At 44.2% G+C, this 72,089-nt stretch overlaps 1 protein-coding gene across 2 annotated transcripts; it reads left to right on the top strand.

The window, feature by feature from the left end:
* Positions 1-37,179: 37,179 nt before the first annotated feature.
* SLC7A2 (solute carrier family 7 member 2) lies at positions 37,180-67,779 on the top strand. Of its 2 annotated transcripts, none has more exons than XM_079778659.1 (12): positions 37,180-37,309; positions 46,210-46,600; positions 47,066-47,221; positions 50,850-51,015; positions 52,229-52,362; positions 53,288-53,510; positions 55,702-55,838; positions 57,597-57,699; positions 58,560-58,765; positions 60,043-60,209; positions 60,932-61,040; positions 62,455-67,779. In XM_079778659.1, exons 2-12 carry the CDS (start codon positions 46,225-46,227, stop codon positions 62,649-62,651), a joined length of 1,974 nt encoding a protein of 657 aa, XP_079634785.1. In that variant the 5' UTR covers positions 37,180-37,309; positions 46,210-46,224; the 3' UTR covers positions 62,652-67,779. The 2 variants fall into 2 exon arrangements, with proteins under 2 accessions (XP_079634785.1, XP_079634784.1); XM_079778658.1 differs by lacking the exon at positions 55,702-55,838 and adding an exon at positions 55,299-55,438.
* The last annotated feature ends 4,310 nt before the right edge of the window (positions 67,780-72,089 follow it).

Raw genomic sequence — 72,089 nt, 5'->3', positions numbered from 1 at the left:
AATAAACTCTTTTGCCCAAGTTCCCACGCAAACAAGTAGGGTTTCTCATGGGAAATATGTAACTTTTTGAAACACATGTATACTGAATCTTGTATTTGTTTAAAAAAACAATAAACATAACAGCACCTTAGAGGGAATACCATGCTGGAATAGTACAGAACATTAAATGTCTACTAAGCCTGTATCATAGGGGGTTTAAAAATAATTTTAATAAATGATTTCAACTGATGGCATAATTCTATGAGTAACCTTTACAACAGGTGGCAAAAATTTGCAGCCCTAAGGCCCAATTCAGCTTGTTTTTTTTGCATTCCCTATCTGGCTCAGGGTTTTTAAATTTTTATATTTGAATGCTTTCTCAGCTTCATAGCCTCCCTCTCCCCCACTTACTATTGTCTGATGCCCAACTAAATTCAAAATTTGGTGCAACCTGCCGGCCTCGCGGGAAGCTGAGATTGTAGGACTGGAACTGGGGTCCCAGTAGATTTTCCTGAGACCCAGTCTTAGATGCATTTAGTAACACATGCAAAACAATTTTATATACTTTTCGTAATTATCACATACCTGCATACCTACATAAAAAGATTGAGAGTTTAAAATTAAAATGTTGCCATTCCAAGATTCCCCTCTCCTCTTCTATTTTCTCTGTTAGGGGGTGTTTGCACTAAGGACCCCTGAACTGTAAGAATGCCGGAAAGAAGGCGGACACAGGGCCTGCGGAAGGGAAAGCAGCATGGCCAGCGTGCTGAGGCCCTCCCGGTCCATGAGCAGGCCACGCACCCGCCTCACTGCTGCTGATCCATGGAGGGAGCATCCAATGTGGAGCCACTGTTGAATCAAGCTGGTTTAAAATAATCTATTTCCTAAAACCCCAGTTGATTTGTTCCGTATAGCATGAAAGACAATGCTCTATTACATGATGTACGTCTATAACCTGAGAATGAGGAGTCAGGTTTTTAACTATAAATTGTACTTGGAGCAGCATTTTAGACTGATGAGGGTAAGAACTGATGCAAAGCCTTACTCGGTGACATGACTTGTTCATGGTGCTTTCCCTTACTTTTGCTTGCCTGGGTAGCTCCTCACGACCTTTTGGAAAAGTCAAAGTATTATTATCCCACTGGGGGAAAAAACTGCATTTGATGACTTTTTTGCTCAAAATCATACATTGAGTTATGTTAGCAACCAGTAGGATTAGTTTGTGCTTTTTTTTTTTTTTTACTGCACATCATCTTTTTATTTCATGATCTCTGCCTCAGGATTCAATTTCGGGGGAGATCAAAATGAAAACGTAAGCAGAACTGGAGTGCCTTCCAGATGAGGCCAGGACCTGACTCGGGGTTAGCCTGGCTCTAAAAACTCTCCACAGTTCACTGAGCGCACCAAAGGGCAAGTGGCCACTGCATCTTCCGGAGAACAGACGCCGCTGCCCTGAGCGGTGATGTCTGAGTTGATGGCTGAGACCAGAGAACAAGTCACACAAGAGCCAGCAGCTCCAACTCTCCTGTAGACTGAGGGAGCCCCGGGGTGCTCGCCGAGACTGGGCCGCCAGCACTGACGTGCTCATTATTCTGTGCCAACAAATATGAAACGAACACAGGTGAGAGCGTGTAAGATATACCCTCTGAAGCACTCCTCCCTGAGGTCTTTAGGACACATTACTGACTCAGAGAGCTTTATAAGGAATGGATCTTGGGAGCCTAAGCCAGACGGATAAAGACATCAAAGTCATGATGAGCAAGAAAACACCTCTCCTCCTCCCTTCCCCTCTCCCCCAGCGGGGAATGTACTTTTTCCTTGTTTGATCTCAAAGAACTTAATTTTTTGACTGGAAGGTGCCAGACAGGAACACTTTCCACGTGAGTATCTTGAGACCCAAGTTTGGCAACTTGAAATTCACAGCACTGTGCAGAAAGTTATTGCTAAGTGGGAACGGGGATTTTAATATTCTTTAAGACTTGTGCTAACAGGAAAGGAGAGGGAGAGAGAGGCAGAAACATCAATGATGAGAGAGAATCATTGATCAGCTGCCTCCTGCACACCCCCCACCAGGGACTGAGCCTGCAATCCAGGCAGAATCAAACCGACCTCCTGGTTCTGAGGTCGATGCCCAACCACTGAGCCACACCGGCCGAGCTTCACTTCATTTTGATGCTGCCTCTTAGCTGACAGCCCTGGAGAACAAGAGTGGGACTTACAAGAGGAGCATGGGTTCAGCGGGGACGGGGGAGGTCTTAAAAGGAAGCCACAGGGAGCTGTGGTTCCAATGAAGAGGTAAATCTACTTTTAGGGAGGACTTCTTCTGTTCCCACTTTGTAGAATTAAAATACCCCTTCTTTACGTCATTGAGGGCATGATACGCTTCCTCTTTACAGTATCCAGTGACATTTTTAAAAATGGAAGGTGAATGAATTTAATGTGAAAAATTGTGATCCCCTAGGACAGTGGTTCTCAACCTTTCTAATGCCGCGACCCTTTAATACAGTTCCTCATGTTGTGGTGACCCCCCAACCATAAAATTACTTTCGTTGCTACTTCATGACTGTAATTTTGCTACTGTTAATGAATCGTAATGTAAATATCTGTGTTTTCCGATGGTCGTAGGCTCTGCAGCAGTGGTTCTCAACCTGTGGGTCGCGGCCTGGACTATTGATTGACTATTTATTGAGAACTGCTGCTATAGAGCCTAAGACCATCGGAAAACACAGATATTTACATTATGATTCATTAACAGTAGCAACATTACAGTTATGAAGTAGCAACGAAAATAATTTTATGGTTGGGGGTCACCACAACATGAGGAACTGTATTAAAGGGCTGCGGCATTAGAAAGGTTGAGAACCACTGCCCTAGGACATCTCAAAACTGAGGCTAAGAAAAAAAAAAAAAGTTGTCCAGACGTGGCCAGAGAAAGCAACCACGTTCCTTTTCAATATAATCACACGGTCACTGTTTTGTCATAGAAATGAAATTAGCAGGAGGCCAGTGACTAGCAATGAAAACAAAGTCAGAGCCTAGGATGTGAGTAAGTCAGGTGGGCCAGTCATTCCAGTTTCCCTGTGACTTCATAGTTTCCTAGGATCTGGGACTTTTCGTGCTCAAACAGGGATGGTCCTGGGAAAATCCGAAAAGTTGGTCAACCTAGGTTGGTGGCAAGCTAAATAAACACGGAGTCCTGTTCTTTGTGTGGGTCGGACTCTTCATTCAAAGGTTTACAAATGTTTCCTTGGTGGGAACACCAGGCCGTGCCATTGTCCAGGAGCATACATGTGGAGCACGCTCTGTGGAAGCTGGGTCAGAGGCAGGGCAGAGATCTGGCTGGCACCATGCCTGTGCTTTGTTTTCTAGCTTCAGGCCCTGAGCATGGTACAGTCTGGAAGAAGGCGATGGGGCAGAGGCTGATGAAAAGCAGGAAGAAGTTCCCTGGAGGTGGCTGGGTGCAGAGAGGACAGGGGATGGGTAGACCCTAGAGCCTGCCAGGCATGGCCCTCACCCCAGACAAATTGGTCTACACATTTTACCCCACACCTGCTCTGTGCTTTCCCACCTCCTCCGACCCAGGATGCCTTCTTCCACAGCTGCAGAAAGGAAATGCTATCTATTTTTCAAGGGTCTTTGAAAATTCCACCTCTCAGAAAAGGCACCTGTGAACATCTCTCTCCTTTCAGCTCCCGCAGGGCTAACCTTCAGCCATTCAGTATCTGCCCTCGGGTTGTATCAATAACTGACTTTTAACATCTCCTCTCCCCAGCTGGGTTGTAGAGGGGCGGCTGAGGCTGGACCACTCTTTTCTTTTTAAAAAATGCCTCTGATCGGATGCATTGTGCCCAATCCACAATGGTCATATCAATTGTCTACAGGAGCACTGTTGAATAGAAATAGAAGGCGAACCACTGGTGTAATTTAAAATTTTCTAGCAGTCTCTCTGAAAAGAAGTCAAAAGAAATGGGTGAGAATAATTAGCCCAATCTATCCCAAACATTATTTCAACATGGAATCACTATAAAAATTATTAATGAGACATTTTCACTTAACTTTAATTGTACTAAGTCTTTGAAATTCAGGGCGCATTTCACTCCAGCACCTCACAATTTGGACTAGCCACAAATCAAGTTCTCAAGAGCCTCATATAGCTAGTGGCTACCATATTGGACAGCTCAGGTCTAAAAGATAAATTGAGAAAATGTACTGAGGCAGTTGATGGAGAATTTACACCATAGAAGGGGTTGAGTTTTAATCTGCAATTAATGAGAAGATACCATGAATTGTTTAGAAGACTGCAATAAGTTGTCAACATGACAAGGCTAGAGATTAGGGAGGTAAATTCATAGGAATCAAGAGAAAGGATTGTTTCTGTGCTAAAGAATAGAAGGAGGAGGAGTGGCTGAACTTTGTGACTGATGGAATGGAAACAAATAAAAGAGAGAAAGGAGTAAACAGTTACCTAAGGTACCTGGAGTACCAGGAGAATAGTCAGAAGGAAGAGGGAGAGAGATAGTCTAAGAAAGAGGTGGATTTGTTTTCAACCGTATTTCAGGTGCTGGCAAGAGACGCAATGTGGAGCAAGGATGAATGAGGAAGCCTGGCCAAGTAGCTTTGGGGATGGGTACTACCAAGTAGATTGAGCCTTAGAAATGGGTAACAACTGAGGTCATGAAGGTGAATGGAGATAAGAAAGATTCAAGAATTTAAATTTATGACTTCCCTAGTTGACAAGCAGGACAAAAAGTTATCAGGCCCTAGCTGGTTTGGCTCAGTGGGTAGAGCATTGGCCTGCGGACTGAAGGGTCCCTGGTTCGATTCCGGTCAAGGGCACATGCCTGAGTTGCAGGCTTAATCCCCAGTAGGAGGGGTCATGCAGGAGGCAGCTGATCAATGATTCCCTTTCATCATTGATGTTTCTATCTCTCTCTCCCTCTCCCTTCTTCTCTGAAATCAATAAAAATGTATATATATTTTAAAGTTGCCAGGATGGTAGGAAGAAAACAAAGAGATCAGGGGAGTCATGGAGGGGTGGGGAGACAACTGCAAGACGGAAAGGGACAGAAAGCAGGAGAAAGGTTGAGGCAGAGGAGAACTGAGAAGAGTCTACTGGACTTTTAGGAAGCAATCTGTAGGGCAGTTAGAATCTTTGTCTGGGCTGAATTAGAAAAAAGAAGGAATTACATTAGCTGCACTCTCTTTCTAAGCGGCCCCAATCTCCAGTCCTTAGAGCAACAGACTGATGGAAGATGTTTGGATTGAGAAGTTGACTTTTTGGAGCAGATACAGACCTAGCAGGAATCCTGGCAGAAGACAATAGAGACTAGCAAGGGTGGGTGGAGCTCTGGGTGATGCTTGATTAATGGCCAAGGTAAAGAAAACTAGAGACAAGCCAAGTGAAGGGTTCGGGGGATTTCATAGGGTTCGGGACTGAAAACCATTGCAAAACCATTATTTGGTCTTAGTTAAAAGACAAGGGGGGTGGGAATATAAAAAATTATTTTGTCATTATAAGGTCTTATTGTATTTTTCCAACCACTTTTTCAATATTTTGTTGCTTACCTTAAAGGATGGGCAAATATGAAATGTGTCCAGTGGAAAATTGCCTTTAAATTTTACATATTTTTGAAAGGGAGTGGAGAACAGCGGTGGTCTAAAAGCCCTTGAAACTCTAGGGGCCTGAACTCCAATCCAATCCTTTTTCTCTTTCAAGCCTATTCAGTAATAACACAAGCATCAGTATCCAGTACCCAACAATCTGGGGGGGAAAATGGGGGATTTTAGCTTCGTCTTTGCTGAAATAGCTTGGGGATTATGGAGTCAAAATTAGAACTAGTAAGAATCACCTCATTCAGTCTTGCAAGTTCAAGTAAATCCCTTATTTGTGATCTTGGGCTTTACTTTGGGTTGTATTTATTTGGTAAGTGTAGGAGTACAGGGTATTAAATTTATTCAGCTAAGAAAGTGTTTTGAAATTCCCTGGAATTTCCTTAGGAGTTCAGAGGAACATAAGTGCTTTTGAAATCTTTGGAAGATGACAACCTAAATTATTCCTGCTGAAATGACTAAGTTGGAATTTCTGGTTCATGCCTGAGGATTCCAGAATCTTGACAGATGACAGTGAAAAGGGATCACTGGGTAGCTCAGCTGGTTAAAGCGTTGGTGCAATATGCCAAGGTTTCAGGTTTTTTTGTTTTTGAATTTTTTAAAATATATTTTATTGATTCATTCATTCATTTTTTTTTTTTTTTTTTTTTTTTTACAGAGAGGAAGAGAGAGGGATAGAGAGTTAGAAACATTGATGAGAGAGAAACATTGATCAGCTGCCTCCTGCACACTCCCTACTGGGTATGTGCCTGTAACCAAGGTACATGCCCTTGACTGGAATCGAACCTGGGACCCCTCAGTCTGCAGGCCGATGCTCTATCCACTGAGCCAAACTGGTTAGGGCCAAGGTTTCAGGTTTGATCCCCAGTCAGGGCACATACAAGAATCAACCAATGAATGCATAAATACGTGGAATAACAAATCTCTCTCTCTCTCTCTTCCCACACCCCACCTCTCTCTCCCTCTCTCTCTCAAAAAAAAAAATATATATATATATATAGTGATTGAGGTATTCCAGAGAAGGGGAGGTGGATAAAAGCAGGTTGAGAGCATTACTCAGATAGGAAGAAGTTGCTAACTCCATTCTAAGCAGCAGGAATAGAGTAGTGCAAAAGGAAATGGGAATGAAGATGAAGTCAAAATAGCTTAATGCATTTCAAATACTGTATGTTGTTTCTAACTAGTCTATTCTAATTTCCCTCAGCTGCCATAATCTGTGTTAGAGACTCATATAGATCTGTGGGCATTCTGTTCTTCCTACATCAAGACATTTTAAAAGTTGAGAAATAACTAACGACCCTAATGAGGGGTTCCATTAATCAATAGTTTCAAACAGGGAAAGGCATATGTAAGTCCAAGACTCTAGCAAGTCAAGATACTCATCAAACATGGAGCCTGTGAGGAAGGACTTACTCATTTTTGCTTAGAGATGAAGTAGCTTTTATGATTCACCACACATGAGCACAATGTGCTTTTGTTTCAGGAAATACCCAATTCCAATGGGCAGATTACTAGATAAACTTTCAAATTGGTATTCTGACTAAATTGCCAGTTTCTAAATGTCAAATAGTTTATCCCAAACCATTGTGTTGCAGCCTAATCACAAACTGTCCCGTCAGGGTGGTTAAATAAAAAGATGTGAGGGAATATAACCCCTTAAACTTAGAAACAGCAACCTCTATTTGAAAAACACAGGTGAAAAATTTTAGATCCGGTCCCTTCAGCCTTAGGAATGAGACAATGTTTACTGGGTCGTGGGGAGTGTTCGCACTCTTGTGTAACGCCTCCTAGCCGTTGTGGGAGTGACTGAATTTGGCGTCAGACCCAATAGTATCATTCCCTGGCGTCATTAATGAATATTTGCACAAGGAATCTGTTTTATGCTGTAAAAATAAGTTCATATCGACAGAGTCTCTATTCCTTAGGACACTCGCTGGAATCTATATATATAAAAGCCTAAGCAACTGAACGACTGAACAAACAAATGACCGGTCAACCAGTTGCTGTGACTCACACTGACCACCAGGGGGCAGACGCTCAATGCAGGAGCTGCCCCCTGGTGGTCAGTGGGCTCTCACAGCCAACCTCCCGCGCCAGGCCAACCTCCTGCAGTCCCTCCCCCTAGCCAGCTGGCCCTCCCCTTCCCCCCCAATCCGCCCCCCCCCCCCCATCACCAGCCAGGCCAAGGGACCCCACCTGTGCAAGAATTCATGCACCAGGCCTCTAGTAGATAATAATGCCCTTGTAGCCATGGTGCCATTTTGACTTCCAGTTCTTTAAGGTGGTGGATGACGGCTTTTCCATGTACATGAACTTCAGAAATACTCACTGAATGTTTGCGCAAGTAGCATTTTCAGGAGCGAAGCCTCAAACCTTTCGTTATATTCTGTTGGGAACACATGTCTTAAAGGAGTTAAGAATGATTTAGAATATGACATTAAAAATACATCTGTATTGCGCCCTGGCTGGTGTGGCTCAGTTGGTTGGGCATCATCCTGTACACCTGAAGGTTACCGGTTTGATTCCCCATCAGGGCACATGCCCGGGTTGCAGGCTCAATCCCTGGTAGGGGGCGTGCAGAAGGCAGCCAGATCCATGTTTCTCCCTCTCCTTTCCTCTCTCTCTCTAAAAATCAATAAAGATGTTAAATATATGTGTGTGTGTGATGCATCAATATGATTTTGTCACTTTGCCAACGTTAATAATATTACTAGTATATGCATAAAGAGAAGTTTACCGCGATTTTAAACAAAACAAAGTAGAACTTTCAAACAAAAAATAACATCTATTCACTGTTCAATTCAGTGTCAGTATTTTGCCTCCTTTGGGATGAAAATTAACATCGTTTCACATTGTGACTTTCATCTTATCAGAGCCTCCTAAAGTAAACAGCAGCACACAGCATGAGAAACCTGCATTGTGTAACTTCCCTCGCGCTCTTGGAAATAGCAAATGTCCTTTGCTTAGAGCGCAGCCCCCAATGACCAGGACGACCCTGGAGTTTTAACATCCCGTTATTGGAGTTTTCAAAATAGCAACCGCACATTTTTATAAGCCTTCATGGTGTTTACTGCTGAAGAAGTACTATTTGACAAAGCACACTCACCGGGCATCTATTTATCATGATCATTATTCTATTTTATTATCTTTATATCCCTATTTACAAAACTTTCTGTAAATGAAAAGCAAACGCAGCACAAAAACCCCACTTGGAAGAGGGCCGCCTAGAAGCAGCTTCGGAAAGGGACCTGAGGTTGGGTCGTCCCAGGAAAGCGAGAATTGGGGGACTCGCCGCCTCCCCTCCCTCCCCGCAGGCCCTGCGGCCCAGGCCCGGCGCCCGTGGGGCCGCCCACCCGCCCACCCGCCCAGCGCCGGACGCCGCCTACCGCGGGGATTGGCCCGCGCCGCCGGGAGGTCTGGGCGCGGGGCCGGCGGCGTGGGGGTGGGGAGCGCAGGGCGGAGGGGGGTGCGGCGGGGGTGGGTGGAGGGGGCGGTGCCGCCCAGCCCCGCGCCCCGCCTCCCGCGTGGCTACTGAGAAGGGCGCCCACGTGCCCAGCCCGCTTTCTGCAGCGCTGAGGCTCTGTGCGTGGACCCGTCCCGCGTCGGTTTGGTGCTCCAGTGCCCCGAGCCGCGGACCCGACCCGCTCCAGCCGCGCACCCTCCACCGCCCTGCAGGCGCGGCCCCAGCGCTGCCCAGTAAGTTGCCAGGTCTCCGCCCGGCCTCGCGGAGGGGCCGCAGGCGATGGGGGGCCGGGGCGCCCGGGCCGAGCGGAAGGGCTGGGGCGGGGGCGCCGAGGGCTGCGTCCAGCTGCGCGCAGCTGCCCGGAGTCCGCGCTCCAGCCGCGCTGAGACCGGAGCTCCAGGGGTGCGGGATGGGGCTGCCACCCACCGCGAACCCCCATCCTTAGGGCTGCGCGTCTCCCCGTCTAGCCCCGAGGCATCGGGGTCCGCGAAGGGCGTGGTAGTGGGAGCTGGGAGACAGCCTGGCACGGCCGCTCCGGGGGAGCCCTTTGGCCTCTCTTGTCCAGAGGGTCCCCGGCACCCGTCTCCGAGAGGGTAGACCCGGTCTCCCCACTTTCTGCACGCCCCCCGGGAGTCCCTGAAGTCGCCTTCCGCTCCCTGGGGGTTCTTGATTTACATAGAAAACATCGCTTGGAGTTTTAACAGCCTAGACCTGCCCTGGACTGGCTGCACAGGTACAGTGGCCCGTGGTGGTGCTCGGGTATGTTAAAGTAAATGGGTGCAGTTTTAGACCCGTTTGAGATGGGCTCTATACTTGTTAAGCCTATTTCATGCAGTTTTCAACCTTGGACTCGAAATGCCATTCCTGATCCTTCGGGAATGACTAGGCCCATCAGCCACAATAGCCTTCCACCGGGGAACCTGACAACTTCTATGGACGCGACGCCCAATGCATGCAGTAACCTCTGCAGAGATTGTGTCTTAGAGATATTGACCAGGAATAGCTCACCGGTCATCTAAATGGACGCAGTACCTGGATCCCAGGAGGAAAAATAATGTCCATAGTTGCAAGTATTTATGCAGAACTGCCTACCCAGCGTTTAGGTGACAAGACTTTCAGGACTGATCATAAGATTTCTCTGCTCATTTGTACAGAAACACTCCTTTTAACGCGGGGATGTGATCAGATGTTATGCCAAAAGAGCTATCCGCATCGTGGCAGGGGGCCTGGCATGGGAAGTTAGAGTGCATGTGTCTCTGTTGGTACTTTCTCATCCTTGCCCCAACTTCAATGGCCTTTTCCCCCGTCCCTCAGAATTAATAATAATTGTCTGCTCAGCACATTGCAAACATTGGTGTTTGTGGTCTTTTTCTAGGGAACATAAAGGGTAAGAATATCCATTATATACTTTCTTATAGTTGCTTTTTCCCTTTTGTAATGTTAAATCCTTTTCCCCCCTTTTAATTGCACTAAAGCTCAACATGAAATACATGATTTCTCAGTGCAGAAGATCATAGGCGCTTTTTAATTTCTCCTTTTACTACAGAGCTGCTAGTGGTCTACTCTGGACGGACTCCCGGAGGCCACATTTGTTAGGATCTTCACGTTTTTTCCCTCGCCCCCCACTTGGTTTCCACTGTGCCTTGGTTGGGGAATGTCATTTCTCTTAAGTCAGTGGTCGGCAAGCTGTGGCTCTCGAGCCACATGCGGCTCTTTGGCGCCCTGAGTTTTTAGCAAAGGCCAGCTTAGGAGGACCCTAATTAAGTTAATAACAATGTACCTACCTATATAGTTTTAAGTTTAAAAAAATTTGGCTCTCAAAAGAAATTTCAATCGTTGTACTGTTGATATTTGGCTCTGTTGACTGATGAGTTTGCCAACCACTATCTTAAGTCACTTTAATCTCTTAGGGTTTGTCCCGGCCTTGGAGCCCAGAGTGAAATCTGGGTGGTATCTGCAAGGATTCCGCTTGCAGGCTCCTTGGCCTCTGCCCAGGTCAGCATAGCCCTTTTGGTTCCAAAGTATCTAATTCTAATCATTATCCCTGGACTTGGCGTCAGGAGCCTGCAAGGGAGAAGAGAGGCTGGGAGGGGGACCGGGTCGCTGTTGGAGTAGGAAAAAAACCCCAGAATACTGTGGAGTGTTTCATCTTGTCTTCCCCTCTAGTTCTGTCCTTTAACATACGCTGAAGGAGTGTCCAGCTCGTGGTTCTCGCTTTCCACCACAAACCTGCTCAGCCTCGCTGCATGGCCCAGCGTTTGTGCTCGGCTGGTGCTTCCTGGCTGAAGTTCTCCCTGCTCCTCCCGGCTCTTCTGGCCAGACCTGGAGCCTCATCCGTGGCCGCTGTGTCTCTTTTCAGCCCGCTTTTTCACACGAGCTTCCCCTTTGAGTTTTCCTTGGGGGACTTCTCTATTTAGCCTCGTTTCTGTCTCCCCTGCTGTTTTATCTCTGCCCGCTGCTGCGTATCTACCTGTTCAGAAAGGTGTGTGCTGTGCCAAGTGTTCAGAACCACCTGCTGGTTTTATTCCGGTGCCCTTCGGTGGCCAGCTTTCAGAACCGAACCTGGACAACACCCTGATGTTGCCATGTGCTTCCCCAAACAGGATACGGACACATGAATTTGTAAGGACCGGCTTCTTACAGACTACTTGCTGGATGTCAGGCATTTAGAAAATGAGCACCGTTTGCAAGTGAATGTATTTCTACCTGTTCACATGTTTAGTGCTCTGTGCCTTATTTGAATGTTTTGTCATCCAACTGGATACAGGCATACCTCCTCTTATTGTGTCACTTTATTGGGCTGCACAGATGTTGTGTTTTCTACAAATTGAAGGCAAGATCCTCCACCAGCAAAAACATCAAGACTCACTTTATTGCAATAGTCTTTTTATTGCTGTGGTCTGAAGCCAAATTTGCAGTATTTATGAGGCATGCCTGTAGTAAAAATCTCAGTTAGCCTTCAGATTTCAATTATGTGATGCCACTTGTCTAGTGGTTTTGAAAATCAAAGTGGTCAGCTCATTTCTACACCTTTAATCTGAATATTTAAAACCACATAGTTATAACCCTGATAAAAAAACAAACTAATGACATTGTTTTTTTCATTGTCTTCAGTTTTAATAACTTTTCATGCAACCGTCTAACACAACGTGTGGCACATAATACATGCTCCATATGTTTTTATTGTCGAGGGAATGCCACTGATTTCAATAATTCCAGAAAGGGTGTCGTATCTGTCTTCAAATATGTGTTTCTTCTTTGAAAATTAGTGAGTCCCTACTCTGTACCAGACACCGAACCACCAAAAGTAATGTGTGGCTCCAGTTTTAGAGGGATTCTGCACTTAACCTTTACATTCTGTAAACCCTCCATTGAGGGATTTTAAAGAGAAGTTTTTTGTTTTGTTGTAATTTTATATAGAGCAACAACACCTATAAACAAATGACTTGTGTATCATCTATATCAGAAAAAAAAGTAAGAACACAGACTTACTGTTCTTACTAGACTGTTCTCTAATGCAGTCATACATGACCACCACTGAAACACGTTTTGAGAGATGCGATGTCAGGTGGTTTCATTGTTGTGCGAACCTCACAGAGTGCACATACACAATCCTGGATGGCACAGCCTACTACGCACCTAGATCACATCGTATAGTGCAGTGGTCGGCAAACTGCGGCTCGTGAGCCACATGCGGCTCTTTGGCCTCTTGAGTTTTTAGCAAAGGCCATCTTAGGAGTACCCTAATTAAGTTAATAACAGTGTACCTACCGTACCTATATAGTTTAAGTTTAAAAAATTTGGCTCTCAAAAGAAATTTCAATCGTTGTACTGTTGATATTTGGCTCTGCTGACTAATGAGTTTGCCGACCACGGGTATAGTGTATCACTCCTCGGCTGCAAGCCCGTACAGCATGTTACTGTACAAAACAACCCGAGATTAAATCAGAGAGAATGATGCAACCCAGGGACACGGCAAACACAAGATGTGTGAGGCTGCTGCCTCTGTAGCAAGGTTTACTGTTTGCAGCAAACAATTTTTTGTAAGTAGAAAGAGTACATCCTAAAATAATGATAAAAGTACACTATAGTAAATGTATAAACCAGTAGCATAGTCATTCATTACCACTATCAAGTATTATGTACTGCACATAATTCAGCACAGTACCAGCCCCACCACACACACGTGAGTGATGTGTTGTGCTATGACTTATGATGGCTGCACCATCACGAGGTGAGAGGAATCTTTCAGCTCCATTACAGTCTCAGGGGACCACTGTCATATACACAGCCTGTCGTTGACCGAAATGTCTTTGACCAAAACATCGCTGAGAAGCACGTGACTAGATGAAGATGATGCCACTTACTAGTCCATCATCAAAAGCACATGTGCTTGGTGTTTTTTTTAAATGGTAGTCACAGATTTGTCCTGATGCTTCTCTTATTTTCCTTTAGTTGCCTTTCTGGCCATTATTTCAGAAGGATTGTCAGTGGCTGTGGAAATGCGGTAGATGCCACTGACCAAACCAACAACCGATGGTTCATTTCCACCATGCTCTCACTAGTTTATAGGCTCTAACTAGCTGAGTTAAGATAATCAGAACATGGTTTACCTACTAACTTTTCTTGTCCAATGTGGTAAATCTAACTGTTCTATACCAATCTGTGGAAGCAAGCAGTATGCTGTTGTTTTTCATGTGATTCTTGGACTCTTTTCAACTTTAAATATTTCTGAAAATGGTCTCCACTGCCACTAGTTAACTTTCTCATTGGTGAGTACAATTAGTATTGACTTTAAGATGTTAGTTAATGTGGTTTGTGTTTAAAAGGCTGGGTCACATATCTTCTGTTCTTTTTTTTATTCTTTTAGGAGGGTTCATGATTATATTTATACTAGAGGCCCGGTGCATGAAATTTGTGTACTTGGGGGGTGCCCTCAGCCTGGGAGCCTTCAGGGGATGTCCGACTGATGGCTTAGTCCCGCTCCCCACGGAAAGCGGGCCTAAGCCGGCAGTCAGACATCCTTAGTGCTGCTGCGGAGGCGGGTTAGGCTCCCGCCACCTCCACTGCGCTCACCAGCCGTGAGTCTGGCTCAGGGCTTCTGGCTGAGCGGTGCTCCCTCTGTGGAGCACACTGACCACCAGGGGGCAGCTCCTGCATTGAGCGTCTGCCCCTGGTGGTCAGTGCGCATCATAGTGACCGGTTGTTCCGCTGTTCTTTCGATTTGCATATTAGCCTTTTATTATATAGGGTTTTAAAAATCTTTATTGTTGAAAGTATTTCATATATCCCCTTCCTCCCCCCTTGACCTCCCCCAGCCCGCCCCCACCCCTCACCCTAGGCCTTCACCACCCTATTGTCTGTGTTCATGAGTTATGCATATGTGTATACAAGTTCTTTGGTTGATCTCTTCCCACCCACCCACCCTCCCCTGCCTGTTCTTATTTCAGCGTTTACTTTGGATCTCTCTCCTTTGGGGAGTCCACGGTTCTCTGTTTTTCTGGGTGTGCGTGGACAGGATACATTGTTGAAAATCTTGGGGTTTCTTGCATCCAAGATTGCATCATCAAGCTGGAGTGTCCTATGTGATGATTTAGTGCCGCCAGCGTCATGTATTTAATTGTAGGCCTCCTCCCTAGCCCACTGCAAAAATAAACAAATTAAAAACTAGAACCCCCACCACACACCCACTCCAGTGCTGCACGCTCTCACCGCTCTCTCTTTACAACCTGAGCCTCATCTGGGATTGGGCAGCGAGGCCGATGACGTAAGAACATTTCATAACCTTTCTTCCAGGAGTTGTGGGAAAAAAGAGCCCTGACTGTTTTGTAGTCATTTTTGGCATATTTTGTGAACAATACACAACAAAGAATTCTTATGTCCCTTTTGATTCTGGCTAGTTTTCCCCACAGTTGTGGGGGAAATTCTTTTCTTTCCTTAACCCACTCTGGCTTCCTCTGGGCTCCCTAAGTCTTCATACAATCATACCCAATGAAATGCTGTTCATGTGGTCAAAGCCCACTTTCTTCCAGTGGAGATGAAGTGAGCACAGTGGGTAGAGCTTGATGTCGCCAGGAGGCTGAACAAAGTGCAATTTAATGCTCATTTTATTATTGCCCATCTTTCTTTTTTTTTTTTGGTCAGATTTTAAGATCTTTGGATCTATGGATCATGGAGGCTTCCATGATCATCTTTTTTTTTTTTTTTTTTAAGATGGTTATTCATTAAAAAAGGGAAGTAATACACCTGAAAGGCCATTTTTTATTTATTCTTCCGTGTGGGCACAAAGATGATATGTGAGTTGGTAACTTTCTCATGATTAGGAAATAAAGGCTGTTATGTTAGGGTCTTTTCTTGCCTTGGCTCTTGGTAATCGTGGTAAATGAAGATCATGGTGATAGTCACTAGTGGAATTCACAGTTATTGTATATTGAACTATAAGGGAAAATGAGGACTCTTTACCTGTTCAGCCTTATTTCTTTATTGTCTTAATAGGAACTCGGGGCAGATTTCCCAAATGCAATTCAATGTGTGCTTTTAAAAATCACACTAAATTCTCTAGAACTTGAAATATATTTGAGTGCTGGAGGTAGGACATCATCTCTGTATCACACATAAAGTGTATTTTCCCAGACCCTGTGTCATAACACTTCCTTCCCCGCATTCATGCTGTCTGGTGTCTGAAAGAAGGTATCAATCTGGTGGAAGCAACTCGATTTGATTTTCGTGAAGCTAATATGCAAATTTGATAGTATTTAGCAATTGTATGAGTATCCAGATTAATGAATACTGTTTGATGTATTGGGATTCCCTTGGAATAGGAAATAGGACTTTGTCACTTTGATTCTAAGAATATCCTATGAGGTATGCTACTTGGAGTCTTCCATGATCAGCAGTTAGTTAATCCATTTTGGATGAATATGTGCTGTATATCGCTATGGCCCAGATCTAGCTATGGCCCATAGAGAAGCAAAGAATGAATAACTTGGTCCCTGTTCTCCGGGTGTTGACCACCCAGTGAAGGAGTTAACAAGTGCACACACAGTGGGGAGAGTGTGATAAAGCTGCCGCTGAGTGACACAAAGAGCTGAAGGGATCAGGAGGAGAGGGCAGTCTATCCTAAAGTTTTCTCTTTGTCATATATGTGATGTGTTCTCAACATAAACCAAATGGTCAGTCAGTTTAGGTACTGTCATCACCATACGGTTTCCATCACTGCTTTTTCCTCCTGTAGTTGCTCTTTGGTAAAACTTGGGTATCTTGGACTTCAGTTCTGGCTGAGCATTTTGGAGAGCAACAGTACTTATTAATAACTTGGGCAGAATTGCTCATTGTTGACTACCCTGGGCTTCTAGAAAACTGTGACATTTAACTCCTATTCAGACTATTCTGAAAGACCTTAGAGAGGAAAGTTAAAGCACATGAACAGATTCAGGTTGAAAAGAAGGGATTACATTGACTTGCTATCTTTTCTTACGCTACGTTTCATACAGTTTTCATCAACTGTATTTGAACTAATGGTACTTAAGAGTTCTTGGACATACATAGAAGGAGCTCTTCCTCTTTTAGTCTAAGATCCTCTCCATTCTGACTATGTTTATACTTCAGTGGAAGGAAGAAGACCCAGACATTTGCATGTAAGATGCTCCTGCCCCAATAATTCGGGTAAGATTTTTGGGACTTCAAACTCTCTGAATTCCAATGAGTGGACATGTATGTTTCAGGAACCCAGGATGAGAACACTGTAATTCAGAAGCCATTTCACCTCCCGGGGAAAATATCTGAGGAGAGAACCCTCTGGGGCAGCATGAGGCCTTCTTGAAGGGCCATTTCCCCTTCCCCTTGCTGATGTAAGACTGCTCCTGGCCTCCAAGGAGAAGCCGAGAACTGGCTCAGAAACAGGTGTGGCTCTGGGGGGCCCTGAGTTAAAGAGCTATGACCATGATACAATGAAGACCATTCTCATTTGTGCTTTGGTGGGAGTAGTTCCCTGGCCTCAAAGGAGCACTCCGGACTTTCATTGTCTCCGGCATCACCACCCTTCTTGCTTCCACATTCTCAGATTCACTGATTTCTGTGCCTACTGATGGGCCAGGAAATACGTTTGCTTCTAAGTTTAGCCGAGATCATTCTAATTGAGTAGTTGCAAATCCATAATAATAAAAGCGTAATATGCTAATTAGACCAGACGTCCTTCCAGACGAAGCCAGGGCTACGAGGGAAGCCTGGGTCCTGGGTGCCTGCCTGTGGCTGGAGGGAAGCCCGGGTCCCGGGTGCCAGAGGGAAGCCGGTGCCGGCAGCCGGGGGAAGGAAGGCCTACTCTTGCACGAATTTCGTGCATCGGGCCTCTAGTGTATACATCAATGGGAAGGAAGAAAAAGAATGGATAAGAATAGCCAGTGCTCTCTTTTCTTAACCTAAATCAGAGCGTCTTTAGAATGACATTTGAAATCCGACCTGATAGCTCAATATCCGTCTGATGTGGGTCTTGTAGAAATGTCTGGAATTCGATAAGTGTATTGTGTAGTAGAACTAAAAAGGTTATATGTATTAAAGAGCAAGGTAAGCATCACTTCAGAGCCTGGTCAGTTTTTAAAGCATAAAATAACCGCAAGCTTTTCTTTTTTTTTTTTACATGTCATGCTGACTTAATAATGTGCCCAATGAAGAACAGTGAGGCAAAGCGAGCAATTTAAAAGTTGAATTCCCCATTGAAATTCTTATCTTTTGCAAAACTTGCTTTACACGTGGTTGAGATTTGTAATGCTTTGTTGCAAAAAAGCCCTCTTTAAATGCATTACATTTGTGGCCCTGTGGCTGTGTAGGTGGAGTAGGACTTGTGTGTGCTGTGTTCATCAAGAAAACAGCACAAAACACATTTACATGCCGCTGAGAAACAGTCGTGGGTGTTGGTAACATTTGTGCTGTTAGAGTTTTGGCAGCGTGTCCTGGGCTGATCCCGTTTTAAACTCTCCCAAAACTTAGAATTTCACCTTGAAAACGAAATTGCTTTTTCATTCTCACGATGGCAATCCATGAATAAGGTCTGTATCCTGGACACTTGGTTGTGCCACCGTGAAAATGTCGGGGTAGCTGGTTTTGTATCTTGAACTCTGAACCTGACAGTGGATTGAAACCTGTCTGGTGGGCAATTTCTGAAGCATTGAAGGGCTCAGCTCTAGCTTCTCTGGCTGGGATGGTTACCGAGTTCCTGGAACGATGCATCTGCCAAGCACCGTGCTGGACGGATTTGGAAGGGGAGCAGGCTTCTGAGAATGACACTTCAGAGCTCTCTTTTTATAGACAAAGAAACAGATCTTACGGGGTATAACTCTCCTGAGGTCAGACAGCTAGGGCCAGAGTGAAGACTTGATTTCAAACATTTTTTGACTTAACAGCAACACTGCGTTCATACCCGGCCATTCTGCTTTTGTGGAGCATGGCATCCTCACTGTCATACACTACTTGCGTGGCAGACATGTTATACACGGGCAGCGAAATAAAATTTTAACTTAAAAGTTGTTTAGATTTTTTAAAAATTTCTTGGAAATTAACATTTGAATAAGACATTTTAGTATAGTGGCATTCTTAGGATGTCTAACTTTTTTAAATGGCATGTTCTTACCAAATAAACAAAAACAAAAATGTAATCTTAACCTAAAAATAAAGACTCTACCTACAGGTTCTAAGCCCTAGGAAGTCATTGGATTTAAACCTCAGACGTGGTGCTTTGGAACCAGTAAGCTGTGTTTGGAATGCTGCTGTGCTGTCTTCTTTAAAAGGCTGTTTGCGTTTTTCTTTTTTCCTGATAATCATAGGTAACAGATGGTTTGCACTTAGTTCAGTGAACCAACAACAACAAAAAAAGAGCGGACTTAGCATAAAATTTCTGTTGATAGTGCATTTTCTCTCTCTGAGATGGATCAGACACCCTTTCTGCATAATGAGTAGCATATTTACATTTTCCTGATCTTGTTCTGCTGCAGAGTGCCAGAGGTTGTGAGGGACAAGCAACCTAGTGTTGTCACTTTAAACGTTAAAGTATTGACCTCTTTCTTGTCCTGCATTGCTGACGCTGGGTATGTTGCATCCCCCCGACCACTTCTAAAACGGATCAGTTGTCCCAGCGACTCTGAAGACTGAAGGCACCATTTAATTCATTGAACTACCGGAAAGAGTGTGAATACTGTACTTTCCGGCGTATAAGACGACTGGGCGTATGAGATTTTCCTGGGTTAAAAAGTCGTTTCATACGCCGGAAAATACGGTATATTGGACTATATTGATGGGATTAGATATATTGGACTACTGTATTTTCCAGTGTATAAAACGACTTTTTAACCCAGGAAAATCTTATACGCCCAGTCGTCTTATACGCCGGAAAATACGGTAGATTTCGAGCCCGTGGAAAGCCTTGAGAACCCACGTCGTTTCTCTAATCCCAGCTTTGAAAGTATTTAGTGCAGCTGCTCTTTAAAATTTGACTTTCTGTGGGCTGCCGGTCACCGGCCTGTTCACAGTGGCGGGTTGACTGTTGTGCGCGGTGGTGAGAGGTGGCGGCGGAGGTGGGATAAGGTGGGCAGGATGGTGACTGAGGCGGAGTGCTGAGTGCAGGCGCCAGCTGGAGTGGTTGGTACCAGCGGTCATTCCGAGTTCCCTTGAAAGACTTCGGTTTGAAGAATGGACCTGCACTGCATCACATATCACTCAGTGCTTTCCTTCTTAGACCAGGGGCACCAGTGATGCTGAACTAGATCATTTCACTTCTCGCTTTGTAGGCGTGAATCAGAATTCAAGCCGTTTTCAAGAAATGGAAGAAAGGTGCTCAGTTGATTGAACTAAGTGTAATTTCTACGAGTGAAGTAAACAAGGAAGAAAGAATGCAAGAAATCTTTCTTCCTTTCTTCCTTCCTTTCTTCCTTCCTTCCTCCCTCCCCTCCCCTCCCCTCCCCTCCCCTCCCCTCCCCTCCCCTCTCCTCCCCTCCCCTCCCTTCCCCTCCCCTCCCCTCCCTTCCCTTCCTCCTCTCTCTCTCTCTCTCTCTCTCTCTCTCTCTCTCTCTCTCTCTCTCTCTCTCTCTCTCTCTCCTCCAAGAAAATGATGCATGTAGAATCATGTTGCAGGAGGAGAAAGTAATCTTTCTCTAGTGTTCACTCAATGGAACTTCTACAGCAATCATTTCCTGAACTGAATTTCCCACATCTTTAGGGGCACACTGGTCAGCACTGACCACTTCAGTAAGTCCTGGGATTCTCGGCTCAGAAGAAGCCTGTGTTTCTTTTCAAGCAGAACCGTGACGGACCCTTCCCCATAGGCGTGTGTGTGATGTGAGAGTGAGCTGGAGATGCAGACATGCCTGCAGAAAAGTCACACAGGCCTCACTGCTAACAGGAGTGAGACTATTTTCAGAGTTAGAGGCCACAAAATGCTGAGAACATTTCTAACTGTAGCCAACACGCAGCATTTTCTCCTTGACATCTTAATCCCCAATATTAAGTGTTGATTTCTTTCCAATTCTATTTCAGTGCCTTGGAAAAGAGGGCTCAGAGCATCAGATCCCTAAACTCCTTTGCTGCTCTAGAAGAAAAATGGCAGGCAGCCCATTCTCATGTATTATTCCCCAGGTGTTCCCACCGACAGCCTCCTGACATCTCTTCTGACCACACCTGGTGTGCTGCTACTCACAGATGTTGGAGACCCTGCTATGTAGCTGGGGCAGTGGCAGCTGGTGGCTGTTTAAGATATGTCAGCTTATAATTGAGAGAGCATGTACAGCTGGCTCCAGATGCTGCTGCTGCTCCTCCTCCTCCTCCTGCTCCTCCTCCTCCTGCTCCTCCTGCTGCTGCTCCTCCTGCTGCTGCTGCTCCTCCTCCTCCTCCTCCTCCTCCTCCTCCTGCTCCTCCTGCTGCTCCTCCTCCTCCTCCTCCTCCTCCTTCTGCTCCTCCTCCTCCTCCTCCTCCTCTCCTCCTCCTTCTGCTCCTCCTCCTCCTGCTCCTCCTCCTCCTGCTCCTCCTCCTCCTCCTTCTGCTCCTCCTCTTCCACCTCCTCCTCTTCCTCCACTTCCTCCTCCTCCTCCTCCACCTCCTCCTCTCCTCTCCTCCCCCCCTGCCCCCTCCTCCCCTCTCATTTTTCTTCTTCTACTTGGAAGTGTGAATGCATGAACTATCCAGTTACACCTGAGCCTGGCTCCCCAGAGACCCAGCTGTCAAGGCTGAGCTGGTTTGTGGACCGTGCTCTGGGTGTCTCCCTCAACTATCCGCTGTCCTTGGCACGTAGGTTGTATTTTCCCCTGGATAAGGTCAGCCTTGAAGAACATCGCTGCATGCACTTGGCAGAGGCATTGGGGAGCACGCCAGTGTGTGAAACCGCACGTCAGCATCTGCTCGGTGGTATCTCCACTTTCCTCCTCTCCCTATTCTCTTCCTACACTCCCTTCCCCTCAATCCTGACTCTGAATGTGGACTGCAGGATAATTGGCAAGGTTTCTAGAGCACGAAAGCAAACCAGTGGCTACAGGGAGTGAGCGCCTGTAACTTTTTAGAAAAATCTGCTCTCCCATCATTTCAAGCATCGCGTTAGCTGCACGCTGTCATTACTCTACCCAAGGGCCCGTGTGGTGTTTTCTCGAGACGTCAACCTCTCTTGGTCATCACTTTTAGTCAGTGCTTTTCCGGGTGACTTTTAAGTGGAGCTAGGAAATGCTCAGTTCATAATTTGAATTAGAGTAGTATATTTACTGCTTTACGAAATCTTGCTATATCAGTTATTACATTCGTTACGGTAAAAAGTGTTCACAAGGTGGATTCCGTGAATTAGGTATATATTCAAGTAGTATCTGTTTCTAACGCATTAGTCATTATGTCTATACTAGAGGCCCGGTGCACAAAAATTATGCACTTGGGGGGGTCCCTCAGCCCGACCTGTACCTTCTCGCAGTCCGGGACACCTCACTCCTTATCATCCACCTGCTCACTGCTCCTTACCACTTGGCTCACTGATCCTTAGCGCTGCCGCGGAGGCTGGAGAGGCTCCTGCCACCGCCGCTGCGCTCTCCAGCCGTGAGCCTGGCTTCTGGCTGAGTGGGAGCGCACTGACCACCAGGGGGAAGCTCCTGCGTTGAGCATCTGCCCTCTGGTGATCAGTGCCCATCATAGCGACCGGTCATTCTGGTCGTTCCGCCTTAACGGTCGCTTAGGCTTTTACTATATAGATAGATTAAAAGAACTATTGTCCAGACGGTGTGTCTCAGTGGTTGAGCATTGAACTATGAACCACGAGGTCATAATTGTATTCCAGGTCAGGTCACATACCTGGGTTGTGGGCCCAATCCCCAGTAGGGGGCATGCAGGAGGCAGCTGATCAATGATCAGTGATTCTCCCTCATTGATGTTTCTGTCTCTCTCTCCCTCTTCCTTCCTCTCTCTGAAATCAATAAAAATATCTTTTAAAATAATAATAATAAACTATTACATTTAAAAAACATCTTCTGACAGAACATGACTTAGTTCAGCTTTTCTAAAGGATAATGACCATTTTATAAGGACTTACTATTTCAAGGCACTAAACTTCGGGGGCTTTACAAAGCCTAAACAACAAGCCTGCCCACTGGAAAAAAATGCCCCATTTACAACTGAGGTGCTGAAAAACAGAATTTAGAGAGTTGGTCCCTTCACAAGCCACTTCTTGACAAACGGTGACATACACAACCAATGACTTCATTATTACCGATAACAGCATTATTTGCCATTCTTTATGCAATGAAATCTTTGGCTCAATGGCCCAAAGGTAAATGTTAAACTTCATAATTTAATTTTTCTTTCTTTTAAAGCATGTGGCCACTGAGTAGTTAGAAATGCCCCCCACGTGGGCATTCCAGACACAAATGAAAAAGGACATGTTCTTTGAGCTCTGGGATCTTATATTCTAGGTCAGACTTATTGGCGTCTCTGTACCCAGAACAGAATAACAAACGGCATGGCTTTTTCTCAGTGCAAAATAGTAAGGAATGGTGGGGAACAGTGGGGAACCAGAGAGCAGTCCATTTTAAAAATACCAGGTGCCCCAAAACATACACTGGGAGTTGGCAGGAGAGACCGATGAAACATTAACAAAGAACCCAGCAGAATCCCTCATGGTGTGAACGGGGTAGATGTGGAATGAGAATGCGGCCCAGAAAACCTGTATTTTTATTCTAGATCTGTTTAACTATGTCAGAGCACACTGGTCTATACAGCCATTCCAAGTCTATTTTCCCTTCTGAAAAAGACACGGAGAGGGAGAGACTGGGCTTTGTTTGCAGCTGTTGGTGGGAGTTGACTCCTCGCGGCTATCTAATTTTGGAATAACTTAAAACTGTAAGTTTCCCAGACTTCCCTCTTCTCTGAAAGCCACTCTGAATGGGAACAGAGCTCAGTTCTGCTCTGCTCTGCAGAAGGTCCTTTTCCTGCTTCTTGGATCCCATACTCATAAACTAGTGCCTTCAGTATCCTTTCCTTCAGCCCAAATGTTGTCTTGTAAAAAGGATCAAATGAGCCTCAGCTGTGTTAAGTGCTGGAATCATAACAGTAATGAGGATAACGGCGGTGGAAACTGATGAATTGAAATGAGAAAGATAACATCTCCTCTCCGTGTGTGGCCTGACTATTCCCACTGCTTACTTTTTTATTGTCTGGGCTACGTGGGGGAGGGGGGGACAGAGTTTTCTTTCCGGTCTTGGGGGAAAGCGTTTTACGTGTGATGGATAGGTGCACTGGTAGAGCTGTTACTAAAGGTATTACTAGTACCTGCTATTCGGAATGAAATATTCCACCCAAGGGTATAGGGAAAGGGGAGAGAAAGAGGCATTATTGTTGTCTATACTGAAGTAGACTTGTTGCATCAGGTGAACCTTTAAACTTAAGAGAGGTTTACCAAATCAATATTTACTTGATCTGAACGGTGGATATGTAATGATGTAATGGCCCTTGACCCTTTTCCAAAGTCATCAATATTATGAGGACATACCTGTGGGTTTTTTATGTTCTAGTCACTGTGAACTTACATGACTGCTGCTCTTTGGAAAGAGGATGTTGAATTGGGTGGGAGGTTTGGGCAATATGGACTTCAGTGTTATCTGACTTTGTGTATAGATACGCAGGGAATCATGAAAAAATTAGTTTTTCAACTACAAAAAAAAAAAATCGTACCATTAAATCATAGAATCTCAGTTGGCAGATGGCTTAGCTAATACCTATCGAACTAAACCTGGCTGTAGAAATTTCTGACTCATTCTGAAATGCATGTTCTCTGTTTAAAACAATGAAAACCTGACACCCTTAGGAAGTGGCAGCTTCTTATAGGTAGGAACACTCTTGATTAGGGAGGTCTGCATGTTGTTGGGCCAATATCATACCCTTTCTGCATTTATTTCCTTTATTTGGCATTGTTGTCTTCTTGTGTAATATGGACAGAGTCCTCTTCTTACACGTTGCCATTCACATTTTTTAAAGAAGTGATCATCTCTCCCTCAAGACTCCCCCAGCCAAGATCGAAATAAGCAAAATGTAGAAATAATAGCAGCTTGTGTTTCTAAAGCTCTTTGGTATTTGCCAGAGGCTTTCTTGTCCACTTACTCTTTACAGCAGTTCAGTTGCAAAGATGTGAAGACAGAGACTCCAGTGACTTGCCCGGCACGTGGCTGGTCTCTCTCAGAGCTTGTTGGCAGACTCCCAGCAGGGTTCCCTCTGGGCTCCTGCTCCATCCCTGCTTATTCTGCCCAAATGCCTGCAATTCCTTTAATCCTTCTTCAAGTTGACGTGGTTTCCAGACCCCTCACCCTCTTCTGGTCACTCTTTACTGTTCATACTTGGTTAGCCTTGAAGAAAAGGATGGTGGCTACCGCCAAGCATCCAAACATTCAGAAATGTTTGAGCGCTCTGAGTGACAGGTTCTCTGTAGGTATCTGTGACAAAGCAGTCACACGAAATCCCTGCCCTCTTGAAGCTTATAGTCGGAGGGCTTATACTGGGGCTCACTCCCCTGCCCCACAACCAACATCCAAGGAACCAAAGACTTGGACTAGTGGACTCTGTGATATTAAGGAGTTCATGTGGGAATTCACTAGGCAAACGTCAAAGGATGTAGCAAATATACCTCCGCTATCTCTGCTGGTTTCCCCCTTTTCATTCCTTCAAACAGATTCCTTCTATGGGTTAAGAAAATACTGTTGACTTCAATTGAATTATACCAAATTATTTGCAGGCACAAAACGAGGCCATAGAAAAATTTAGGGGTAATAGAAGGGGAAGGTCTCTGATATTACCAGAGGCCATTTGAAATAAAATCTAAGCAAAACTAAAACATGAAAGATGTGATTTGCAGGGCCACAAGGCTTTATTTGTTCTGAAATATGTTTTGAATTCCGAAATATGGGGAGAATTAAGAATGCTACGTATTTGAGAACCCAAGAGATGGATAAGGAATGAACCAGACAAATTGTAAAATGAATACAGTGTTTCAGAAAACCTTGTGTTTTAGTAAAAGCAGCAAAGTCTTCAGCTTTTATGTTAAAACCTTCTTATATTAAACTAGAGGCCCGGTGCATGAAATTAGTGCACTTATGGGGTGTCCCCCAGCCTGGCCTGTGCCCTCTCACAGTGCAAGAGCCCCGTGATTGATCACCCCAAAGAGGCAGGCCCCGCCCACCCATCCAGGGCTCCTCAATGGATTGCCCCAAAGAGGTAGGCCAGAGCCGGGGGTCCCACCTACACGCCGCGCGGAGCCGTGGGACCTGCCTCTGCGCTGCGCACGTAGTGTCAAGCCCCAGCCCACCCGCGTACGCACAGCCCCGCCCACCCACGTGTACCCGCTGTGCATGTAGCCTCCTGATGATTGTTCATTGTGGTGTGAGGGCATCATGGTGTGAGGGCATAATGACCACATAGGCTTTTACTAATAGGACTAGAGGCCCGGTGCATGAAATCTGTGTGGAGGGGGGGTCCCCTCAGCCCAACCTGCACCCTCTGCAATCCGGGACCCCTCAGGGGATGTCCGACTGCCAGTTTAGGCCCGATCCCTGGGATTGGGCCTAACCCGGCAGTCAGACATCCCTCTCACAATCCTGGACTGCTGGCTCCTAATCACTCACCTGCCTGCCTGCCTGGTCGCCCCTAACTGCCCCCTGCTGCTGGCCAGGTTGCCCCCAACTGCCCCCTCCCTGCCGACCTGGTCGCTCCTAACTGCCCCCCCTGCCAGCCTGGTCACCTGCAATTGCCCCCCCCCCTGCTGGCCTAATCGCCCCCAACTGCCCCCTACTGCCAGCCTGGTCGCCCCCAACTGCACCCCCCCGCCGACCTGGTTGCCCCTAACTGCCCCCTCCCCACTGGCCTGGTCACCTCTTACTGCCCCCCTTGCCAGCCTGGTTGCCCCCAACTGCCCCCCCTGCTGGCCTGGTCACCCCTCACAGCCTGCTGTTCAGTTGTTTGGTCATCCCTCACTAACCCCCCTGCTGGCCTGGTTGTAGGCAGCCATTTTGTGAAGGAGTGAGGGTTAATTTGCATATTACCTCTTTATTATATAGGATTATTGCAGGTTTCGGTAGCTAGAAGAAGTGAGTTTTAATATATGTTAGAATTTTATTTTTTATTTAAATATACTTTTTATTTTTGATAGTAGTACAGATATCTCCCAGTTCCTTCCCCCCAACCTTTACTCCCCTCCTCCCAGCCCCCAGTATGTTAGAATTTTAATACAGACATAAGTTATGATGCTTATCTAGTTATTTTTATTGGTCCTTTACATTTTTCTCCTTTGCTTATATTTTAATAATGATTATACTTTCAGTCAAGGTAGTAATGGTTTATGAATTAGAAAGGTTAAACTATTGGAGATGAGGTTTTAAAATTCCAAAGTCTTCCAAAACATTTTTTGGTAACATCTGGATAATGACCTTCCAATTATCTTTCATCAGTTGGTGTTTGGCTGCCAAGAGCCATAATTCTGCATTTTTCCTTGCTTCTAGGCTGTGTGGCATAGAAGAAAGGGCATGGACTTTGGAGTCTCAAATCTAGTCTCAAAAGAAAGGGCATGGACTTTGGGTTCGAATCTAGCTCCGTGATCTTGAGCAAGTTACTTAGCATCTCTGAACATCAATTTCATCATCTGAAGATGGGCCATTTCTGCTGAAGTGGTTGTGAGGATTAAATAAAATAATGTCTATTCAGTGCCCAAAACGTAACAGTAAACCATGAAGGATCCCAATTACTTCTTTCTATTTTCACATTCCATATTGATTCCTTTTTCTTTTCCTTCTTCCCTCCCTCCCTCCCTCCCTTTCACCCTCCCTCCCTCCCTCCCCCTTACCCGCCCTCCCTCCCTCCCTTCCTTCCTTCCCTCCTACCCCCCTACCCCCAAATTCAAAACTAAAGGAGCAGTATCCTGCAACTCTTCAGCATGCTATATTGAGCTGGATGACGTCATCATTAGCTAACACTGGCTTTTAACCAAGCCATTCCTTAAGGCATGCCCTGGATAGAATTTCATCTCCGTTTAGGGTGTGTACTTCATAACTGGACTATTTATTGGCAGAAAACTCCCTGTGCTTTGCTTTCTGGGATGTGGCTGGTTAACACTTTGCTCCTCAGAGCACTCGCTCCGTGTCCTCAGTGCTGTGCTCACCGGGGAGTCTGAGCTCTGAAAGGAATGGGAACTTGATGTGGGGCTCTTTAGATGGCGCATACCACTCAGAACCTTCAGTAGCTCTAACAGAAATGGACCGTTTCGGGGAAGGGGGGAGTTGTTTTTTGTGTGTTTTTTTTTTTAATTATGAGACTTTATGACATTGCTCCTAAAAGGCGACTGCCCATGTTATATCTTATTGTGGAGAGTCAGACAGACTTGATTTTGGACCCTGACTTTGATATATCCTAGGCAGTATTTAACCTCTCAAAGCTTTGGCTTTCTGATCTGTATACCAGAGATTGTGGTAGCACCTGCCTCCTAGGGTTGTTGGGCAGTTTAGTTGGGTTAATACACGAAATGCCCTTGATTAATGTTAGTTCTCAGGAGTGGCAGCAGCAGTAAAAGCCACTGTGGTGAGAGTATATTTGTGTACATTTTATGAACATGTCTCATTCTAGGAACTTACCAGAACTCTCCTCAAATGTTACACTGATGATTGCATTCTCTGTGAGCCGTGTCAGTGGCATTCTCTCTCTTCTTTTGTATTCCTGCTGCCATTTTCTCTTCCCAGGGTACCTGCACGTAGCCTGTCTCTGAATCCTGGTCCTCCAGCCCTGGGCCTTCAGGTCAGCCCCCACGGAGGATGGGACTTCCTGGGCTCTTCTCCTCTGACTCTGCTTTGCATGCCCTGGGCTGTGGCCTCTGTCCAGCCTCTGGCAGCAGGTCTCTCATTAGCGTGGTGGGTGCTTGAATCCGCTTGGCGAAGGAGGAGAACCCCGGTCTAAGCCTTGAAGAAAGCCCAGGTCTTTCCCGGTGTCAGAGCGATGCATCGCTAGCATGCAGCCAGTTGCACAAGGAAGAAAGCAAGCCCAAATGTGAAGGCCGGTTTCTTAATGCTTTTGTTTCCCAGTTGAAAGTTTTCTGTCCAGCAACTTCCTCAGGGAGAGAACTCCCCGTGGGCAAGCTCGGGAAATTGTATTTGGCAAGTTCTTTGAACTGAGGTTACGGAATATCACTGAGACTGTACACTAATGACTAGAGCAGCTGCACTACCTCTGGGGCAAGAGGAGGGCAATGTCACAGGCCAGTGGTCGGCAAACTCATTAGTCAACAGAGCCACATATCAACAGGACAACGATTGAAATTTCTTTTGAGAGCCAAATTTTTTAAACTTAAACTTCTTCTAACGCCACTTCTTCAAACTAGACTCGCCCAGGCCGTGGTATTTTGTGGAAGAGCCACGCTCAAGGGGCCAAAGAGCCGCATGTGGCTCGCGAGCCGCGGTTTGCCGACCACGGTTACAGGCGATACTTGGGGCCTTGGAGACTAAGAACCTTACCGGCCACAGCGACGCTGGGCTGAGCGTGTGTCCTCGGACCCAAATAAGCTGTGCTCCCTAGAAAGTGGCCGAGAGGAGAGACTGCACAGGATTCTTACTATGTCTCATCACATTTTCTCAGATGATAAAATAAAAAGGACCGTTAGTCCTCAGCATCTGTATTTGTTTTTACCTGGGCGTATACATAACTGCTCAAAACAGACGAGGTTCTCAGCCTCCCTGGAAGGCTGTGTCCAATACGCTGATGAACTCATACACTGAGTTTTAAATTTTGGTAGCCTCTTGTTTTAATTCATTTTAAACGTTTCATCTGTTTTCTTTAAACGTTTTCTGCGTACTTATTCCCTGTGCTTGTCTGGTATTTCTAGTATGTGAAGTGTTAGGGAGTTTAAATCTGTTGGTCATTTCCACTGACTCTTAAGCATAGTGGTTTATTTTGTGTCCATTGGAGAATTTTTTATTGTGAGCTCATTTTATATTGAATTGAATCAGTGGGAATCCTGAAGGCCTGAATAGGGTGGGCTTTCCTCTGGAGAGGATTTATATTTGTGTATATCCAATAAGCTAAGAGACTCTTTGGTGAGGTGCGTAAGTCTGCCACTCACCTGCACTGCTTAGCCCCTTTGCCCTGCCCTAGCACAGTCTTGCTTCCAACTCTCTCATCTTCAGGAGGACCTGAGGCCTCATACTTAGAGAGGCATTTATTCCCTTCACATTAATTTAGCATCCACTGTTCTACTTTTAGCTCACGCATTCACGTTTATCCTGCTTGTATCTGTCTGTCTGTCTTAGAAAATTCTCATTACTTTCTGGGGAGCTCTAATATATTATGTTATAATTTATCCAGGATTTAGTTGTATTTTTGTAAGAAATGCAGCCCACTGTACTTCTGGAATCAGAAATCCTCATGTACTTGCTAAGAATTAGTAGTATGGGTATATTTTATAGTTTTCAATAAGCAATGATGATAGGAGAAAGATATCCTTATACCATGAGATTTAACAGTTACATATATTTGCAAGATTATGCCTCTGATTTCTCAGGTCTCCTGGCATTTAAAAGGCTGTGCTGTAGAGCCTTCGGGAGACTCATATCAGGATGCTGATGTTTGAGCATAAGGGAATTTTATATAAAGAAAGATGACTTTTGTTTTTCAAAAGCCAAGTCAAGGATTTCTTTTCTCCCCTCTAAATGCCCCCACTTCTAAAATTTGGATAAAGAGGAATAGACTTGTTATATAAAATCTCTTGGAAGAGGAGGGGGGTGGGGGCAAGGATGGAGGGGAGCCTGCCCCTTCGGTCCCGGTCCCACTGGGCGTTCCCCTGATGTGCCCTCAGGGAGGGAGCTGGAGAACCACTGAGCAGAGGTGCCAGGCGGGTCACCTACTTAGTAAGCAAATCCCTTCCTTTCTGAGCACCGCAAGGCTCCAAGGGTGTTCATGCACAGTGGGAGATAGAATTCGGGGTGGTAAGCCACCGGTGTCATCGACAGAACACAGGTGGCATGGGAGACCTGGATTTGGAGCCAGTCTCATGAGCTGTCTGTGTGCCTGGAAAATGTCCCTGGGCCTCAGTTTGTCTCTCTTAAAATCAGAGCATGGGCCCTAGCCAGTTTGGCTCAGTGGATAGAGCGTCAGCCTGCGGACTGAAGGGTCCCAGGTTCAATTCCGGTCAAGGGCACATGCCCGGGTTTGGGCTCAATCCCCCTTCGGGGGCGTGCAGGAGGCAGCTGCTCAGTGATTCTCTCTCATCATTGATGTTTCTGCCTCTCTCTTCCTCTCCCTTTCTCTCTGAAATCAATAAAAATATATTAAAATGTATTAAAAATCAGAGTATGGGACTGGCCGTCCATTTTATTCTAAATCTTTATTTCTGTGTATCTACAAATCCTTTACATAAAGAGTGAGTGGCTTCTATACATGGATTATGTTTGGTGTTCCAAGTCATGAATGTTACACACGGAGAGGTGAGCACTGCAGGAGTGTCCGTCCTGAGGGAGGCACAGGGTGGATCTGGAAGGATGTGTTTGCGCGAGTTCTAGTAATGGATTAACAGCCACGGCCATCCACTGAGGGCCTGCTCTGTAGTGGGCACTTCACATCCATTTTCCCCTTTGACCTTCGTAACAACCTTATGAGAACACCTTCATGTCAGCAGTGAGAAAGGGGGGCCGAGGGGTAAACTCTGCCTGCCTCTAAGACCCCACGCCCTTTCCACACCGGAGTCTGTTGTTACCACCAACTCTAGGATCCAATGAATGTGGGTGGTCATGTTATCACACCTGACTCTCATTAGAGCTTTTTAAAGGTGTTTATTTCTTTGTGATGCCAGGAAGATGAGAATAATTGTTTGTTGTCATTGCCATTGTAAAGGGGCAAACGAAAAGCCGTTTATTCTCCTCTCCTCTTTAATTTACCAATCTCAGGAATGAGCAAAATAATTGGCTGAGGTATTTATATGCAGAGTGTGACTTTCACATCTAAGGCTGATGTTTTTGCTAGCTTGTTGGTAGCAGGGGAGAAGACAGAGCCACAGTATGCCGTTGGGAACAAGTTCTTGGCACATGGCATTTGTTCTCTGTGCTCTGGTGTGCATTCTGATGCACTTTGACTTTTAGAGGTGGAGAAATTACCAGAAATGATTGATCAGGCAACAGTCAAGGACGACTCAGATCTAGACTCTCTTCCTGTGTCCAGATAAAGTGGTAATCTACAATGGAGCCATTCCCCACATGTTTTCCCTGTAATTTTGCTACATTTGTGTTATTAAACGTGTGCTTTCAGCCCGCCAGAGAAGTTTGCCTTGACTTTTTAAGTAGAATAATACCTTTCCCTGGGTATCGTATAGGTGCTGAGCTCTTGATCTGCCGCAATAGAAAGGATATTTCAGTTGTAAGTATTTCTTTGAAGAAAAAGAAAATGTTTAGATATCTTCACACACAAAAAAATCAAATAAACAATCTCTAGACTATGAAACAAGAAGGTGGTCCCAAATCATAGCTGGAATTAGTATTTGTTGCATTTTCTCCTGATTCCTCAATAAATTATCTTTACACTCCCAGAAAGATGTCCTTGGCCTGGCCAGTGTGGCTTAGTTGCTTGAGCATCCTCCCGTGCACTGAGGGGTCGCTGGTTTGGTTCCCCGTCAGGGGGCACATGCCTGGATTGTGGGCTCAATCCCTAGTAAGGAGTGTGTAGGAGGCCACGGATGGATGTTTTTCTCTCTGATTGATGTTTCTCTCTCTCATGGATATTTCTCTCTCTCGTGGATGTTTCTCTCCCTCTCTCTTCCTCTCTCTCTAAAATCAATAAAAACATTTTTTTAAAGAGATGTCCTATAAAAGGACACAACACAGCTGCGGGTTCAGAGGTGAGCACTGGAGGAGTGGCAAGTCCTGATGGAGGCACAGGTTGAATCTGGAAGGAGGGGCTTTTAAGGGGACAATGAGCTATTTTCCTTCCAGTTACCACGGTAGAGTTGTGCGTGCTTCGTTAGTGATTGTGAGCTCATGCTCCGAGGTCATGCCCAAGTCCATGGTGCCAGAGCCACAGATGATGAAACGCTGTTTTGCTGCCTGCAAACAAGGATGTTCCCGCAGGGGGGTGTTGAAACCCTCCTGTGAAAGACTGTTAAACAAATGTGATCTTTGTTGATGTAAGATGAATGCAACACGGAGGCTGGGTAATGAGAGTTTAGGGGGCTCAAAGAATTTGCACAAGTTATACCTTTTGGTAATATTCATAGGATGTTTGTCTCTTGGTAACAAGGAAATCATCTGCTTATACCCTAGAATGTTCTGCACTGACCAGCTGGCAGACTCAGTCTGTGTACCCTTGATTTTTAAAAAGCAGACTTCTAAATGCTTCCAGAAAATACAGATCTAACTCCATGGACTACATGTAACCATGCCATTGGGAAAGAAGTAAAGACAAATGCAGTCAAAATCCTAGTGGACTGCTCCGTGTGAGGAACAAGATGGGCAGATACGACAACTCGTGGCTACCACGGGAGTTCATTGGAGGTGCTCAGACTTAAAAGATGGGAGAGGAAAGTAAATGGTACACATCTGTGAAAAATAGTAAAGGGATGTTTGAGTTGAATCTTTATGAAACGTAGTCAGGGAGGAGAAAGAAAAGGGGGAACCCAGTGTGATAACCACAGGTAGCCGAGGGAAGGCAGAGCGGCTAACTCCCTAGTTTGCTTTTGTCATTACTAGAAGGTGGCTGTCTCACCAGGGGACACAACACACAACAGAAAGGGGACCTGAAGCACCAATTGGTGAGAGAACTGAAGCTGCTTTACACTAGTTCACAGTCTCAGGCCCGGATGAATTCTGTCTCACAACATTAAGTTGTAGATCTGAGTCTGGAGTAACCACCCTGGAGGTAGTCCTGGAGGTAGTCCTGGAGGTGCCCTGAGGTACAGACAGCAGAAGGAAGGAAGGAGGCCGATGGAGATCACAGAAACCGCTGATCAGGTAGCTGGACACGGTTCACCAGCCAAACACTAGCCATGGGATTGTCGTTGGAAAAGAAGTGACCGATTCCCAAAAGGCATGAGTTCAGCAAGAACAAGCTATGCCTAGCAAACTCCACTCCATCTTTTTCCATGGTTATTAGATTGGTAGATTTGGGAAGATTAAACATAACGTGTGAGGGTTCTGGCAAAGCATTTAACAGCATGTGTTAGGATAACCTTGGGACAAGTTGGAGAGAAATGTGGGTTTCCCGTTGGTTGCATGATATGCCCAGAGTGTTGATTAATGGGTCGATACCAGCTTGGAGAGACGGTCTTGGTGGCCTGCCATGGTACTCTGTCCTTGGCCCTGTGATGTGTAAGCATGTTTATCGTTTATTTACTGGGATTGAGATAGAAGACATGCTTATTACATTGACAATGACATAAGGATAGGTAGGGTGCTGAATACATTGACTGGTTGATGGACTCGTAATTACACATAATCCCAAATACCAGTCATGTGAAGCTTAAAATTCTGGATTTAGGTTTCAAAATAATCAGCGAAACAAAATGGAATCAAGAAGACCAGTGTATGTAAACATCTTTAGGAGAAAAAAAAAGACACCTGGGTGTTTTAGTGAAGTATAAACTAAGGATGATCCATCCATTCACTGACCAAACGTTTACTTCACTCCTATGTATATTTTAATCACTCTGGGTACATTGAAAATGCAACAAATGAGTAAAATACAGACCTTGCTTCCAAGAAGCTGTTAGCCTAAAGGAGTGTATTTGTTTCCTAGGGTTGCCATGAAAAAGTACCACAGACTGGGTGGCTTAGAATAAAAATACATACTGACCCACAGTTCTGGAAACCTGAAGTCTAGGATCCGGGGCCAGCAGGGCCAGCCTCCCTCTGAAACCCTGGCCGAGAATCCCTCCGGGGCCATTGGAGCTTCTGGTGGTGGCCATGGAGCTTTGGTGTCCTTGGCTTGCAGCTGCATCCCTCCACCGTCTGCTCTGACGTCACCCGGCATTCTCCCCGTGTGTCTGTCTTCACCGTGGCCTTTTCCTGGTCTCCTAAGGACACCAGTCAGTCCTAGGGGATTAGGGCTCACCCTAATCACCTCCTCTTCATTTGATAACCAAACCAGGAACCTGGTTACTGATAGGCGCTTCCACATATCTTTTACAGGAGGCCAGTTCATCCGAAACATGTTCATCCAAGGCATTTGACTCTGATCCTGTTAAAGGAAAAAGTGCCATAGAGGATTAAACAGACAAGCTCTCTAGACTATGAAAAAGAAAGCGGAGTGCTGTGGGAACAAGTGGCAGGGAGGCCCGGAGGATGCTGGGAGCTCTCTAGGCAAGGAGGAGGGGTAACTTTCCAGGAAGAAGGAGCCACTATGCAGAGAGCCTGGAGGCAGTAAGAGGCTGAGTTCAGAGCAAGTTCAGAGGAAACGGTGTAGCTGGAGGGCGTGAGCAGGAGGCAGAAGTTGGGCGGAGGAGAGCCAGGGGCCGGCCAGCTGAGCTCTGTGCGCGGTGCTGAGGTGGATTGTGGCGTCTTTAAAAATAACACAGCCCTAGTCGGTCTGGCTCCGTGGACAGAGCATCGGCCTGCGGACTGAAGGGTTCTGTTCCTGTCAAGGGCACATGCCTTCATTGTGGGCTCCATCCCCAGGGGGTGTGCAGGAGGCAGCCAATCAAAGATTTTCTTTCATCGTTGATGTTTCTCTCTCTCTCTCTCTCTCTCTCTCTCTCTCTCTCTCTCTCTCTCTCTCCCCTTCCTCTCTAAAATCAATAAAAATATATTTTTTAAAAGGCAAACAGAATAAATAGGAGTATACAGAATTGGAGGAAGAAAATAAGCAAATTAGACTCTGTGTTTGAGTGACCACATCTGAAATGCTTTGGCTTGTTGGGAGTGTCATTTAAAGTTAGGGTTTTTCAAAATGTGCTTCTCAAGCTTTGAATTAATGTATTTGTTGGAGAGAGAAGAAGTCGTGGGATGGTAGCTATTTGAATGAGGACTTTTCTGCCTTTGCTCTTAGGGTAGAATGAGGCCAGTGGGCAGGAGTTATAGGGGGGCTTTGGGCAGGAGTTATAGGGGGGCTTCGGGCAGGAGTTATAGGGGGACTTTGGGCAGGAGTTATAGGGGGGCTTCGGGCTTGTGGCCGTGGGGGCTACACGAGCGTAGAGGATGCCTTGAGAATGCGGCCTGCCTTTGCCCATGGGGACGGCCACCTATCAGAGAAGAAAGGAATTCTGCAGTGAAGGCGGGGTGGGGAACGTCCTCCAAGGTCCCCCACGAGGTGTGCCCACCAGGGTTTCATGTATGGTGTTAAGATTTCTAAAATGCATTAACATGCCCTTTATTATCAAACATTAAGAGCATTCCAAAGGCTTTAACATGGAGTGTCACTGGGGGGTTATTAAATGATGGAATTCACTGAAAAGTCTCTGTGATGCAATATTGGATGTCAGTGACATCGCAACTAAAACATCTTCGCAGCATCACAGCCAGGCACGTGCTCTTCTGAGGCCGCGGTATTGGCAGGAAGTCGGTACAACTGTCTCTTTTCTTCCCCCCGATGTCCTTCCAGCCGCCCTTGCCGGCCTGGTTCTGTCCACCTTGTTTCCACGGATCAGTTGCCAGTCATTTACCTTAAGCCAAATAAATCCTACTTAGAAGTGGTGGTATGCAAATGTGTGCATTCTGTCTTACACCAACTGAGCAGTTTTACCTTCAAGGGGGGCGGGGAAGCCGGAGACACAGTGTATGGGAGAGTGTTCATCCTCCCCACGTGCCTCGAGACCCAGAAAACCGGCCAGCTGCCAGGAGTATATTTAAAAAGGATTTCAAGCCCTAGCTAGTTTGGCTCAGTGGCAGGGGTCCTCAAACTTTTTAAACAGGGGGCCAGTTCACTGTCCCTCAGACCGTTGGAGGGCCGGACTCTAGTTTAAAAAAAACTATGAACAAATTCCTATGCACACTGCACATTATCTTATTTTGAAGTAAAAAAAAAAAAACGGCAAAAACACCCGCATGTGGCCCGCAGGCCGTAGTTTGAGGAAGCCTGGAGAGCGTCAGCCTGCGGTTTGATTCCAGTCAAGGGCACATGCTGGGGTTGTGGGTTCCATCCCCAGCAAGGAGCATGCAGGAGGCAGCTGATCAATGATTCTCTCTCATCATTGATGTTTCTATCTCCCTCTCCCTTCCTCTCTGAAATCAATAAAAAAATTTTTTTAATATTATGTTAAAAATAATTTTAAAATAATAATAAAAAGGATTTCAGCGTTTCCTTGTATCTCTTGAAGGAGATCCAGTTCATATTCCACACCAGCACTTCGCAAAACCCGCCCCCTTTCCCCTCTGCCTCCTCGGGGCCAGGTGGGTCCTGGGCTGCAGGCTTTCCTTCCTTCCGACCTTCATTACATTACTCAGCCCGGCTTCTTGGCTTTGCTGTGTCTGAGTGGGTGGTGTGTGTGTGTTTTTCTTCTCGGAGTCAGAGGAATCAGGAATTGACAGAGAAGGCAAGAAAGTCCCTTCCTGCTGTCCTCGCAGGAGCTCAGAAGGCCCGGGAGCCAGGCAACACCAGCTCCACAGACCCTGTCCCTCGCGTGGGTTCGAGAAGGCGCGTGTTGTAGGGGAAGTAGGTGGATCATTGGACTGCGGTATTCATGCGGATAACAGCAAAGCAGAAGGCGAGGAAGGGAGGCTGAGGCCAGAGGCCAGAGGGGGCGGTTCTGAAATCAGGCGGTGTTCGAGTTGGTTGACGTTGGCAGGAGGCGGATTGGATCCCCGTGTAAGTAAAAAGATCCAAAACTCAACTCATTCTGCGTGTTCCATAATTCTGGTATTTGGGAGTATGCTGATGTCTGTAAACATTCACAAGCATGATGTAAAATCAAGGACACTAAACCGTTAGGCCAAAAGAATTCATTTACCAATCGCTGCACAGCCTGGATTCAAATGCTTGCTTCCTGCCCCAGGCATCGCTTCAAGTGAGGGGTGGGAAGTAGTGCTGTTTCCTGGACCAGCTGGGGTCACAGCCCAGGAGACCGCATTTCTCTCTGCGGTCTGAGCGCTGACTACTCCCAAGGTCAGATGAAACGGCTCTCGGAGAAGCAGTAGCCGGAGTGTGAGGATGAAGGGAGTTTATCTTTCTTCTGTGACATTCTTGTTTTATAGCCATCTTGTAGCACAGAACATTATAAAGGTTTTAGAGGCAAGTTATTGTTTTATTTCTGCGTAACAAAGATTAAAGATAAGTGTTTTTAAAAAGAAGTTTGAGAAACTGAGTAGTAGATAAATGTGTGTGGATATATATATATATATATATATATATATATACAAACACACACACATATATATTTTAACTTTCTACTTAAGGAATTTCTTGCAACCCTCCATACTTTTCATTTTTATAAATTGTATTCCTTGTAGAGACCACTCTTTACACATTATTTGTTTAGAAATGTCTTATTGATCAATGATTACCAAGTAGGGCTTTTAGAAAAGTATGAAATAGTTTGAATTTTAAATTGTATAGTAACTTAGCTGTTACTACTCAAAATTAAAAATGAAAATAGTTGTTTCCAAGAACTTCTAATTAAGATTTTGCAGATACATGTGATTATTTTAATGATTTGTCGCTGTTTTAAAAAAAAGGGAAAGAACCTCAGATGTTATTAAATTAGTAAAAAAAATCAGGATCTTTTTCCAAGAAAGGATTTTTCCCCCCAAATAAAGTAAGAAAGAGAAAAAGTTGGACTTTTAAGCAACTGATTTTAAGAAGTGGCTGATTATATAAACTGTCAGAATTTCAAAGTGAGTCTTAAAGAGTAATGATATTTAGTTATTAGAAAAAATCAGTTGGTTTTCTTATATATTCTTTGCTGTGAAGACTAGTTAAGCAGCATTCAGCCTTTTTATTTATTTATTTTAAATATATATTTTATTGATTTTAGAGGGGAAGGGAGATGGGAGAGAGACATAGAAACATCAGTGAGGAGAGAGAATCATTGATCAGCTGCCTCCTGCTGATCGCCCCACACTAGGGACTGAGCCTGCAACCGGGGCATGTGCCCTTGACTGGAATTGAACCTGGGATCCTTCAGTCCACAGGCCGACGCTCCATCCACTAAGTCAAACCAGCTAGGGCCATACAGCCTTTTTAAAAATGAATTCTGGAATGAAAGAATGGGTAAGGGCTCCGATCAATTTTGGCTCTGCCCAGGATGACCTCTCTGCTGCCCCAACCGCAGGCCCCAGTCTGAGCAGGTGCCCCTCTCATGCATCCCTGTAGTACCCTAATCTTCCCCTTCCCCCTCCCCTTCCCCTTCCCCCTCCCCTTCCCCTTCCCCCTCCCCTTCCCCTTCCCCTTGCCCCTCCCCTTCCCCCTCCCCTTCCCCCTCCCCCTCCCCTTCCCCCTCCCCTTCCCCCTCCCCTTCCTCTTCCCTTCCCTTCCCTGCAGCATATTATAGGGGATGGCCTAGTTGTACTTGTTTTGCCTGTATTCCCCCTCCCACCGCCCCGCTCCCTGGAAATTTTGTCTAGAGATTGCATTTAGACCATTTCACTTTTCCTTTTCAAAATTTCTAAAGCTTGATCTTTTAGAGAAATCGACAATTCATTAAGTAATTGATAGTAATTGATACGCCCTAACGACAATTTCTCCAACTTTAAAGGTCGGAGATCAGAATTTTTCCTAATTTTTCTAAAAATATTACAAAAATAGAACACACATGGGACAAGAATGTCAGACCTCGGTTTTAGGGTCCTCGTCATTTCAAGTTATTTTGATTTTTAAAATTCTTAGTTCGCATCGCCTACACCTAACTTTTCGTGGCTCTGAAAGGTGGAGGTGAAGAATGGGCACTGTTTTCGTTGCTTTCTCTGAGCGCACCATAGAAATGTTTTATGCAGACTCGCCGGACGCCCACAGGAACTTCCAAATCTCTCTCAGCCAATGGCAGTGTTTCCACAAACTGCCAAGATGCTAATGATGCAAGCTCTGGCGACACATTGTTTCTGCGTTTTAAGAAGTAACACATCAGAACGTGCTTTTCAAAATGGAAAATATAGTCTTTTATAGAAATGTCTTTTCTGCCTAACCATAAAACATAAGTACACTCAGTATGTGATCCATCTAAACTTCTTAAACTTGGACTAAGAGTGAATGTGAATTCTTGTCGAATTCCTTCCCCGCCACAGTTTGACGGAGGAATTTTGCCTAGCATTGAAACAGGAGTGGTTTCATCTTAACGGTGAATGAAACCAGGTTCCTTTGAGGAGGGGTGTGAGGTGGTAAATTGAGGCGGTACTTCGGCTCTAAAGGAAAACGCATGATTAGAGGAAACCAATGTTCGAAAGTATTTCTCAATTCTTTGCTCTTGGACAAAAAGAGCTTTCTTGGACTGTAACATGCCTCCTCGTCCATGAACATACTTGTAGCATTTTTAATTTGGAATCCAGCTACTAATCCAGAAATAAGTTTAAAAAGAAAAAAAAAACTTCCTGAGGATTGGCTATAATTCAACAGGGGATTTGATGGGTGCCCTTGAGTTGGCTCTAATTTGTATGCTGGTGAATTAAAATTAGAATGAAGGCGATAGGGAATGTTTTTTTGCTTGTTTTTTAAAAGTTATGTTTGTCTTTTTAGGCAGTTTCTTGAGAAGTAATACCGAGTGAATCACTTTCTTGTAAGATGAGCAGTTCCCACACCTGTGACCACAGCAGGACCCCTGAACTGTGGCAAGATTTGATCCACAACAATCAGAGATACCGCGACTTAAACTTCAGTGGTCTAGGGAGCCCACTCATCTAGACTATCCCGTGGCATAAAAACATGCCCGATGTGACTGTTTTCTGGCCATTTGGATTATATTCTAGAAGCCCAGCTAACCCCTACTTATCTCTAGCTCTCCCCAGCCCCCAACGCGTGAGAAACGCTCAACAAACGTTAGTCATCTCAACAGGATAGCATTTACGTAGTGACGGGTGTGGAGTCTTTAGAAAGGGTACCTCCTGATGTTTGGGATGCCACGTCTTTACGGGGTGACAGGGACTCGCAGAGGACACTTCCTTTGGTAGCTGGTTGGGGTGAGGGACAGAGTGTACCCTCTGGCATGTGGGGTGGTTTATTAACCAAAGATTGCTAAGACCTAATGGGTCAGGCCGCTGCCTGATGTCGAAGCGTACCACCAGGATCCTTGCCGGGGAAACCGGGTGCTGACTGGCCAGAGACTCCCGTCACAGAGGTGCTGAGGGCTCGGTTTCTTTCCTGCACTTTTTTTTTTTTTTTAACTTCTGCTCCTCTCCAACCCTAACAACAAAAAGTTGGACAATTTTTTTTATTATTCTGCGTCTATTTGAATGAGACAGCTAGGTATACCTATGCCCTTGTTTTTGCCTTTCCTGAAACTAAATAGATACCCATTTTGAAGCTGCCTTTACCGACAGTCCTCGTGTTACATTAGACTCAACGTATGTCGTTTCACAGTTACGTCACCATTTCCCATTTATTTATTTAAAAAAATAAATAAAAAGTCAGTTTCAGCCCTATCCCACTGGCCACTCCCCTTGGGAGGGCCAGACGCAGGGCTCATGGCGATCGGGACTGATTGGGCATGAGCCCGCAGCAGGCACAGAGGGGCCAGGATGGGAGGAGCAGCAGGTAGGAGCTGCAGGTGGTGTTGGACTGCAGGTTTCCGCCCGATCCCTGCAAGCCACCCAGAGGGACCCCACCCGTGCACGAATTCGTGCACCGGGCCTCTAGTTTGGTTATAATTAGGAAGAGCTAATTTGTTGAGGATTTGCTGGGGCGCCTGCCTGCGCCACCGGCTTGCCACAGCTCTTTCTCCTGTAAGATTTGTTGACAGGACCTGTGATACTGAGACGGAGAATTAAGTTTGAAAGTTCAGCCTGACTTAGGGGAGGAGAGGAAAGATTCATTTCTATGCCACTAAGTGCCTCGTCAGACTCCTGAGCCAGAGTAAAAATCCAGGACTGACGTGTGACTGCAATTTGCAGATTTGGAAAGATTCCTGTGGTCAGCGGAAAGGAAGTCTGCTCTGTGATGTTGTCATATCACCAGGGCCAGGGGTTTACTTGACCTGCAATTCTGTGCTGTCACATTTACAGCCTGGATTGAAGAAGGTTGAGAAGGAGGTGCTGAGGAAGGAATTGAGCTATGGGGCAAGAATTAAAAGGGGCTCCAGCAAGGAGTTAGGTTTCTTGAAACTGTTTACTTATGGGGGTTGGGGGGCGTGAGGGGGGATGTGGAAGACGCGCCTTGTATCATCAGGCTCCTTAGAATCATTCGGAGATGTTTGCGCCTCAGAGCCTATTACAGATCCCTCCGGCCTGCCCTTGGCTAATTACATGTCCAGATCTAGGCTGAATATTTGCAGATTTTTCTCCTCAATAGAGAGGCCACTGTCTTAGCAATAAGTAAAATAATTGTTTGTTGAAGAAAGGTACACATTTGTTTCCGGGATCACCAGTCCCTGGTGACCTCATAGGAATGTTGATTCGAGTTTTACGTTCTAAGGGTAAGGCCGTGGGTCTGAATGTTACGGAGACCTCTGCATGCCTGTAGGTTTCCTATTAAATACCCGTCCTTGGTCCCAGGAGCAGTAGCTGACAGAGCCCTTGGCAAAACAGTCTGGACTCTCCAGGCCAATAGAACCGTCTTTAAAACCCCTGTGTCTTCTCCCCACACGGTGTGTTGTTGATGAGGCAGTGCACGGGCAGAGGGTGCAGACCTGAGTCAAAGGCTAAGTGTGAGTGGAATTCTCTTCAGCAAGGAAAGAACCTGGTAGAAGTGAGAATGATGTCATCACCCTTTCACACAAGGAGCATATCTTTTTAAAACGTTTTAAAGGAAGAGTCATTCAACTTTTAAAATATGTAAATGTCAAATTGTATCACTCAGATTCAACCCAAATACCCTGTTTTTTCATTCTTCTGTTGCCATCGTACACTCATCGATCAGTCCGTCTCCACAAAAGCAAAAAAGCACAGGATTCATTTTTCTTTATTGACTAAACAGTGTCCGTTACACCTGCTAGGACTTAACAAATGTTTGGCTAACAATGACACATCACATTGACCCAGGATGTTTTACATTGCGTTTCTCCCATCCCATTATATTTCTACCAAATTGATATTGTGCCCGGGCTTTTGCAATCAGTATTTTATCAGCTGTGCATAGCTGAGAGTGTTTGCAGAGAGCGCTGCGTAACCTGTCAGTTCTAAGAAGAGTTCTTGACGTATGCTTTCCTGTTACTTAAAAGCTAATGGAAGCTTAGTGAACACAGCTTTATCTTATTTTCTGAGGGCAACATGGAAAACGGCCCAAAATACTTTCCAGCAATCAGATCCTATCTGATTAAAGGGTCCAGTTCTGTAAAGAACAGCTCTGCTTTCTGTGGAATGTAGAGTGAATTAAATTCACTTTTATATTGATGAGATGACGGTAACGGATTCATTTTGGGTAACTGTTGACAATAAAAGTTTTCACTATTTTTTATATTTTCAAAGGTTTATTTATTGGTTGGCTTGCTTATTCCCTTTCATTTTTTACACTGTTTATTTTGTGTGTGTAGAAGGGGAGGGGGGATAAAAGAAATTTCACAAAGAACAGTACGACAATAGTATCAGAAAAAAAGGATTTTAAAAAAAGAAAACTTACAATCCTATCGCACTCCAAATTTTTTTAATTGTCCCTTCTTCCAGATTCTTTCCTTAAATAGTCAACGTTATAGAATTTGTGTCTTTTCCTAAAAACTGAGGTTAAGTGCTTTATCAACTGTGTTTTATCTAAAGACAAACATGTATCCCTCATTTTGTATATCAGCTGTTTCCTAAAGTTGTATATGGCAGGTCCCGCTTTCACATGATCTTAAATCATTACAAAATTCAGTAAATATTTTTAGCTTTTTAAAAATTGGTAGTTGTTCCTAAATCTTGAATAAAAACATTTAAATGTTAGAGAAGATCAGCATTTAGTAATACCTTCAGTTCTCCACAGCTTCACCCCCCCACCCACCCCACACACACCTCAGTTGACCTCTATTTAACTTCAGTGTTTTACTTTAAAATATATATATATATATATATATATATATATATATATATATATATATATATATATATATATATATATATTGAGTTCAGAGAGAAAGGGAGAGGAAGAGAGATAGAAACATCAATGATGAGAGAGAATCATTGATTGGCTGCCTTCTGCACGCCCTGTACTGGGGATTGAGCTCACAACCTGGGCATGTGCCCTGACCAAGAATCGAACTGTGACCTCCTGGTTCATAGGTTGATGCTCAACCACTGAACCATGCTGGCTGGGCAGTGCTTTTGACTTCTTGATTCTTTTTTAAGCAGTACACTTTCCTACCTCATCTTCTATATGTATTAGAAATAGCTTGTCAAGGGTTAGTTATAGAAATTGATACACATTTGATTTATAGAAGTATTGATACCCTTTGACTTTGGAAGCCAGAATATTGACAAAATTGGAGATGGCATTCATCTGTATTTCCAAATTCTCCACCAAGTATTTGTGAAGTGCCATACTTGGCATTCTGTCAGGATGTGTGGAAGATACTGATGTGCAAACTTTATTGTTACTGTAAGGAACTTTTCACTCATTTTTGTTTTTCTTTAGGATTTTTCTCTGTATTCTTTGAGCTTCTTTCAATATCAAGGACTTGTGTTTACAATGATATGTGAATAATGTTTAGCTAGTTAGCTTTATCTACTAGGTTTATTGTGAAATTGGATTATTCATATCCCAGACAAACATCTCTTATGAGCAACTAGTCATTTAGATTTAGTATAGAAAGTTTATCTTATTGTATTTATTATTTTTAAATAAATAATTTTTAATAATAGAGTTGTTTTAAACAGAGATTAAGGTTGAGAACTGTTTAAAGGTTTATTTTCTAGGATAAAAAAACCTCTTAAGTTCTTTGGAGAAGATTCCTCATGAGTTAAGGTTATTGATAATGAATGTCATGAGATTGAAGGGGATGGCATTCAACCTCTAGTTCAGTACAAGTGGCAAACTTGAATTTGAACTTCCAAAAATAAATACAGTTGATTTTATGCACCAATAAGATGCATATACTATTATATTCCCTATTCCTTAGTTATTTCCTAGTCTGCTGAGTTATATGTCTCTGTAGACAAGGCCACGTAGAGCTTTTTGACTTCTATACTTCTTTTGCACATAAATTGCACATATTCATTGGAGATGAATTAGAAATACACATTAGGAATATGATGAATATTATATGAAATACACAGGAGTGAAACTTAGCCCACCACCCAAGGATCACTAATGTTAATATTTGGGTATAGTTTGCTTTACTAGTAGCCTTTTTGCTGTAATAGGTGCATTTTTTTTCTTACCCAAATCCATACTTGGTTTTATAACCTAATAATATTTTTCTCAGTGCTAGGTTTTTTGGGCCTGTTTGGGGTGGAGATGGGGTGGATTGCGGAATGAGACTTGCTATCTACTTTATTCATTGCATTTCAAAAGAACACATAAAACTTGATATGGACTTTGGGTTAGTATATTTATTTAGAAATCTCAAGTAACGACAAATAAGAATGTATATTTCACTACAAATTCATACTTAAAGCATAGTAGGATAGCAGTTTTAGAAAAATCCAAGCATATTTTGGAGGAAATTTTTTTTCTTCTAAAACGTTCAAATGACTCCACATAAAAAACAAAATGGAACAGAATGAAATGAAAACAGAGAAGCTAAAACACGTATTTGAAATGCATGTTCATATCATGAAAACACATATTTGCTAAAGCTGTAGAATACATAATGATGGTGAATTTCCCTGCCTTTCCCATGCAAGTCCCCTAAAGCTGGAGACTATATCTATGTACCACCCATTCTACACTTACTCTTAGCACAATTCCTGGTGGATAGTAACACCTACAAAACATGAGTTGAATGAATGACTGAAGAAAAAAAAAAGAAAGGGAGAACCAAAAAGATGAGGTCATTCACCCCCTTCCTTGTAGTGAAGACCAGTTAACCATCTTACGGAAAATAGATTTATCAGCATATGTTTAAAAATTGTGGCAACAAAAATGACAAATCTTTTTTAATCACTCCGGGCTTCTATTCCTTTGCACCCCAAATAAGCCATTGTCTCAGCCCCTTATAAAAGGGCATGTCTGAGTGAACTCTTAAGAAATTCACCGCTTTGGCTCATGAAGCCCTCCTGATGGCTCTGGCCACACCTCTAACAACAAGTCAATAGGGGAAATAATGAACAACATAAACTGATGAACAAAAACAGACCCGGAGACAGGGAAGCATTGATCAGACTGTCAAACCTCCGAGGGAAGGTAGGGGAGGATGTGGGTAAGAGGGAGAGATCAACCAAAGGACTTGTGTGCATGCATATAAGCCTAACCAGTGGTCATGGACAACAGGGGGGTGGGGGCATGCGTGGGGAGGGGTTTGGGGTGGGAATGGGGGGTTGAGGACAAATATGTGATACCTTAATCAATAAAAAAAATTAAAAAAAAGTCAACGAAAACAAAAATCCAGGTGCCATAACTGAGCTGAGAAGCTGGGCCTCGGATTGGAGGGATGATGATTCCAGACCAGCCTCTAACGTCCTCCCCCATCTCTCTCCCTCCTCTCTCTCCCTCAGGTTGACCTTTTCACCATGATCCCCTGCAGAGCAGCGCTCTCTTTTGCCCGATGTCTGATCCGGAGAAAAATCGTCGTCATGGACGGCCTAGAAGATTCCAAATTAAGCCGTTGCTTATCCACCATGGACCTCATTGCCCTGGGGGTTGGAAGCACCCTCGGTGCTGGGGTTTACGTCCTGGCCGGGGAGGTGGCCAAGTCGGATTCAGGCCCCAGCATCGTCCTTTCCTTCCTCATCGCCGCCCTGGCTTCGGTGATGGCCGGCCTCTGCTACGCTGAATTTGGGGCCCGTGTTCCCAAGACGGGGTCCGCGTATCTGTACACGTACGTTACCGTTGGAGAGCTGTGGGCCTTCATCACCGGCTGGAACCTCATTTTGTCCTATGTGATAGGTAGGTTTCCAAAAACCCGTCTAATTGTGTGGAGTGGTAGCATAGCTCTCCCGAGTCCGAGGCCTTGTAGATCTGATTGGGTTAATGACCATGGTCTTGAGTGTGAGAATCACATGATCCCCGGGTGCCTTCTTTTTCTCATCTCTATAGAGTCTCTCCTCCTCACTGCACAGCTGGGCGATTCTGCCTCATCTCTGAATACGCCGCTTAGTGGATTTATAAACCTCTTTTCAAAAATATAGCTCTTTAATGCAAATAAAGGTACCTGATTCCACAGGTGATGGAGTGGAGCATTTGATTACTAGGTTATAATTGTACTATTATGAAATAATTGTATGTGGGATGAAAATGGCCAGGTCAGTCTGAACTAACCCATGTGTCTCCTAGAATAGAGTAGCAGTTGATGTCATGTTAATTTTTGCCCAGTGACCGTGTATTCTCTGAATGTCCTTGTGTTTTGGGAAGGTACGTCGAGTGTTGCAAGAGCTTGGAGTGGCACCTTTGATGAACTTCTGAACAAACAGATTGGCCAGTTTTTCAGGACGTACTTCAATATCAATTATACCGGCCTTGCAGAGTATCCGGACTTCTTTGCTGTCTTCCTCATATTGCTTCTATCAGGTAAGAAAACTAGTGACACTCCTCCCTATAGTGAGCCAGACTCATTGTCCCAGGGAAAAAGATTACCTCTGAAATTGGGGCCTGTGTTCCCAAGACCAGGCAGCTTATTTCTACACTTAGATCGTCATTGGAGATCCGTGGGCCTGGCTAGCATCCCATTTTACCTTAGGTGATAGGCATGCTTCCGAGAGACGTCTGAATTGTGTCGAGGGGTAGAAATAGCACTTTCATCTTCATGGCACTTGGAATACACTAAATAATAGCTGGAGGCCCATCAAACTTATAACACTCATTGGAGAGTTGCAGAAATGGCAGTGAAATCTCAGTAAGGAAGAATGTATAGTATTTGGCATTATTTCATCTTGTTATATACAATTGAGGATATTTACAAGCATACTATTTCTGAAAGAAACTCCGTCTTTTCAATCATGCCATTATCTGTATATTGCAGGCATCTGGTGGGTTCTTTCTTTGGGGGGTGTTTTTTGTTTGTTTGTTTTGATTTTTTTGTTCTTTTCCTGTTATTTTTTGGTGTAGACATCAGATAGGCAAACGTACTTGGTAGTAGGATTCTTTTTGTTTTCACCAGCACTGTAGCATAGTGGTTTAGAAAGGCACAAGGGAATAGGGTCCGAGAAGCCAGGTTTCTCCTACTCTACCACCTAGGGTCTTCCGAACATTGAGTGACTTCATTTTCCCATGATTCAGTTTGCTCATCCATAGGTATCAGTGTCTCTCTTGTACAGGCTTCCTGCTTGGTACCTAGTAAGCACTTAGACGGAAGGCGGTTTTGTATTGTAGGCGTAGTTAATCCCTGCTGTCCCCTTATATTTATCTGTTTTTAACTATTTGAACATTTTCTATTTTGATTGTAATCCCTACCTGCATTCCTGCTAAAACCCATCAAGGATTGCACTAAGAATAAAGTCCACCTTTTTTTCCACTTCCTACTTAACCTACACTGCTAATCCGCCCCTTGTTTTCCTAGCCAACCTTATCTCTAACTCTGTCCTTCCTTGGTTGCAAACATTCTATAATGAATGTTTACTTGTAAAGTTATATACTCTTTAAGATAGCTTTACCCTTTAAAAGTTGGTTGTTAATAAAATGTTTTGTAAAGGGATAGGGTTAGGGGCATGAACAAAAACAATAGATCTATAATATTTGGCATTTTGCTCTAATATCAAGAAAAATCACATTACTTGTTTTTCAACAGGTGATAGATTTTGTTTTGGTTTCTAAACAGCCTAGCTAACATGAAATTAGTTAGATCATATTTTATTTAGGGATGGTTTCAATGAACTTAAAGTATTCAGCTGTAATCTCTAAACAATGGGAAGCGTGTCGCTATGACACAGTTCGGATCACTAAATTCCACAGCAAGACTCAGGCCTTGGCTTGCGTTTTTTGTTGAGTTCCTGACCTTCGTGTCTCTACTTTAAATAGAGGCTAAGCTTACAAGCTAACATTGTTCTTAGTATCTTTGAAGATCAAAACCTCCTATTACAAATCTTTATTCGGAGTGTAATACCAAATATCTTGGCAACTGAAGCTGTTATTTCTTAAGGGCCCAAGGGAAGTGTATGCAGTATTTGGATGAGATATTTATTGCTCTCTAATCTACTGGCTGTAGATGGGGATCTCAGAATAGAGAGGGCACGTGGGGTATTGGGAAGCTTTCCTAGGGCATGACAGTGGCTTTGCTACTTTGCAGTGTGTATAGTGGCATAGAGCATAGTGTGTATTTCCTAGGTGTATAGTGGTTCCTGAGCAACAGGGAGTTAGAGTCATAGTTCTACTGACTATACAATTTTCCTTCATGTTGTTAATGTAGTTACATTAGTAAACATTCTGGGAATTATAAAGGAAGAGGAATGAAATTTGGCTTCTCTCATCTCTACTTGTAGAGTTGTGCTTATGAGGTCAGGGGTGTGTAGATGAGAAAGAAGCAAGTAAACATAGGGCCTAATAGTCCTTTCATCTCAATAATTTCCTCAAAAATGAAAAATAAATTTTATTTGATTATACTTATTCATATCTATATAAGGTGGATTAAAGATATAAATATAATCATAAAAAGAACACAAAGGTGAATGTTTGGGGGATTAATAGTAGGGAAAATCTAAAGGTAGAAACTATAAAGGAAAACTTTATATTCTAAAACATTAATATTAAAAGAAAATGATAAACTGGGGAAAACGAGGTAATACATGATAGACAGAGAGGTTAGAACATTATTGTTATATAAATACATCTTATAAATCAGTATGAACAAGAATAGCCTAACACAGTGGTCAGCAAACTCATTAGTCAACAGAGCCAAATATCAACAGTACAACGACTGAAATTTCTTTTGAGAGCCGAAAACCGACTTCTGCGCATGGGCCACAAAGTTTCAATCGCACTGTATGTGTGCGCCCGTACGTGGTATTTTGTGGAAGAGCCACACTCAAGGGGCCAAAGAGCCGCATGTGGCTCATGAGCCGTGGTTTGCCGACCACTGGCCTAACAGAAAAAAAAGGGCAATTTAAAGTGGGCCAAACATTATGGAGAATATTTTGATAATATGAACCAAAAGCCTTGTATAAAAGTACATGGCCTTGATACAATATTAAATTTTAGAAAATTATTGTCAAGAAATAATTAGAAAGTGTAGAAAGATATTTATGTCCATACTGTTTATAGTAGTAAAAAACTAAAGTGGCCTGGTTGTCTCTAAATAAGAGATAAAAGTGTAGTGTCTCCATGTAGAGGGAGAGTATATGGCCATTAGAAATGTATTTGTTGCCCAAGCCAATTTGGCTCAGTGGGTAGGGCATCGGCCTGTGAACTGAAGGGTCCCAGGTTTGATTCCAGTCAAGGGCAAATGCCTGGGTTGTAGGCTCGATCCCCAGTGTGGGGTGTGCAGGAGGCAGCCAATCAATGATTCTCTCTCATAATTGATGTTTCTATCTCTCTCTCCCTCTCCCTTCCTCTCTGAAATCAATGAAAATATTTTTTTAATGAATTTGTTGACATTGAGATGTGTGTGTGTGTGTGCGCGCGCAAAATTCTAGACAGGAGATTAATCTTGATTTTATTTCCTTTATATGTTGTCTGTGTCTTCAAATTACTTGGATAGGAAATTGATTACTTTTACAATCAGAATATGAAATAAAACTGTAAAGATGAGAATCGACCTAACTATCTTTTTGGCATGACAATTAAAGAATTGTTTTTGTTTATGTATGTAGTAAATATGAGGCAGACATATGATTGAGCTTTTACCTTCAAAATTTTGCAGCTTAATTAACCTTGGAATGGCTTTAGAACAGCATTTCATGAAAACGAAGTTACTTTACCTCTAGCTACCCATGGGTAGTAATAGCCAAGGTGATGGGATTTGTCTGTTTCTAGGCTGGTGTGGTGTCTCGTAGCTGTGAGCACATCTGCCTTCTGGTTGGTTGAATTCAGAGATACTGTGTCTCAATTAGGCCAGTGAGTAAGAACTCACAACAGAAAGGGACGAATAGGACTTAAATATGTGAATGCTGGCGAAATAACATCCTAAAGCCTGAAACTGCCTCAAAAAGCCATTGCCTTTCCTAAAGTTTAGGTCAGACTTAAAACACCCTTTCTTTTTCCATAGGTCTTCTATCTTTCGGGGTAAAAGAGTCTGCTTGGGTGAACAAAATCTTCACAGCTGTCAACATCCTGGTCCTTCTCTTTGTTATGATTGCTGGGTTTGTGAAAGGAAACGTGGCAAACTGGAAGATTAGTGAAGAATTTCTCAAGAATATATCAGCAACTGCCAGGTAAAATATTTGGATTTTTTCCTCCTCCTGTTCTCTTTTTCTTGGGTGTTGTTTTTTTATTTTTTTTTTATTTACTCACTTGTGTCTTATTTATATTACCTTTTTTCTAGAACAATGGTTCTCAGACTTTTTGCTCTGGAGACCTTTCTGAGGGTCTGTTCTATTCCAAGACTCTTCCTCCTGCTCACTGCCCCCCTCCCCCTCCCTGAATGGTACCTACCCCTCAGACATGAATGCATAGGTGTGCTCACCATTGAGCTGCTGCAGCTACTGGTTCTCACGCTCTGCTCCAGGTGTAGGGGAAGGAAAAAGGGAGACTCTAACCATTGGAAGAATGCTTTTATTTTCTCCCAAAGGTTTGCTACCTCTACATAACAAGGAGTATTTTTGAGTCATTCATCCTTCATCCTTTAGTTCGCCTGTTGGGACCACCATTTGGTTTCATTGCATTTTCCCAGCCTTGTAGTGAATTTCAGGCCTTGGTTTTTTTTTGGAGAATGTTTTTAGTTGCATAAGCAGACTTGTCCTTGCATTTCACTTTAAACTAGATGGTCTCAGAAATTAAATAAATAATAGTTTAGAAAAGGTTTTATCCTAAGGTTTATTTAATCATAATTCTCATTTGTGCATGTAAAATAAGATTACAAAAATATCGACTATATGGAGTGAGGTTTATCTACCTGCGTTTCTTTACATGAGTTATTAATAGGCACTCTGATGAAGCAAAAAATTGTATCCTCTGGTTTTAAAAGTTTTTAACATGCAAGGACATGTTCAACTTTAGTATTGTTAATCAAGCCGAGAGAATTCTATTTCACCTTTTCAGATGCCTTTGTAGTAAAGTTTTCACTGCTGCCCAACTGTCCGTGAGAAGAGGAAGTGTCCTGATTTTCTTTCAGATCAGGGTCCCCAGATGGAATCTCTGCTCTCAAGATCCTGCCTGGCTCTGAGTTCCATTCAGAGGGGGTCTGGGCCTCGGCTCCTGCTGTCAGTCAGCCTCTGACCAAGATCAGTGTTGGTACCCCTGAGAGGATGCTGTTGTTGGGGTAACACTGTGTTCTCTAGGACAGAGTCAGAGAGAATCAGGATTTGCTCTTAGTGTATCAGCTTCAGAGCTGATGAGCACACAGCCTCCTGAGGATGTTGATTCAGTCACATCACCAGAAGCAGTGTCCTATGAAAATGACTTTCTGACCTATGTTCTCTCCCTTAGAGAGCCACCTTCTGAAAATGGAACAAGTCTCTATGGGGCCGGTGGCTTCATGCCGTACGGCATTGCAGGAACGTTGGCCGGGGCTGCAACCTGCTTTTATGCCTTTGTGGGATTTGACTGCATTGCAACAACTGGTAAGAGCAGAGTCCTGGCTCCAGGTAGAAGGGAGAGGGTCTCTTTGTACCACATGAGTACCTGTGGGTGGCAGCAGAGAGTCCAGGAAAGAGAATGGGATTTAGACTGGGTTCCAGACCCAGTTGTGACACCTGCTGTATATGACAAAAAGGAACTGTATGAAACAACCTGAGCCTTGGTGTCCAGGTTGGTGAAATTGGGAGAGTGGTACCTACCCCTCAGATGTTATGAAGGTTACCTAAGATACACACACACACACACACACACACACACACACACACACACACTATCCTCAACCTTCTATCTGGACATGCTATCACAATGAGTAACCAATGATAATCACACTCTTAAATGATCTCTTCTCTATTAGGACAATATATTGTGATAATTCTTTCCTCTTAATCTTATACAAGGAAATCATCATGCCAGAATCACTCTCCAAGTGTCTACTCTGGGTTCATATTTTTTGCATGGTTTATAATCTATCGTGTGTTGGATGCTTCAAATGCCAAGTCTTATTAGAAGGACCCAAAGTATACTATTTTCTATTGAAACTAGAGTTCAATATAAAGTAGTTGAATTGGGTAGAAGTTTATCTGAAGCCTTCATATTTAAGGGCCTACAGAATGGCATGACAGGCATTTAATCTCTGTGGGTGAATCGTTTTCAAAATGAATTAAGACTGCCTTCCTACCACTAACCATTTAATAGTGCTGGTATACCCTGTTTTGTCTATCTGGAATTGGATTTTTTGTGATAGCCGAGTACCCTCAAGAGGAGAGAGAATTTCGTGTAGACTAGGTGGATCAAGCTAAGAACACAGAAGGGCCAAAAGCAGAGCAGAATGACCATGGAGGAGGAGGAAAATGCTTGGCTTACCTATTCATGTTTTATTCAGCACTCGAACCTTTTATGTTTCCTTAGGTGAAGAGGTCCGGAATCCTCAGAAAGCTATTCCTATCGGAATTGTGACTTCTCTGCTTGTTTGCTTTATGGCCTATTTTGGGGTCTCTGCCGCTTTAACACTTATGATGCCGTACTACCTCCTCGATGAAAAGAGCCCCCTTCCTGTAGCATTTGAGTACGTCGGATGGGGTCCTGCCAAATACGTCGTGGCTGCGGGCTCCCTCTGCGCATTGTCAGCAAGGTACATTGCATTGCCTCCGGGGCAGGGCTGTTTGGGTTTCTGCAAAGTGTAGTCCCTGTTTAAGAATTCCTTTTGTGTGCTTTTAAAATGATCCTGATTTCAGGAACATATTATGCAGTTATGTATTCTCTGAATAGTATGCCTGGAATTTCTATCTTTATCTTAAGTGATAAAGTCTTTTAACTCCATCAGTCTAGAGTCAGTTTCTCAAGATAATGATGGTCCGAGCTTCAGCAGAAATACAATACAGCATGGGGACAGGCATCCACATGCATATACATATGTGTCACACGTATTCATATATGTGTGTATTATCAAACTTTAGGATGCTTATACTAGTATGTTTCCATGCTGGCCCAGACAATTGAAACCCTAGGTACAGACTTGACATTGTCTTTTAAAGTAACCTCAAGTCTATGGGCATGGAAGCCATATGCTGTGGCATTGTTAAATGTAATGTGCTTTTTATTGGGAAACACTGAGACATTTCCACTTAGCACTGATGAAAGTGAACTTGGTCTGGAGAAAGAAATGACCCTTCTCAAATTCATGGTGGAAATTTGTATAACATCTATCTGAAAACGAAAGGGTAGTTGAATCTCAAGTGTTTGCATTTTCAGTAGCTGCTTGTTTTAACACTTCAGAATTCATTTCCCAGGTTTCCTGACTACTCATATTTTCAATTGTGATCATAAGATATTTAATTCTAGTATTATACTGTGCTGTGTAGTAGAGCATTCTTACAAAAAGAAAATTGATCTCTGCCTGATTACTCATTTTTTAAAGTAAAAATAATTAAAGTCTGATATTGGATTAAGAAATATTTCATATAATTTATCAGCCTAGCCTTTTTTTTTTTCTCAAATCTATTTTATTTTCTATTCAAGATAATGTGAAGTAGCAATTAGAAATTACTCCCATTGGTTTCTTAGCCATCTGCTAACAATAAGGTTTATTCTGAATAGTTTCAAATAGTTTCAAAAATCTGAACTGTGATGATATCTTGCCAACCAGACTTAGAAGAGACGGACCCAAATTCACTGTGGCCAACTTCAACCCAGCTTTATTAAAAATAAAGAAGATGGATTTTTAAAAATAAAACATCTTACTCATTTTCTCTTAAATGGTTCTTTTTCACCACTAAGCCATATATGGAATGGTACTGCCAGTAAACATACAGGTTTTTCTGAAGTATCTAAAGTTTTCTTAAACTTTTAATCATGGCTATATCTATGTAGTAATTTTACAGTGAGTTGATTTTTTAAATCTTGATTATCTTGTGATGCTGGGAATTATTACTAATTTGATCAAAGATCAGGCTATATGGAGAAAAATAATGGTAATATAAATATTAAAAATATATAATTATTAAATAAAGGGGCTATTCTATGAATCAAGTTACTTAATCTCTTTTAAAAAGACATGTCAATTTAGGAATTTTATTTCCTGAGTTATTGCCATTAAAAATGGCTTAATGATATGATTGCTTTGTTTTTCTTGTTACGTCTTAATTTTTAGTTTTAATTCAGTAATAATTATGGGCATGCACAAATTACTTGCATTGTTGTTAGTCTGATCATTGTGCTGTGCAGATCTCTGCAACAGAATAATAAGTGCACAGTGGTAAACATTGGCAATATTTTTGAATGCCCAATCATAATTTTAAGGATAACAAGACTTCATAATCAGAGCTGTGTGCTGCGTTTTATACAATTGCTTAATTGGAGATCTGGGGTGTAATCGTGCATGAACATGTTTGCATACTGCATGTGTTTGCTTTTTATTCAGTCTTCTTGGATGCATTTTCCCAATGCCTCGTGTAATCTATGCTATGGCGGAGGATGGGTTGCTTTTCAAATGTCTAGCTCAAATCAATTCCAAAACGAAGACACCAATAATTGCTACTTTATCATCGGGTGCAGTGGCAGGTGAGAGAGAGTTAACTTTTATTAAGAAACGGGGGTGTGTGTGTCTATTTTCATCAAGGATTCTGAAAAAGTATGGAAACTTAGGTGGTTTTCTGTTTTGATTCACATGAAGATCAATAACTTGTTTGCAAATGTTTCCTGTATTGAATTTTTTTTGGCCATGGTTGGTTCTGCACTTTAGCGTGTCCAGTCTGTACTTGTATCTACCTGTCTAGAAAAATGCTTGTCATAACTCACATGGATTATGAATTTTTCTGTTCTAGTCTTCTGGGCTCTATGTTTCCTTTACCCCGAATTCTGTTTGCCATGGCCCGGGATGGCTTACTCTTTAGATTTCTTGCCAAACTGAGTAAGAGGCAGTCACCAGTTGCTGCCACACTGACTGCAGGGGTCATTTCTGGTAAGCTTTCCAAACATAGGCTCCTTCCATGTTGGACTTGAACGTTTTGTGCGCATGCATGGACTTACAAGGAGGGTCTGCTTGCTGTGCATGTAAGTTACGAACAAAATCACTGAGAAATGATGGTATGGGCATTGGGAAGACACCTGAAAATCGTGGTGGCAGCGGTTTCCTGAAATTCATTTGTAATCGACCCTTTGGGGATTTTTTTTTGCCATTTTGTTATTTTAACCTTTGGGGCTTCTAACAAATGTGCAAAGGGTTATAATGGTTGTTCTCTATATGTCAGGTATTAAATGCTTTTCAGATTGATTAGCACATAAAATTGTATCGCCGACACACAGCATTTTAATTAAAGAATGATTACTTAATTTTGGACATATTGATTAAAAATAATTACGTAGTATTTCCTTGTTTGTCCAGGATTTAAGCTGAATATTGGTGAAGGGACAGAGGGTTTTTGAAAAGCTAAAGCTCACCCATTCTTAATTAAGCCTAAGGAATGTCCAAGATGACTGGTACTTGGCTGTGGTGGTCACTGCCGTTAGAATGGCAGACGACCCACTTCCCGGGGCCTCACTGTTCTTTCGGTCTCTACACCCCATGAGGAACCCATTTCTCCTTTCATCAGTTTTGGTTCCTAAATCATGTGCAAGAACCCCAGAAGCTTACCTTTTGGCATATCATGATAACCACGTCAAAAGCCTGTGGCCAGATTTTATTGCAGAAATTTTCAGGTATTCCACAGATCAAGACAGTGGCCTTAAAGGTCCTGTTACAAGAAGCAAGAGAGGGAGAGTCTAGCAAGCTTTAGGGATAAAATGATAGACTGTCTAGGTGTTGTAGAAATCCAAACCAAAAATGGTCATTTTGTTGAGGCTCTAAATTGTTGGGAAATGAGGGTAGGGAATGCTCATGTTTAATTTTGTGTGAAATGGGTTGTTTTTTTCAGAGACAAAGTATTTGTCTAAACAGCTTCACTTTGTATATATTTCCTCATAGATTTGGCGCTTCGTTAGGCATACATTGGAAGGTCGAGTCACTTCTTTTCTAATCTCTGCACCATAAATGAAAGTTGTACTAGATAATCTGCAGCCCATTTTATTATTAAACGGTGCCTTAGGATATTGTAGTTTAAAATCATGGCAAAGGATCACACATTTTATTAACTCCATAAAGACTTTTCTTTTTTCCAGCAGAACTTTACCCAGTTATATTCAGAATTTTATATATTATAGATATACTGTATATTCAGAATTAAAAAAAATTTATTCTTCCTTCTTTAATTTGGCAGTATAACAAGATATTAAAATTATTAATTAAAAGAAGATAATTGTGACAAGAGGCTTTTCTTTCAATATTTTTATTTCATACTCCCATCTTATTGTGCTTGATTTTTTAATTAGATCAGATTGCTTGTAGGGATAATTAATTATGTCCTTCTATCTTGGCCATCTTATTTTGGCTAGCTGTGATTCTTACCAACACATTGAGGCCAATATTTTTTAAAGTAATCAAAGTAGATGGTTTTTAATAATCAAAGTAGTAGCTATCAATCTGATAACTGAGGGGTTTTGAAGTTTTGTTAGCAGTTTATATGATCCAAAAAACATCCTATTAATTGTGAGAAATATAATTTATATACCTTGTTCGACTTATCATTGGTACTAAAACAACAACAAAAATGTCAGTCAGTTATCAGCTTTACGGAATTTTATCCGAGGCCGTTTCTTCACCATCCTTTTCGTTCCTCCATAGCGGTGATGGCGTTTCTTTTTGACCTGAAGGCACTCGTGGACATGATGTCCATCGGCACTCTCCTGGCCTACTCTCTGGTCGCAGCCTGCGTCCTCATCCTCAGGTGAGCCGTCCTTGCTGTGAGAAGGTTCTGGAGGGTGTGGAAGTAAAGGAAGTGAGAGCTCACCTTCCCTGCTTCCTAGGAGTTAGCAGTCTCAGAGTGAGAGGCTATGGGCATACAAACGTCAATATAAAGTATTGGTCCTTAGCCAAGAATCAAATACAATTGATAGTTAGCAGGAGTTGGGTTGGCCCAATTCTATGTGAACGGCAGGTTTCCATCTATATATATAAAGGCCTGAGTGACCAAACGACCAAACAACTGGTTAACCGGTTGCTATAACACACACTGACCACCAGGGGGCAGACGCTCAACGCTGGAGTTGTCCCCTGGTGGTCAGTGCGCTCCCACAGCCAACCTCCCATGGTCCCTCTCCCCAGCTGGCCGGCCAACCTCCTGCGGCCCCTCCCCCCGGCCAACCTCCCGCCGCCCCAATCAGCCCCAATGACTGGCCAGGCTGAGGGACCCCACCCATGCATGAATTCATGCACCGGGCCTCTAGTAATGTGTAAAGACACTTAAAAATACTATACTTCGCTGATACTTAACCAGAGTTTCTGTGCTGTTTTCGTGAATGTCTCCTTGGGGCACAGATATTTGGGTAAAAATCACCGTTATCACAGTTGCCTCATTTGAAACTGTAACTCTCTTCTGCATCTAATAAATAAATTCAATGGCCATCAAAGGGAATTCAGAGTAGCTGCAGATACCATACTGAGTGGGATTGTGTTCTGACTCCGCACGCTCAGGGGCTGCACCGGCTGCGGCACTGTCGCATGTCTCGCTGAGAGTCCCAGGAGCTTGTGTCATTGGGACCAAGTGTCTCTTTGAGAATCAAGACACCCACATTTATTTGGGGACAGGTACCAGCCCAGTCTGTCGTACGAGCAGCCCAGATATTCTCCTGAGAAAGAAGCTCTGGAGTCATGCGCCGGGGCGGACTCGGAAAGCGCGTCCCAGGTCACCATGCTGCAGGGACAGGGTTTCAGCCTGCAGACCCTCTTCAGCCCCTCGGCTCTGCCCACAAAGCAGTCGGCTTCTCTCGTGAGCTTCCTGGTAGGATTCCTGGGTAAGTCCTCTCCACTGTGTGCATTAGAAAGGGCCAGCAGGAGTGTGTAGATGGAGCAAGTGGGATGTGAGAGAGGACACACGGCCTCGTGTTACTCTAGACCTGATTAGCCACTTCCTGGAGTCCTGAAATGTCCATCTAGTGGGTCACTAGACTTGAGATCAACTTTTTATATTTTTATTTTTTTAATGTGTAGTTTATTGATTTCAGAGAGGAAGGGAGAGGGAGAGAGAGATAGAAACATCAATGATGAGAGAGAATCATTGATCAGCTTGCCTTCTGCGCACCCCCTACTGGGGATCAAGCCCACAACCCGGGCATATGCCCTGACCGGGAATTAAACCGTGACCTCCTGGTTCACAGGTTGACGCTCAAATACTGAGCCATGCCAGCCAGGTGAGAGATCATCTTTAGATTAGCAGGATACATGTATCATATTTTGGTACATGAAGAGGACAGGAAGAAATTCATAAGGTGAGAGGGTTAGAAGGAGAACATTGGTACATTTCATTAGCTGTTAGGGAGCTTCCTGTGTGAAAGCATTTGGCCAAGTACACCTGCCAATCACGGAACTGGGACTCAGGAGCCTGGGAGGCAATCTAGAAAAGCCTGTCTGCTTACCCCCAGTTACGTAATCTTTTATATTCTCAGCGACATTGTTGAGCATCATCTATGTGTCTGGAACTTTGCTGGGCACTTGGGATATCAAGAGAGATGGGTGCACGCACTGGGCTTTACAACACAGGACTATGGGTGGCAAGCTAGGAGAGGTACAGGTTTCACTGAGAGTACATCGGAGGGACCCCTAATGCAGACTTGATGGTCAGAGACAGGGCCGGGGGGTGGGGAGGACGATGTCACTCTCTGAAACAGGGAGAAAAGATGCAGGTCATATTGTATTTGTTTACATTAGCAAGTAGTGTTTGCAACAGCTGAAAGTGGGCCAAGGGTACTATCCACCCCTGACTATGGCCCCTCAGTCCACGTGGTAGAGTCTGAGACAGGAGCAGACGAGGTGGCACCTGGGCAGGAAAAGCAGGAGGTCGTGCTGGCCGGAGGTTGACTTCCAAGGAGGAGACAGTCGCGAGTGAGCAAGTAGCGTTGCTTCATTCAGTGAGATCAGCCCTTGCTGCCCACAAGGAAAAGGAAGAATCTGAGTATTTGGCCAAGTAGATATGTAAAGAGCTCGATATCTTATCTAAATGGACTGTTGGAACTGAGGCATCTGAATGAAGTGCGGCTGCTGATTTTGTTGCGCACACGCATCTCCTTTGCAGCCTTTCTCGTGTTGGGCCTGAGCATTTTGACCACGTACGGGGTCCAGGCCATCGCCAGGCGGGAAGCGTGGAGCGTGGCTCTCCTGGTGCTGTTTCTCGTCCTCTGCATCGCCATCGTCTTCACCATCTGGAGGCAACCCCAGAACCAGCATAAAGTATCCTTTATGGTACGTGCGCATTCTCCCCGGGACGTTAATTTTTATGAGTTGTTTCTTTTCAAAATCAAAATGAAACACTTGCGATGAAGTTGGCCAATGAACAAGAGTGTCACAATTCTTTGAGATGTTCCTTTTTGTCCCACGTATTCTGCCTGCGTTGGCTGTGTTACTGCCATTTTCAAAAACTTGAGGATGCTCCTCTCACAATATTATACATCATAGTAACCAGATTTCTTGTCCAGTAATCTATAGTATCAAAGGAGTAATTAGAATATCTTATTTTAGGAAGTCAGGACCGTCTCAGGAAGGTTATTCCCACCAAAACACCCTTCCACTGCACATGAGATGATCCTGTCCCACTCGAACTAAGAGCAGGTTTCAGCTGGGAGTGTCCCCCGAGCTGCTGTGTGCATCCAGGGTTACAGAGGCATGTCCTGTTGATGTCCAAGGGGAACCTGCAACCCCGAACTGAACCACGCCGTAAAGCCAGTTGCATCTCGGCGATGGCACAGGAGTTCGCAGGCTGGACCCATCCTCTGTGGCTTTGGCCGCAGGAAACAGTGATCTCCGTAGTGCTCTTCAGAAGAGTGCTTTTTTACTCCGGTTGTCCTTTTCGTAAAACGGTAAACTTACACAGAATGCAAGTGTGTACTGTGCCACATTGGTTACCACCGTGTCGGAATGTGCTTTCAAACTTCAGAGTGTATTTACGAAGCTGTTTTCCCCCTCAGGTCCCATTCTTACCATTTCTGCCAGCGTTCAGCATCCTGGTGAACATTTACTTGATGGTCCAGCTGAGCGCGGAGACTTGGATCAGATTTAGCATTTGGATGGCACTTGGTAGGTCTTTTAATATTCTGGCTTTCTCAGCTCTGGCTCTCTCTTTCTGATTTCTGCACTGTGATTGGAGTAATGCTTCCAAATTTCCCCCCCCCAATTTCTTCCTTTCCCAATTTTGAGAACATCTGAGTGCTTGCTTTTCCACAGGCTTTCAGATGCCTTTTAAAAACTCAAGTCTCCAAGTAACCCTGTAGAACCCATAGGTTCTATTTCCTCCAACTTGATAGATAAGAAAAAGTAAGCCCCAAAATGTCAAAGAAACTAATTTACAAATGGCAGTCAAAGACTGATCCCAAAGTGAGCCAGCGGATTTTTGGAGACATTTTGAATGAGCTAGTAGCAATACCTACATACACACACGTGTGTGTGTGTGTGTGTGTGTGTGTGTGTGTGTGTGTAAATATTTTTTCTGAAATCTAAATTTATTAGAGCCTTGTAGGGGATTTAACATTAAATAACACGAGTTAGCGTATTTATATCTATACTACTTTGCTTTTCATTTTGACTTCTTCAATTTCCTATGTGAAGATTGAGGTAGAAATTAAGAGTTTACGTTTGTTGTAACTCAACCACTGAACACCGACTACCTTCAAAATGTGAGCTGAAGTAGTGAGAAATGAGAATTAAATTTGCATTGGTTTTGGTGGCATGAGGAGTTTGGGTTGATGCTTTTTGACAGTCCTCCCATTGGCTCAATAAGAATGAATGTAACTCACTTTGGTGTATGTATGTATGTGTTTGCTTTGGCTGTAAATTAACTTATTTTCAGTTTCAGCCACCAACCCCATTTGAATTTATGGGAGAATGAACCTCAGTCCATTTTGCCCATCCTCCCCCCCACACACCCACACTCATACACTTGACCTTGGATAAAGGCATGAATTACAGAGTCAGATTCTCTGGATTTGAATCCAGCTCTGCCATTGATTAGCTGGGTGACCTAGTTTTGTGCCTTAGTGTTTGTAAAATGGTCATGTTAGTACCTTTATCTGAGGACAGGGAGGGCTGGATCCTTGGACCTCTGAGGACAGGAGAGGAAATAGAATCATTCCTGATCATTGGACATGCCCAAATGCTAATTGGTAGCCTACTTCCCATAATGTTAAAGCGGAAAATTATAATGCATTTCACATCAACCCAAAACTCTCAACCAGTCCTTAAAAACAACAACACTAAAGCCCAGCAGAATGTCCATATATAAAAGTAATAAACTATTTTTTGGAGGATCCTTAAAACATTGTCTTCTAATCCCCGTCAGCACGGCTGTTAACAGTTGCTCTGGACACAGAACTTGGCCTCTCCCGGTGACACAGAAAGAGAAGGCAAAAGGCCCTATTGAGTTTGTATTAAATTGTCCATGTTCCAACGGTCGTTTTCTGACACACCTAAACACCGATACTTTGTTCTCTAAAAGGTTTCCTGATTTACTTCACTTACGGCATTCGACACAGCCTGGAGGGGACTTCAAGGGATGAAGATGAAGACGAAGATTCGTATTCAGACAACATTAACGCAGCAACCGAAGAGAAAGCTGCCATTCAAGCAAATGACCATCACCAGAGAAACCTCAGTTTACCTTACATACTCAATGAAAAGACGAGCGAATGCTAACGCTTGTAGGAGCCGAACAGGTCATAGTCTTCATGTGTGTATCCTACACTGAGCAAACGGGCAGGATGTCATCATCGTGCTTGCTTGTCATGGGTTTGCTGCAGACATAGTTCACCCTAATTTATACTCACCTGGACAGCACCTCCTCAGGTGGTGGATTTTACCTGGGGAAACCTGAGCTCTCTCCTAGTGCTATCTCCCAGACAGTGTGTGTGCATGTGTGTATGTGTGTATGTGTGTATATGTGTGTCTGTGTTGGGGAATACGCATGGTAAAAGTTGTTGGTGTTTTTACTGTTACTGCTTGACATTTTTCCAGTGTTTGTCATGATTTGGGGTCATATGGTACACATACTGAAATAGAGGTAATCACTGAATCAAAGAGTGTTTTGTATGTGCTTGGTATTGTTAGGGAAATGACTGTTGCTTTTCCTTGTTAGATTTCATTAATGTCAACTTAGAACAGGCTACAAATGCAGCTCCTCATCTGGGAATCTGTCATTGGTCAGAGTAAGAGGAGGGGATAAGATATGAGCCTTTTCTATACCTTACAAATGCCAGCCGTGGGTTTAGTACAGAGTTTTCTTCTACAAGGTGTGACAGTTTGCTAAAACTTTAGCCAATAAGAGGATTTGCACCCGCCATGCTACACAGGGCGCAAACCAGACGACACCCCTTTGACCTGTGGTCTTCTTTGAGAGCAGTGGTCCTTACATATCAGGCCTTCACCTGCTGTGAGTGATATGCCCGCTCGGCCCAATCAGGGGCTTGAGACAGGCAGTGTGATCTACGTGAGACCCTTTGTGTGGAAGGTGGTCGCTATGGCCAGAAAGCTGGTGTAAGTGGCAATGGTGAGGATATGTTTGAGAATCAGAGTTAGACATATGCGTGGGTCAGTAGATACCAAGCATCCTTGTTTTAAAAGTCACTTAAAATAAGCCAATAGAGTCCCAGATCACACTGCTGGTGGAATGGTTCATACTTCTTTCCATTATTTAAAAACTAGTCAGTCAGGTGTTTTAACCCTATCAGACAAAGTATTCACTCCTCTCTTTCTACCATTATTTTTGTCTTGTCCTAGAAATGAGGGCTACATATAGTAGCAAATGCTATCTATACTACATGCAAAAGAGGAAAAAATGAAGGGATAAAAGCAGGAAAATTCCTCTGTTCTAATTTTAAAGTGCCTATTCAGATATTAAAGAGCATTTGGCCCGATTCAAGGGGTTCAGATCTAATTTGGCTGTTTCTTTTAGAAACATTTAGGGATGTTTTTCATCCCCTACCCCATAATAGTTTAGCACTTTTAATTTCATTTATTTTTAAATGGCCACACTAAAGCTATTTATACGAACGCCAGTATTCTATCAGTGGTTGGCCAATAAAATATTTTGGTTAAATACATGATTGTTTAAAACTTTAAGTTAAAAAAATTAACCAAATTAAAGCTATAGATGACAGTAACCTTTCTATGAGTAAATAATTTATTTTTACGTGTAAGATTCTCTAAATACTATATTTTACTTTGTAGGGTTCTCTAATAGTAGACTATTTACCTGCAGTGTGATTTGCTTCTCATGAATTGTTTTTCTTTCAAATCATTAAATGGTCGACCAGATGAGAGCAAAGGCTCAATACACGTATAATGGGTTGCATTCCCGGGACAAGCGTTGTCAAGCACACCAGTTGGCCAGCCTCATCCAGAAACAAGGAACACGTTTCTGACAGCCCTTCTAAGAGATCAGTTATTGTATTGATGCCATTAAAAAGCCAGTCGTGACCGAATTGTCTAACCAAGACTTTGTTGTGATTAAATATCAAACAAACAGGTAGAAAGCCTGGGTTCTGGGCTGCTAGACTCCTGGTGTCCCTGACATAGAACTCAGTACTGACATTCCACAATCCCCGGGGTGTTCGTGGCAAAATCTGCGGCTGAGAATTCTCTTCCAAGCTGCGTGTTTCACTGGAGAGGCAGGGGGAAAGGAGACTTGTAAGGACTGCAGGGATGCTCGGAGACCTTTGCTATCCTAGCCATATCACGAGAACCTCTTTCATCCCCTTATCAATCTAGAGTAGGCCCTTCACCCAGAGAACATGAGGTACTTCTTATATGAATACTTAACTCTTTCATTGTAACAAAATCAAGAAATTTGTTTAGAATGTGAGAGGCAGCTAAAACTATTATGCCCCGGGTGTTCATTTAGGAGCAGAATTCAGTTAAAAATTATTTTTCCACATTGAAACACTTTGCAAACGCAAATGTCTTATGAAAAGATGCTTTGTCGGTGACTGTGTTTTGTTTTGTTTTTCCTTTGAAGACTCAAATGTGTGTCTGTATGTGCGAGTGTGTATATATTATATATATATATGTATGTATATGTATGTCTGCGTATTTCAAATGTGAGTGTAAAAGTCAGTTGGGTTTATGATGGGCTTTGGAAATAATGCCATTGTGTGGATAAAAAAAAATCCAACTGATGTAGAGAAAATATAATGTTTTGTATTGATGGGTATGCTTATATAAAATGTTTAGGTTTTAAAGTATTTTGAAATGCACAGTGATTTTATATATATGATATTTTCTATAGATAGATTCTTTAAGAAAGCTGTATTTATAATGTTCCTAAGACGAAATCACTAAACTCTAGTTCATTGCAACAGGTGCTTTCTAATCTGAAATGGAGGGGGGTAGGAATATTAGGGTGTTGCTGTTTACTTGTCTCTGTGGTACCTTTTCTGCATCTCTGTCCTGGTACATCTAGGAAAAGCTGGTACTGCCAACGCCGGCACCACTTCCCTGCTCCTCCACTTGCACTATAACCTTTTGAACAAAATGTTGTTTTTCCTTTCTTAGGATTACCAAAGTGTGTTTTATAGATTTCACTAGTCATTAATCACACTTATGTGAAAGCCTCTCCAGAAATTAAAAAGTACATATACACATCCTCTTAACTGTGATTGCCTAAAAACAGCTTCAGTTACTTTTTTTTTTTTTTTGCACTAGGAAATATGTTCTCTTGATATTTTCAGTGAGAAACTTCTTCTAATGGCACCTCTGTTGTATACTCTTTTAAAAGAGAAGATGGTTTGTGAATGGCCATATGAAGGTCACCCCTACCCTACCTTTAACAAGGTAGCTATGCAGATTCAAGTTTAAAAATTATTTATGAGAAAACTTATATTAGAGCTTTTGATGTATACTGAAATGCATTGCATAGTCACATTTTCCCCAGAGACAAGTATCAGGAAAAACTAAGACCAGAACATCATTGGGGTATGTACATTATGGAAAACTAATGTTGATATATATATATATGTATGTGTGTATGTGTGTATATATATATACATATATATACAACTAGACTATTACCAGCCATAGTTGATGCAACATATCCATTTCAGAATTGTCTTCCTTCAAAAGACAAGAGCCTCTTAATTTTCCTGAAAAAAAGATTTTTTAAAAAATTTTTTTTAAATATTAGCCAAAATATCATTGAAGTCCTGGGAATTTGCAGGTGGTTGTTACAATATTTTGAATTCGAATCTATATTCATCAAATTGTTTTCTACACGTATCTGAATGCTTAGCAAGGAGAATAGGGACAGGGATCGCCCTTCACTGCTGAGAGCGCTGCAGGGAGCAGGTCGGCCTTATCTTCTTTCCTCTTAAATCGGGGCCATATTCTGAGACTACAAACCACGTGATAAAGTTGTGCCCTGTCCCACTGCTCCCTTCCCTGTGAGGTTGCTCACAGTGTTCTCTGCTTGATTTCTCCTGATGTGCTTCAAGTTAACACCAGCAATACAGTTTCCACAGAATTTTAAAGGATTGGATTGCACATCATGGAGTATTAAAATGAACAAGATTAGTGTGGATTTGAAGGGGTGGGATTGGTGGTTTTATTTTACTAGTGCCAAAATACAATAGTGCCTTCTCTGTACATTTTCTACTTTCATTCTCTAACATGTCCTAAACCATCAAGGGGAAATGTATCAAAGTTCAGGTAGGACATGATGCCAGCACAGGTCATTTTTAAACGTAGACTTAGAAGTAAGGTTGCTTGCCTTTGTTGTTTAGCTGTGTTAGTTGTTTTTTTTCCCCCTCCTTGTATAATTATGTTTAAACATTTTTACATGGCTTTCTGTGTTCTGGGTTTTAAGAGGCCTTCTCTGTTATTGTTGTGGCTGTTGGTTTTTGTAACATTCATTATTGTTTATATATGTACACAGTTTAGTCTTACTGATTTCAAATGCATTTGGCTATGGCTCAACCCAGTTGGCAACCCTATTTGCTGGAGCAGTCTGTGTAGCTTTTATTCACTATGGCCGAAGCCACTGCCACAATCTCTGGCCTTAAAGAGCCGTCACTGACCACCGGGGCCCCGTGGGGATCATGAGCCAGGACCCTGGGCTGGTTCCAGGATCATGCAGCCTGCAAAGTATGGGCATCCATAGCTACCTGTTGGGTGGGGTCTTGGCATGTCAGGGGAGGATATGAAGTAAAAGACTTCACCTGAAAGTAAGGTAGTTTGAGGTCCATAATATCAGTTCCAAATACCCCATGAGTGCGTCAAGGTAAATGATCAGGGCGAAGGAACCTCTGTGCCTCATGGGAGGGACGGCTGCTTCCTGGAACTGGCACCATAGGGCGTGTCTTACTGAAATCCCTGGACTGCCACGGACAGCCTTGGGTGGAACTGCATGGGCCAAGGTTGGGTTGATGAAGAACCTTGTGTGACCAACAGGGTGGTGTCTCTGGCCCATGCCTGGTTGACAGGCTCTTCATCTTTGCGTCCACCAGGGGTGCCTAGTCATTTTATTGCTTTCTCTTGTTACCATTGTACTCAATAGAAACTGTAGATAGGGCCCAAAACCCTAGAGAAATTCTGTGTCTGTGAAAACCAACAGATACATTGGACTTCTGAGAATGTAAAGATGTGTTTGTTGAGTAGGTAATTTTAAATTTAAATGTTTGTAATGATAATCAGCGTTCCTTTTTACTTATAAAGTTGGATTATTTTTTAGAATTTGTAACAAATGAAAACTGTTGCTGCTTTATCACTGTAAAATAGGCTTTCTAATGTGACCATGTATTTTTTAAATAAATTTTAATACAACTTGTAATAATGTCGTATGCATGTGCATCACACAAACCGAAGTCTACATTTCACACTTATCTAATTTAAAATGTTTTAAAATATATATCCTACCTAATAATAGAGTAATATGCAAATTGACTGCACCTTCGCTATGCCTAAACCACGCCCACCAGCCAATCAGGAGCAAATATGCAAATAAACCCAACCAAGATGGCTACGGCCACTGAGAGCGGGAGGGAGGGTTTCCGCGGTAACAAAAGAAGCCATCCTGTTGCCAGCCTAAGCCTCCACTCAAGGCTACAAAGTTTCAATTATAGAAGGTGAATTAACTCCAACAGAAATCGCTGCTGGCCGCGGAGCTTGGCTTTGCTCCAGGCTACAAAGTTTCAATTGTAGAAGGTAAATATATTCCAGATACCAGGGCCTCCGCTTGGGTCGCCAGGGGGCGTGGCCGGCCTGCAAACCACCACAGGCCCCTCGCTCAGGCCACCCCATGCACCCAAGGGAACCCCCACCCTTCAGGGCAAACCTATCAGCCCCCACCCATGCACCAGACCTCTATCCTATCTAATAAAAGAGTAATATGCAGATTGACCATCACTGCAACACAATATAGCTGCCCCCATATGGTCAAAGATCCTGCCCCCATGTGGACACAAGATGGCCAGCAGGGGAGGGCAGTTGGGAGGCACCAGGCCTGCAGGGGAGGGCAGTTAGGGGTGACCAGGCCGGCAGAGGAGGGAAGTTGGGGCCAAACAGGCTGGCTGGGGAGCAGTTAGGCTTCAATCAGGCTGGCAGCAGAGTGGTTAGGGGGTGATCAGGCTGGCAGGCAGAAGCGGTTAGGGGCAATCAGGAAGGCAGGCAGGTGATCGGTTGGGAGCCAGCAGTCCTGGATTGTGAGAGGGATGTCCCAGATTGGAGAGGGTGCAGGCTGGGCTGAGGGACACGTCCCCCCTCCGTGCACGAATTTCATGCACAGGGCCTCTAGTGTGTGTGTGTGTGTGTGTGTGTGTATATATATACTTTTATTGATTTCAGAGAGGAAGGGAGAGGGACAGAAAGATAGAAACATCAATGATGAGAGAGAATCATCGCTGCCTCCTGCTGGGGATCAAGCCTACAATCCGAGCATGTGCCCCTGACTGGAACCGAACCAGGACCCTTCAGTTCACAGACTGATGCCTCATCCACTGACCCAAACCAGCCAGGGCAAAAAAAAAACAGCCAGGGCTTTTTAAAAATTTGGGAATCTTTAAATCTCCGAAATATAATACAATCTAAATTGAAATAATGACATTGTTAATACTACTCAGAGGGAAGCCTAGGGCTTACTGTGTGACTAGCCAAGTCCTAGGAGATAAAGGAAATGCCTTCACATATGCTCAATCCTCATGGCACCTTCCAGAAAAGATCAGTTGCTCCTGAAGCATACCACCCCAGGACCACCCTGAGATCCACCACTTCCACTGCCCTTTAGTGGACCAATCTCTCTGACATGGCTTTTGTGTGTGAGAAGCTCCTCACTGTTTTCCTGACCAAATCATAGCCTCTAATAATCGGTGATCAGTTCTCTGTAACTAAGAAATTTTTCACAGTGTAGTGAGTGAATATTTACCAACTTCAACCCTATTTACCCTCTTGCAGGGAGGAGTCAAAGGGCTTTCTGGCAGTGGCTCAAGTTATCTCGCAAACCTCTTAAATTAGCTTGTTTAATTTTGAAATGTCTTTGTGTATACACTGAATTGCTATTTATTCTAGTAAGTTGGAGGGAACCCGATGTTGGTTTAAAAACTTGAAGACCAAGTAAGCCAGCATTGAAAACCGAGCTGAAACAGCAGAGTATTTGCCAAGGAGGAGCTGCAAACCTCCTTTACCTAATTGTTGGCTCGATGAGGATTGTGACTAGGTTTTGTTGTACCGCCTCTGCTTTGATACCATGGGATCATGTGAAAAAAAAGTGATGCCCCAGGAGCTGTGTCTGGGCTGTGGGGCCAGCCAGGAACTCCCCAAAACAGGACACCTTCTCCTTAGTGATTTTTTACAGAGAGGAAGGGAGAGGGATAGAGAGTTAGAAACATCGATGAGAGAAGCATCGATCAGCTGCCTCCTGCACACCCCCCAATGGGGATGTGCCTGCAACCGAGGTACCTGCCCTTGACCAGAATCAAACCTAGGACCCTTCAGTCCACAGGCCGACGCTCTATCCACTGAGCCAAACCGGCTAGGTCTCCTTAGTGTTCTTTAAAGAAGGCCACAGGCTAAGGGCTCAAGGCCCATGGAGTGCTGATTGTGCTGACTAGTATCCACCTGTCTGTGTGGACAGAGTGATTCATTTCATTCATTCCATGAAATGTCTCAAAAAAATTCTCAAAGACATCCAAAACTCACCCATTATCACATTATCTCAAAGTAGGGTCAACGAATGGGGAAACTATCTAGAAATAAACTCAGCTCCATGCTGATTTACTTAAAACGTTCTAGTAACAGATTCATAGCCAACTCTTAAACACTTTGAGGTACCAGACATTGCAGATGTCACAGATCCTGGGTAAAGCATCCTCGTGACTCTACTAAGACGGGAGTAGTCAACATGAAGAGGAGAACACAGGTCAGACTACACTCCCCAGGAGCATGGTACAACCCAGGCTGGGCTCCTATCTCCGCCACAGGGAACAAGCTCATTTCTGGGCTCTGGGTCCCTTAATCCACAGGCACCACAGCCCTGTTGCTATCCCAATGGCGGAGTCTCCGGGGCTCCATTATCTTCCCCAGCCTGCTCCCTGATGCCTGACACATCTTCATGCAAAGACGGAGGGTATATACTAGCAGTTAGCGGCTGTGCGTCACTGCAGGTTGCCCAGGACCAAACCAGAGAGAATCGGACCTGCATCACCACCATTTGTCCACCATCCAGAACTGTAATGTCAGTGCTGACATGTACACATAAGGAACTGTTGGACATTGAAATTGGGTCTCAAAAGAACTGTTGGCCCAGAAAGAAACTCACTACAGACTGATTCATTTCCTGTCACCATAACCATTATTGCTTGTCTCATTTTCAGTTCTTATAAGTGTATTTCTAATAGCACATGATCTCACTCATCTAGGGGAAATAATGAACAACATAGATGGATGAACAAGAACAGACCCAGCGACCCTGGGTCTGGGAGAGGCCACGCGCCCCTGGGTCCGGGTGAGGCCACGTGCCCCTGGGCCCGGGGGAAGCTAGATCCCAGGTCCGGACGAGGCCGTGTGCCCCTGGATCCGGGTGAGGCTGGGTCCCGGGTCCGGGTGAGGCCACGCGCCCCTGGATCCGGGGGAAGCTAGATCCCGGGTCCGGGCGAGGCCGTGTGCCCCTGGATCCGGGTGAGGCTGGGTCCCAGGCCCGGGTGAGGCCACGTGCCCCTGGGTCTGGGGGAAGCTAGATCCCAGGTCCGGGTGAGGCTGTGTGCCCCTGGATCCGGGTGAGGCTGGGTCCCGGGTCCGGGTGAGGCCACGCGACCCTGGGTCTGGGAGAGGCCACGCGCCCCTGGGTCCGGGTGAGGCCACACGCCACTGGGTCCGGGTGAAGCTGGATCCCGGGTCCGGGTGAGGCCGTGCGCCCCTGGATCCGGGTGAGGCTACGCGACCCTGGGTCTCGGAGAGGCCACGCGCCCCTGGGTCCAGGTGAGGCCACGTGCCCCTGGGCCCAGGGGAAGCTAGATCCCGGGTCCGGGCGAGGCCGTGTGCCCCTGGATCCTGGTGAGGCTGGGTCCCAGGCCCGGGAGAGGCCACGCGCCCCTGGGTCCGGGTGAGGCCACGCGCTCCTAGGTCCGGGGAAGCTAGATCCCGGGTCCGGGAGAGGCCGTGTGCCCCTGGATCCGGGTGAGGCTGGGTCCCGGGCCCGGGTGAGGCCACGCGCCCCTGGGTCCGGGGGAAGCTATATCCCGGGTCCGGGTGAGGCCGTGTGCCCCTGGATCCGGGTGAGGCTGGGTCCCGGGTCCGGGTGAGGCCACGCGACCCTGGGTCTGGGAGAGGCCACATGCCCCTGGATCCGGGTGAGGCCACGCGCCCCCGGGTCTGGGTGAAGCTGGATCCCGGGTCCGGGTGAGGCCCTGTGCACCTGGATCCGGGTGAGGCTGGGTCCCGGGTCCGGGTGAAGCTATGCGCACCTGGGTCCAGGTGAGGCCACGCACCCCCTGGGTCCGGGTGAGGCCACGTGCCCCTGTGTCCGGGTGAAGCCGTGTCCCTGGGTCCGGCCGAGACCAAACCAGAGGGAGTGGGACCTGCATTACCACCATTTGTCCACCATCCAGAGCTGAGGGGTCAGTGCCGGCATGTATACATAAGGAACTGGTGGAC

Source organism: Cnephaeus nilssonii, assembly GCF_951640355.1.
Source record: "Cnephaeus nilssonii genome assembly, chromosome: 8".
NCBI classification, from domain to species: domain Eukaryota; kingdom Metazoa; phylum Chordata; class Mammalia; order Chiroptera; family Vespertilionidae; genus Cnephaeus; species Cnephaeus nilssonii.
Note: the sequence above shows the minus strand (reverse complement) of the source record. Positions and strands in the feature narration are given on the sequence as shown.

Excerpts from the sequence above, each read along its gene's own strand:
- SLC7A2 (XM_079778658.1), top strand. The coding sequence starts at position 46,225 with ATGATCCCCTGCAGAGCAGCGCTCTCTTTTGCCCGATGTCTGATCCGG. Across the intron at positions 52,363-53,287 it reads TGACTGCATTGCAACAACTG|GTGAAGAGGTCCGGAATCCT; the intron begins GTAAGAGCAGAG and ends ATGTTTCCTTAG. Across the intron at positions 55,439-57,596 it reads ATCATCGGGTGCAGTGGCAG|CGGTGATGGCGTTTCTTTTT; the intron begins GTGAGAGAGAGT and ends GTTCCTCCATAG.